This window comes from Budorcas taxicolor, chromosome 24 (genome assembly GCF_023091745.1).
Source record: "Budorcas taxicolor isolate Tak-1 chromosome 24, Takin1.1, whole genome shotgun sequence".
Taxonomy (NCBI): Eukaryota; Metazoa; Chordata; class Mammalia; order Artiodactyla; family Bovidae; genus Budorcas; species Budorcas taxicolor.
The window spans coordinates 42302341-42374429 of NC_068933.1; the positions used below are offsets into that span (position 1 = coordinate 42302341).

At 45.4% G+C, this 72089-nt stretch overlaps 1 long non-coding RNA gene across 1 annotated transcript; it reads left to right on the forward strand.

Annotated features, from left to right (window-relative positions):
• The first annotated feature begins 3733 nt into the window (after window positions 1-3733).
• LOC128068367 (uncharacterized) lies at window positions 3734-52480 on the forward strand. The gene is made up of 2 exons (XR_008201475.1): window positions 3734-4057; window positions 52101-52480. It is a non-coding gene; the product is annotated as an uncharacterized LOC128068367 (long non-coding RNA).
• Window positions 52481-72089: the final 19609 nt, after the last annotated feature.

A 72089-nucleotide genomic window follows, 5' to 3' on the forward strand; every position in this document is an offset into this window, starting at 1 on the left:
AGAAATGGCTGATGAGTGACTTTTCCAGGAGGTAAATACATAAATTATTTAGTAACTTTTACATTTTTATGTAGGAATCTGCTTTGGAAATTCTGCTTAATAACCTAACCTTAATTTCATCTTCATTGACTGATGAAGTCCTTTGCAGGTTGATGATCTGGGTTTGTCTGACAAGCCCTTTGAACATGGAGAACTTAGTAAGGCTCACAGAATAAAAAAACAAAAAACAAAAATACCCAGGGATTCTCTTTGCTGCCAAAGGGAGTTATCCCAGGCAAATTATTTAGGTAAAAACCCTGATGAGAGAAAAACCTTTGACATCCATGGTTAGGGTTAGTAAATTTTGTGATGTTTTCAAGTGTTTGAATAGTCTGTTAACAATTTTTAATCTCAAATGATAACTATCTACAAGATGTGAATAATAGATATTTGGGCCTTTAATTTTAATTTAGTGTAAAACTAGGCTTGTTCCGGTTTCTGAGATTCTGAGTTTTCTGGAACTCCACCAATAAACCATACATAGCTTGGACTGTAAATAATGATGCCCACCATATGACAACTTGTTAAACACATTGCGCTTGAAAACTATCAGCATAATTATGTACTTTTGTCAGAAGAATCAGCACTCATATATCAACTTATCTTGGTAATAATGGCAACTGTAGGCATTTATTTCCACTTGATACACAGGGGGGCACTCTGGGTTTGGTTTGCAAAGATGAGAAATTCTGGGACTAATTTCCTCCTGGAAATAAGTGTCCCTTGACCCAGAATACTTAGCTGGGAGTGACATGGCAGCCAGCTTTTCCTGTGTAGCATCTTATTAATTTCGATTCACCTCTCCTATTGCAGCGCAGACTGTCAGGCAATGAAAGCCATTATTTATGGTACTGAGCTGACGAAGGGGTTAAATCAGGCACATTAAAGCTTGTAGGTAGTAGTTTAAGTGGGGTGGGAATGCCATTGACACCACTTAGAAGCCATGTACTGATTTATATCCTTCCGATGGGGGTTCCAGCCTCTTGTAAGACACTTGTATTCCAAATCAGTTGGCTGTTTGGGGCCAGGGCTCTGCTTCTTTATTTCTTTAAGAGTGACTAATCTCTGTCTTGGTGACGGCAATGGCACCCCACTTCAGTACTCTTACCTGGAAAATCCCATGGACGGAGGAGCCTGGTAGGCTGCAGCCCATGGGGTCGCTAAGAGTCAGGCACAACTGAAGCGACTTAGCATAGCATAATCTCTGACTTAAGCTGCTTCAACATTCAGAAAACGAAGATCATGGCATCCGGTCCCATCACTTCATGGGAAATAGGTGGGGAAACAGTGGAAACAGTGTCAGACTTTATTTTTCTGGGCTCCAAAATCACTGCAGATGGTGATTGCAGCCATGAAATTAAAAGACTCTTACTCCTTGGAAGAAAAGTTATGACCAACCTAGATAGTATATTCAAACGCAGAGACATTACTTTGCCGACTAAGGTCCGTCTAGTCAAGGCTGTGGTTTTTCCTGTGGTCATGTATGGATGTGAGAGTTGGCCTGTGAAGAAGGCTGAGTGCCGAAGAATTGATGCTTTTGAACTGTGGTGTTGGAGAAGACTCTTGAGAGTCCCTTGGACTGCAAGGAGATCCAACCAGCGCGGTCTGAAGGAGATCAACCCTGGGATTTCTTTGGAAGGAATGATGCTGAAGCTGAAACTCCAGTACTTTGGCTACCTCATGCAAAGAGCTGACTCATTGGAAAAGACTCTGATGCTGGGAGGGATTGGGGGCAGGAGGAGAAGGGGACGACCGAGGATGAGATGGCTGGATGGCATCACGGACTCAATGGACATGAGTCTGAGTGAACTCCGGGAGTTGGTGATGGACAGGGAGGCCTGGCATGCTGCGATTCATGGGGTCGCAAAGAGTTGGACACGACTGAGTGACTGAACTGAACTGAACTGAAGCTGCTTACATGTTTTGGGGGTGAGGGTATAAACGGCTAAATGATGTCTTAGTTGCTCAGTTGTGTCTGACTCTCTGCGACCCCGTGGACTGTAGCCCACTAGGCCCCTCTGTCCATGGAATTCTCCACGCAAGAATACTGGAGTGAGTTGCTATTTCCTTCTCCAGGGGATATTCCCCACTCAGGATTGAACCTGGGTCTCCCCCATTTCAGGCAGATTCCTTCCTGTCTGAACTTCCAGGGAAGTCCTAAGTGATGTAAAGTTTTCCACAAAATACTAACTTGTTCAGAAGCATTTAATAACTGTAATTATGGTTTTCCTAATAATTTAGTGTATTTAACTGCATGTTTAGTTAACTCTTTTTTTGTTTTCCCCACTAAAAGAGTGACACTGAGTGGTGGGCTGAGTCACCCACGGGGCATTCATTTTTATTAGAGTATGGTTGCTTTAGAACACTGTCTTAGTTTCTGCTGTAAAGTGACTCAGCTGTATGTACACATATATCCACTCATCTTTGGATTTTCTTCCCCTTCAGGTCACCGCAGGGCGCTGAGTAGAGTTCCCTGAGTTATACAGCGGCTTCTGATTAGTCATCTATCGTGTAGGTCAATGGGCTTCCCTTGTGGCTCAGCTGGTAAGGGATCTGCCTGCAGTGCGGGAGACCTGGGTTCGATCCCTGGGTTGGGAAGATTCCCTGGAGGAGGGAAAAGCTAGCACCTCCAGTATTCTGGCCTGGAGAATTCCATGGACTGTATAGTCAATGGGGTCGCAAAGAGTCGGACACGACTGAGCGACTTTCACTTCTTCGTGTATATCAGTAGTGTATACATGCCAATCCAAATCTCCTAATTGCTCCACACCCCAGCCTTACTCCCTTGGTACCCATACATTACTTCTCCACAATATGTCTCTATTTCAGGTCTGCAAATAAGATCATCTGTACCATTTTTCCAGATTCCACCTATATGCGTTAATGTAGGATACTGGTTTTTCTCTGTCCGACTTACTTCACTCTGTATATCAATCTCTAGGTCCATCCAGGTCTCTACAAATGGCACAATTTCCTTCCTTTCTTGTGGCTGAGCCCTTCTGATACTGCACTTCGCTTTCTCCCTGTCTCAACAGGACATGGACGGCACCTTCCCATTAGGTGATTAGTGAAGAGCCTAATAAAGATGCCGCAGGATTTGAGGAAACGGTGCGGCAAGGACGCTAGCCATCACGGGCAGCGCAGACGTCCACCTCCGCACAGGCAGGCCGGGGCGGGCGCTCCACCCGGAGGCCTGTCCGCCGCGGTGGGGAGCCAGGTGTCCACCGCACACCGTGCAGGGGCGGGGTGGGACCCAGGGGCAGACACCTGACCTCACCGTCAGCCCCGTCCAGACTCCTGCCCGCTCGGCTACAGCCGCCTGGACCGGAGAGCGGCACGCGAGCCCCTTGCCGCGCGTGCGCAGGTCAGCCACAGCGCACGGCCCCGCGGGGGCGGGCGAGCGCGGTCCTGCGAGGCGCGCAGAACGCATCTTGCTCCCGGCCGCGCCCGCCAGGGGTCAGATCTCGCGAGGCCGCGCCCGCCAGGGGTCAGATCTCGCGAGGCCGCGCCCGCCAGGGGTCAGATCTCGCGAGGCCGCGCCCGCCAGGGGTCAGATCTCGCGAGGCCGCGCCCGCCAGGGGTCAGATCTCGCGAGGCCGCGCCCGCCAGGGGTCAGATCTCGCGAGGCCGCGCCCGCCAGGGGTCAGATCTCGCGAGGCCGCGCCCGCCAGGGGTCAGATCTCGCGAGGCCGCTCGTCGCCGACGGGGATTCCGGCTCCCAGGTGGTCCTGCCTGCTGCCCGCGGGCACGTGCGGCCTGCAAACGGAGTGAGATTCCTCACGGTCTCCAAGAGGGGAGATGCCTTATGTTCCCAAAGAAGGGAGATGCCTCACGTTCTCCAGAGAAGTGAGGTGCCTCACCTTCTCCGAAGAAGGGAAATGGCTCAACCTCTTCGAAGAAGTAAGATACCTCACGTTCACCCCACGTGCATCTTCAGCAGTGAATTTAAAACTCGACTAAAAACCCCGGAAGATGGCAGTTAGCCTACTCAGCCTTGAGCCGTCTTACCTGGATCTAGGTAATTAGTCTAATTGAGCCGTTTAACCTGTGTTCTCTCACAGACCTCGACGCCAAAGTGTCGCTGAGTCTTCAGACTATAATGTTGCAGTTTTAGAAAAGAAAAATCTTAACAGAATCAATAGGTGGTAGACTTTATGCAGAGAAATCATGAATCTCAATTTCCCTTTCCTGCTAGAAAAGGGGAAAAAGTTCAGAAACAAGCACATATATTGTAAATGTATTTTCCGTAATTTAGGGGGAGGTATTGGTAATTGATTTTGATCCAGCCCCCTTTGCACTTTATGTTACAATAACATCTTCCCACTTTTGGTTTGTCTGCTATTGTTTTCCTTGTTTGTGAACAACCTTGTATTTTTCAGTGATACGGTTATGCTAATATACTAATTATACCAATGGTAAATGTTAAGACTGTACTAAATGATTAATATATATTCTTTGACTCTTACTATAATGCTGAAAATAGACCAAATTATTATTAATGTCATTAAGTATAGGATAAATTAAAACTTAGGGACATACCCTGATCTCCAGTGTAGGGTTTTTTTTTTTTTATTGTGATAAAAAACACATTACGTAGACCTATTCTTTCAACACATGGTCAAGTGTACAGTCTAGTATGGTTAAGTATAAGCCCTATGTTCTATTCTAAAACTAGTCTCTGGAACTTTTTCCTTTCCCATGACAGATTTCATGCCCATTGATCAGCAGGTCCTCATTTCCCCTACTCCAGCCAATTCCAAACACCATTTACTTTCTAACTTTTCCTAACTCACCTTTCATCTGTAGTCTGCTTTCAAAATCTGTTCATGAGCTCTGTAGTCCATTGTAAAAAATTTTGAATACTGTCCTAGCATTTAATTGTAAACTGTTCTCTGCATGAATTATATTACTGTAATCATCAGTTTTAAAAAAGTGAAATAGTTCAAGCATTCAGAAAATATGACAAACACCCGTATAACCATCATCTATAGCTTCATCAGATCTTAATGTTTCATCATCTTTGGCTCAGGTGTTTTTTTTTCTTTGAACAAAATTAAAGATCCTAGGTGAAGTTCTTTTTGCTAGTCTAATTCTCTTTCCTTCTCTAGAAGTCCATACTGTTCTGAATTCATTGTTCCTGAATCACATGTGTTTCAAACTTTAACCAGGAAAGGCATTACAGGTGTGTATAGGGCCTGTGTTTAGAAGGGTCCTGTGTTTGGTTTGATGTTCCTATTTTTGAACAAGGCAAGTGGCCCCAGTTTTGTTAGTTTTAAAGATTATTTTGATGGTGTGATGCAACATACTGACGCTCAGATAGATGAAGGGCAGATTTCTTTCTTAGAGCTGCAAATGAGAGAAGAATGCCACTTGGGGTTCAAAAAGGATGGCGCCCGTAGGGTAACAAAGCCGGAGCTGTTTAATGCAACAGTTTATGCAAGGCACACTGGCGATGGGGTGAGCTAGGTTTCCTGGGGACCCTGCAGGTCGGCTGATCTGAATAATTTCACACGATAGGGAAGAAATGGCCCTCCTTAGTGGGCTGGAGTTGGCCCTGGGGTGTGGGGTCCCTGATCAGGTGTGTGCACAGCAGCCCCAGGGAAGTGAGAGTCTAACAGAGGAAGTGGTTAGAACGGAGGTTCAGCAAACTGCTGCTAACGGGAAATTGAGGTTTTTCTTCCAGGACTTCAAAACTAGGTCAAGACAGCACTTGTGAAATGTGTTAAGGCGTTGTCATTTTTCACGAAGCCCTGCAAATTATGTAACTAGTCCTGATTTTAACTGTGTATTCTAAGCATTGTATCGTATTGTTTTGCGTGCATATAGATTTTCACGAAGTTAGGTTAACCACAACGGCAGTTCCTTGGCACAGAGTGTATACATGTTTGATATTTATAGTCTGATGTTCCCATAACTCTCACACTTCTTTAAATGTTGGTTCCACAGTTAAATTCATTTAATATATGCAATCATTTTGCTGTGGTTTCCCCAGTCATCTCTCAGTTGGCAGGAATTTGTTGTTTAGGTGTTTCCTTAAGAAGGGCTCACGAGAGAGACATTCCCTGAATTACATGTGCAACGGTGTTTTCCAGTAGTCTTTATTCACAAAGACAGCTTGGCTGGCTATAAATCCCTTTGCTCACACTTTTCTCCCTGAGAGTCTTCTAGAAATTTCTATGCTATCTTTGGCTTTGAATGATATGAAAAAATCTGATCTGAGGCTAGTTCTTTCCCTTCTCAGTGTCTTGGTCAATTTGCCTGACAAATGAAATTATTTCTTTCAATTTTTAGATTTCAGTAATCTTGCTAGGATTTGTCTTAGTCCTAACTGCTTTGGGTAAACATCGACAGGTTCATGGTATGCCATTTCAACATGAAAATTCAACTCTCTTTTCCAAGAGAGTTTATCAAATTATAGTTTCAGAGTTTGTTCTGATCAACTCTTCTTTTCAGAACAAATTTTTTGAAACTATAATTTGATAAACTTTCTGGGAAAAAAAGAGCTGAATTTTCAGTTAGTGGTAAAGGAAATCAACCCTGAAAATTTGCTGGAAGGGCTGATGCTGAAGCTGAAGCTCCAATACTTTGGCCACCTCTAGATTTCTTATAATACTTGCTGCTGCTGCTGCTGCTAAGTCGCTTCAGTCGTGTCCGACTCTGTGCGACCCCAGAGACGGGGGACCACTATACCTAATACAATGTAAGTGCTGTGTAGGTAGTTACAAGGGTGTCGCAAATTCAAATTTCGCTTTTTGAAAGTTTCTGGGTTTTTTTTTTTCCCCTAATAGTTTCGATCCGCAGTTAGTTGAATCTGTGGATGCAGTATCTGAGGATATGGTATGTTGGTTGCATATTATGGTAGAAACTTTTGCCTGTCTTTTTCTTTTATCTCCCAATTTTTCCTTCTTACTTATAAGCTCTTATTTGTTTTATTTTGATTGCTTTTTAAATATCTATAATTATTATTAATCACTATTCTCATCCCAATAGTTATTTTGTCTTGCTTTCATTTTAATTTCAGTTCAGTTCAGTTGCTCAGTCATGTCCAACTCTGTGACCCCATGAATTGTAGCACCCCAGGCTTCCCTGTCCATCACCAGCTCCTAGAGCTTGCTCAAACTCGGGTCCATTGAGTTGGTGATGCCATCCAACCATCTCATCCTCTGAGGTTATTGATATTTCTCCCGGCAATCTTATTTACAGCTTATGCTTCATCCAGCCTGGCATTTCGCATGATGTACTCTGCATTGAAGTTAAGTAAGCAGGGTGACAAATTGCAGCCTTGATGTACTCCTTTCCTAGTTTGGAATAAGTCTGTTGTTCCATATCCGGTTCTAACTGTTGCTTCTTGACCTCCATATAGGTTTCTCAGGAGGTAGGTAGGATGGTCTGGTATTCCCATCTCTTTAAGAATTGTGCACAGTTTGTTGTGACAGTCAAAGGCTTTAGCGTAGTCAATAAAGAAGAAATAGATGTTTTTCTGGAACTCTTGCTTTTTCTATGGTCCAACAGACATTGGCAATTTGATCTCTGGTTCCTCTGCCTTTTCTAAAACCAGCTTGAACATCTGGAATATCATGGTTCACATACTATTGAAGCCTCTTGCTTTCTTATTTTCTCTTGCTTTCATTTTAATTTAGTTCTTATTTATTTAAAGCCCCTTCTCTTTTAACTTTTTCCTTGAGTTCTCACAATATTTCATCCATGTCAATCCTTTTGCTCACCCTTGCTCTTGTTTTCTCACAATCTGTTCTCTAGTTTCTGCATTTCTGTTTTATGGGTTTACTTTTTAGATAAGTAACTTAAAGAAAAATTTGTGGCAAAGTATTTCATCACTCTTTTCCTCTCTTCCGTGACAGCCTTTCCATGGTGGATGTTTTTTGTCTGGTAAATTTCACTGCTCTTTCCTCTCACTTTTCTTGTAGTATTCTCGTATGGAGGTTGTACCAATTTTTTACTACTTTTTCCAGAAAGAAGGAGTTGTGCTTTCCTGGCCTAGGCTTTTATGGCCGCCCCTTTAGAGAAACCACTGCTCTTGGTTAGTTTTGAGGTATTCTGCCTCCATTTCACTACCCTCCTTGAGTCCTTCTGTATTTATCTGCCTTCTCCATCTCCTACCTGTCTTCCGTACATCCTTGGCAATTGCAAAAGCTATACATTTCACTTGAGGGTACACCCTTCTTGCAGAAAGGGTGTGTGTGTGTGTGTGTGTGTGTGTGTGTGTGTGTGTGTGGTTATTGTTCCTGCGCATGGCAGTTGCTATACTTCTTGACACACCTCTGGGAGTTTTTATTACCTTTTATTTCTTCTTTATTGACTACGCTCAATTTTTTGCCTATGTTATTTCCAATTACTATTTCAGAGAGAATAGGAAGATGCATAAATATTTCCTCTATAATAGATTATTGGTATTTCATTGTGTTTGCTTAATTTATTGCTTTTAAATTAATTTTTTGCTTTATTAATTTTTCATTGTTTGTCATTTGGCAAGTTTCTTTCAACTTCCAACTTGTTAGTAATATGTGCATTTTGAGTGCTGTCAAATTTAGCAAAATTTTTATCAGTTTCTTTCAAATATGAGGGATATGATGCTTTTCCTCCATGATCTGCATCTGTGGTGTTGGGGACTATAGGAAGCATTGACATCATGATGCAACTTTTGGCTGAGTGAGTTAGCAGAGTGGGCTTTAGAATTCTCCAAAGCCGTTTTTCCACTGGAGGATTAACTTTACTACCTCAGAATTGACTGTGAATCAAATAGTGGGAGCAAATAGTTCCCTCTACACCCACAAGTATATCCTGAACTCAACCCTTCCTTGGCTGACAGGAAGAGTTGAGGCCACTTGAGCCTTCTCCCACACCACCGTGCCCTAGGGAAAGGCCATGGCAGTCAGTGGAAATACATAGTCAGAATGTCTTACTTTTGTACGTTTTCAAAGCATATGTCCAGCTGAGCATGTGGTGAAGGCTGCAGAGGTGAAGCTCTGAGGTTGCCACGTTTGCCTTGGGGATCAGGGTAGGGAGGAGGGTTTTTGTGGGGGGAATGTGGTTCTAACCCCAGGAGAAAAGTTTGAGGCATTGGCTGCTGGGTCCTCCCGGGCAGTGTCAGGGGCCGGGGAGCAATACTTCGTTTTGGCACATGAACAGTTCCCAGATCTAGTTTGTCTTTTTCTTAACTTGGAGTATAGTTGACTTACAATGTTGTATTCGTTTCTGGCATATAGCAAAGAGCTTCAGATATACGTTTATATTCTTTTTCAGATTCTTTCCCATTATGGTTTATCAGAGGATCTTGAATAGAGTTCCCTGTGCCATACAGTAGGACCCTGCTGGTTCTCTGTTTCATGTATGGTAGTATGTATATCTGCTGATCCCAGGCTCCTAATTTATCCCTCCCTCCCAGTTTCTCCTTTGGCAACCGTTAAGTTTGTTTTCTGTGTCTGTGAGTGTGTTTCTGTTTAGGAAACAACCATTTCAAAATTCTCGCTGCCATTGAATATTTTGGCAGAGGTTTATTAACAAAACCCCAAGTAGTGGCATAAAAAGGTATCGAGTATATATTGACCTTCAGAGTCAACCATCAAAGGTTTATTTGCTCTCTACAGGTCCAGTGTTGGGTTAGAGGAAGGAGAACAGAGCAGACTCTCTGTTCTGAAGGAGTCTGAGGTCCGGCTTAGTGTTTCTCAGGCAGGTTGTGACATTAATTTAGTAGGTCACCACCAGATTGAAGATAACAGCATAGAAAATGTCAGAGTGAATTTTAGATCATAATAACCAATATCATTTTATATTACTCGTGACTCTAAAATCCTTTGCTCACTGAGCTTGCTGTCCAAAACATGAGAAAAACTTTGACTTCTAGGTGGAAAAGATACTACAAATACAGCAGGAGAAAGTAGCCTCTAAGAATCTGGTCTTCATTTCCTAGGGCTGCTGTAGCCAAGTCCCACAGACTGAGTGTCTTAAACAGCAGACATGTACCGTCTCTCAGTTCTGGAGGCTGGGAGTCCACCACTGAGGCATTGGCGAGGTGGATTCCTTCTGAGGCCGCGAGGGGGAACCTGTTCCCTGCCTCTCTCCCCACTTCCAGGGCTTTGCTAGCCATCTGTGGCGTTGCTGGCTTGCAGGTGCACCCCTTTAATCTCTGCTTTCGTTGCACACAGCATCCTCCCTGTGCACATGTTTATCTCTTTGTCCAGGTTTTCTCTTTTGCTAAAATCATGACTTTCTGTAAGTCATGGTGGGTCAAGGCCACCTTAGTGAGCTCATTTCAACATGATTCCCTCTGAAAAGACCCTGTCTCCAAGTAAGGTCACATTCTGAGTTATTTAGGGTTCAGGGCTTCAGTGTGTCTTTTTTTGGGGGAGGACACAATTCAACCCATAATAATCAAAGTGGGCCCCTCTTAAATATGTATGTGCTGGTCCTTGTAGCAAGGCCTTATTGGTCTCTATAATCACGATGAGAAGTACATTTATTATGTCAGTTTTACAGAGTAATAGAGGTTCTGAGATAGTCACTGTTGCAGTTTAAGTCTATTTTACTTCAAAGCCTGAGTTGATTCATTCTGCTGGTTGATTCCTGGGAGGCTAGAGCTGGCAGGGGTCTTAGAGGCCATCTGGTGCCGCCCCCTCTTTTCACGTGTAGTGGGCCAAAAGATAAAAACGGTCCTGTTTGTAAAAATGTGCTGTGCTTTCTACATTCCAGAGACGCAACGGAATCCATCTATGGAGAATTGGTATCCATCTGTGGACCTCTGTTTTACTTTTGGGAACTCTGGACTGGTCTACAGATTTTCTTTTTCTTCCCCACCATCCCCGCAAATGTGGGACCAGTTGGGATCCCGTGGGGTGAATAGTGGGAGAAACTGAAGCACAGAGATGCCATGCTTCTTGTCTGTGGTTCCCCCAGCTTGTGCTCCCCAGATAACATGTATGACACAAATTCCAGGAGCAGTATTAACGAGAAAAAGAGAGAGGAGACGGCGGAGGAGGAGTGGGAGGAGGGGGAGAAGCGGCCAGACGACAGGAAGAGGCGAGGGAAGGAAGAGACGGAGAGGAAGAGGCGAGGAGAGATGGAGGAAGCGTGAGCCCGGCCTGTCTCTCCACAAGCTTCAGCCAGAGGTTAGCTTTGCTCAATGGGCTAAAAATACATTTGTGTCTTTCCCAGAGACAAATATAAAATACATTTTTGCTATTGAACTTTATTCCTATACAAATCTCTTTTCTCCTTGATTAGTATGAAGAACAGAGAACTGGCAATTCTTTGCATAGGATAAAAGTGGAATCTGAGAAATTTTGCACATGCATGATGTGGAAAAATAATTTTCATCTTGATTGCCTGTTTCCCATTGTCAATAAAAAAGATAAACAAGTACAAGACTATAAGCTGATAGCAAACCAGCGTGATTGTAGGAAGGGTCTGGGTTCCACAGCCAGATCTATCTTTGTATTTATTAGCAGTCTGAACTTGGGAAAATTACTTAACTTCCTTGAATTTTTGTTTCATTGACATAGATGTTTGAGATGAGCATAACACAGTCCACTTCGGAGAGATGTGGATTAGATTAAATAAGATAAAACGCATACGTGGTGAACACAGAACCCAGAGTATGGCAGGCTTGACACATGCCTGCCTTTATCGAGTAGCTCTGGCCTTAGACTTGACTGTCCAGTTTCCAGTGACTACCTCCCAGTCACTCATTCAAGAAATGTTTGCTGAGCTTGTATTTCTGGCAGGGCACTCCTTTTGGCACTGGGTATTCAATGGGGACAGAGACAGCCAGGGTTCCTGTTCTCTCTCTCTCTCTCTTTTTTTTTAGTGATACCTTTTCTTGAAAATTAGTTAATTAATTTTTGGCTGTGGTGGGTCTTTGTTGCTGCACACAGGCTTTCTCTGGTTGCAGCTGGTGGGCGCTTCTCTTCCTTGCAGTGTGGGGACTTATCTTTGTGGCGGCTTCTCTTCTTGAGGAGCTCCCGGCTCTGAAGCATGGGCCCAGTATTTGTGGAGAACGGGCTTAGTTGCCCCATGGCCTGTGGAATGTTCCTAGGCCATGGATTGAACTCATGTCCTTTGCATTGGCAGGTGAGTTGTTATCCACTGGACCACTAGGGAAGTTACTCTGTTTTCTTGTAAGATGCAGTCTGATAAGACAGACAGATGATAAGCTGCTGGATAAAGAAACAATGGAAACTATCAGATGGAAATGAGGAATTTGCAACAAGTTAAAGGAGATACAGGTTCTTGATGTCTTCTTTATTTTGGATGATTGGGGAAGGCATATTTGGAGAGGAGATAGATGAGCAAAGATTCGAGTGGCAAGAAGGAGGTTCTGAGGTGCAGACTAGGAGTTCTTGCCCTTGAGACAAAGAAGGAGTTAAAAAAAGGCATGAAGCTGGGGTGGCCTGAGATAATCAGAGTGAAGGGCAGAGAGCTGGTGGTCGAGGGGCAGAGGGAAAGCCAGCAGGGCTGGCGCATCCTGGGAGGAGAGTGTGGCGTGGGAGCTGGATGCAGGAGGCAGTGCTGGAGACGGGAAGCAGTGCGTGGGCTCTGAGTGTGGTTGGAGATGAACTGGGGGGTCGAGAACCAAGGGTAAGGCCTAGGTCATTGACTTGAGCAACCACAAGGATACTAGTGTCATTTACAGAGAGGAGGAACCCAAGGGAGAAGCAGGGTTTGAGGACAAGTCAAGCAACATGCAATATTTGACATACTTACTTGCCACTCAAGGAAGCTTTTGGTAGGAGACTCATATTTTACAGAGAGGATATGGATGTAGATGTGGGAGTTATCGACATATCAATGGTCTTGGACTTAGGCGTTCCCTGGTGGCTCAGATGATGAAGAATCTGTTTGCAGTACAAAAGACCCAGGTTTGATCCCTGGGTTGGGAAGATCCCCTGGAGAAGGGAACAGCTACCTACTCCAGCATTCCAGCCTGGAGAATTCCATGGACAGAGGAGCCTGGTGGGCTATAGTCCATAGAGCTGCAAAGAGTCGGACATGACTGAGTGCCTAACACTTTTCACTTTAAAATCCACAGTACTGCCCAGGAGAACCTCTTCTCCAAGCTGCAGCCAGCTGGCCTCCTTTGATACCTGCTTTCTCTCCATTCTCACCTCATTGATATAGCAGGACCCTCGGCCCGTGATGACTTTAAATTGTGGAAGGGGCACATTCTGTGTGGTTCAGGTCCTGCCTTTTTTTCTTTTTTGCTAACAGAATCTCCATTTTTTTTTTTTTTTTGTCTTGGATTCATAGGAAACTTTCACTGAAATAGTCACTAATCACTTTCTAGGTGAAAGCAAGTATAAAACATGTTACTTATCTTTCACTACAGAATAATAAAAAGAAAATGTATCCCTTCATAAAAATTATGGTTAGAGCTCATTTATTAATAGTGACCTCACTTTGGAGCTGCATTTCACCATCTGGGCACATATTCACCTTTGATTTGCATACAGCCTCCAAGTGATGCCAAGAGCCATACTACATGCCAGTTTAAGACAAGTTAGGGCCATAAGATCTACCTGCTGTTAGAAGCTTCGCAGTTATGATTTAGGCTCCATTTCACATGTTTTATGCTGAGTTTTATAGCGATGCACTCATCGTCAGCACCTCTGGGCACAAGTACAAAGCACCACTTAGAAAAACAACAGATTGGCAAAAGTCAGGCTCCAAGGCTAACCCCCGTCGCCCTGTCTCAGGCACAGGCGCCAGTTAAAAGATGAATCTCCTTCCGTGAGCCCCAAGGGCCTACATTCTTGGACTCTTAATGAACCAAATCAGAAGGGAAATGATTCAGGGACTTGGAAAGCCTGAACTTCTTTGTGTTCAAAGTTAGGGTCCTTTGGGAACTAGTCTAATCTTTATAATCAGTTTCACTCGTATAAAAAGGAAGTAAGAGGCAGCTTGTCACTGTGCGGTAAGCATCAGAGTGAGAGGTAAGTGGTGTCACATCATACAGGACGCCATTCTGTCCCAAGCACTTCGTACATATTCATTCATTGAATCCTCTTCCCATTACTGTGAAGTGGGTCATATTATCACCCTTATTTTATAGGTGGGGAAACCGAGGCACAGGGAAGCTGAGCGACTTGCAGGATCTCACAGCAAATGTGGTGTTGTGGGTTGGTTGTCCCAGGAAGTGGGCTGTGGTCTGGAGATTTGCACACACGAGGTGTCAGGGTGCGCTCCCGGGATTATTCCCTGGGGGCAGAGAAGGAAGCAGGGCTGGGCAGAAGTCGGGGTATGATGCAGTCCCAGCAGAGGCTTTAGTGAACCCCTGGTGGCTCAGACGGTAAAGCGTCTGCCCACAATGCAGGAGACTTGGGTTCGATCCCTGGGTCGGGAAGATCCCCTGGAGAAGGAATGGCAACCCACTCCAGTACCCTTGCCTGGAAAATTCCATGGACAGAGGAACCTTGTAAACTACAGTCCATGGGGTCGGAAAGAGTTGGGCACGACTGAGCGATGTCACTTCATGGGGAGTTCTGGGGCAGGTCTGGCCCTGCAGTTTTGCAGAGCCGGGATGAGCCGGGGTGGGGAGGAGCAGGGCTTGCTTTTCTATTGTGCAAATTGTCCCTGGAAAAGGGTTGTGACCTTGGGTGAGGCCACTGTCTTCTCTTCTGTAGAAGGCATTTCCTAGGCAGCTGCTGTTGGCACCACTCCCTAGAGCCAGGGGATGAAATTAGTTAGCTCTAATGGGGGATGTGGCTGGCATGTCACAGAATCCACAGGTGGAGCTGAGATTCCAAGCTTCAGTCTGGCTTCAGAGTTCAGGTTCTTAACCACTACAGATCTTCTTTGACTTATGATGGGGTTATGTTCCAATAAACTCATAGTTGAAAATATCAACTCAAATACATTCAACACCCTGACCTACATCACAGCTCAGCCTTGTGTTCTTTAGTCACTCTGTCACGTCCGACTCTTCTGCGACCCCGTGGAGTGTGGTTCGCCAGGCTCCTCCGTCCATGGGATTTCCCGGGCAAGAATACCGGAGTGGGTTGCCATTTCCTTTTCCTGCATTTTCCTCTTCCCGTCCCAGGGATCGAACCCCCATCTCCTGAATCGGCAGATGGAATCTCTACCACCGGCGAAGCCACAACTCAGACAAGCCCATGTTGAACACGCTCAGAGCGCTAACATTAGCCTACAGATGGGCAAAATCATCTAACACAAAGCCTATTTTATAATAAAGTGCTGACTATCTCCTGTAATTTATTCAGTACTGAAAGTGAAAGCCAGAAAGGGTGTAAGTCGTTTGCCCTCACGATCACCTGGCTGACGAGGTGCTGTGGCTGCTGCCGCTGCCCAGCATCACATGGGGATACCACGCCATGTGTCATTAGCCCAGGAGAAAGGACAAAATTCAAAGTACGGCTTCTGCTGAGTGTGTATTGCTCATCGTAAGTCAAACTGTTGTAAGTCAGGGACTGTCTGTCTGCTGAATTGTATGCAGTATACTTACTGCGTTCACAGTATGTAAGTAAGACCAGGTAGTGCTAATATCCCTGGTTGGATGGTTAGGAATACTTCTAGAAAGAGACTAAAAATAAGATCAGACCAAATGATTTTTCAATAGACATGAATCTGTGCAGACTCTGGGAGGGATTAGAGGACAGAGGAGGCTGGTGTGCTGCAGTCCATGGTGTCTCAAAGAATGGGACACAGCTTAGCAACTGAATAACGACAGCAGCATTTTTTTCACTTAGATAACTAAGCTAGGAAGCTTGATCATTAAGTATTAGTTTAAGTTCTTCAGGATGTATGCCACAGACATGGACGCAGGCTGACTTAAACAGAAACCCCCAACTACAACAACATCAAAGGCAAGATAAAGGGAGTTCTCCTGGGGTCAAGAAGACCTGAGCGGCAAGGCCTTGGGAAGAGCAGGGCTGCAGTGGGGCTCAGGCAGCTGGAACCAGGCTGTACCCCGGCCCCTGCCTCTCACTCTGCACAGGTTCATCTCCCATAACGGGGAGCGAAGCATCAGAAAAACTCGGGCTATCCTCAAGTTTTCTTACTGTCCCCAATTCTGGAGGAGACCTGTTGTCTCAGCTTGCCTTGGCAGCCACTCCTGGAGTCAGTTGTTGCAGTGAACCTCTGTTAAGATAGTGGCTCTGGACTTTATTATGCCGATGGCAGAGAGTTCCTAGGAAAGAGATGTTGGGTAGATAACCCCAATATCATAGGGATGTTCAGCATAATGTGTATGAAACACTACTTTTCTGCTTTAATTTTTTAAGTTGAAGTATAATTTATTTGCACTGCTGTGTTAATTTCTGCTGTATATAGCAAAGTGATTCAGTTACACACACACACATCTCTGTCTATATATACATATACATTCTTTTTCATAATGGTTTCTTACAGGCTATTGAATATATTTCCCTGTGCTCTACAGTAGGACCTTGTGGTTTATCTGTTCTTTACATACTAGTTTGCTAATCCCCAAGTCCCACTCCATCCCTTCCCCACCTGCCCTTCCCCGTGGCAAGTCTGTTCTCTGTTGTGAGAAAAGGGGTGTCTGGGGGTCTGTTTCTGTTCCGCAGAGAAGCTCACTGTGTCGTCGTTTAGACTCCACATGTAAGCAACACTGCATGTTCGTCTCTCTCCCGTCAGTTGGCATGATGGCCTCTAGGTCCATCCAAGTGGTTGCAAATGGCACGATTAAGCTGCCCTTTTTCTCTTGCCGGGTAGTATTCCATTGTATATATACGTACCACATCTCTTATCCATTCGTCTGTTGATGGACGTTTAGGTTGAAACACTACTTCTAAATAACCTCAGGGAAGCGGAGACACCTCTGCTCTTCCAGCTCCCCTGCCGAGACGGGGAATCAGGCAGAAGACTAAGCCTGGCTCCTTGCGTGCTCTGCACTGGTCTGTGACTGGCCGGGTGCCGCCCCTGTGCCTGACTGTTTCTCTGTGTTAGCGGACATTACACAGAAGCACGCATGCCTCATTCGCTGTCTTCTGTGACAGAAAAGCAAAATAAACATGTTCTGCGTCCTTTGGGGTTTAACGCAGTCAGCAACTGGCACTACAGATAAGAGTTGTTTAAAGTGTCAGGAGGAGTAATGAAGCGTCTTTGGCATCTCCGTACCAGGGCCTGACAGTCTTGTGTATTTCAAGCGTGGAAGGGTAACAGTTTCTTCTCCTGGACAATTGCCCACTCAATGGATAAATGGTGTATGAAGGAAAAGAGAAAATCTTTTGTGTTCTTAGTATGTGCTAGCAGTTTTACATACATGTGAAATAACCGTGTGGGCATAGGACCAGCTTAATACAACCCAGGGTGAAGCTCATGCAGCCTTGCCCTGGAGCTCAGCACCCGCGCTGATCTGCAGGCATCTTTCCCAGCCTCTGCGTCCCTCGATGGTCTTTGGTCCAGCCTTCATGGGTGTGTTTGGGAGGTACCCCTCTTGTGTTCACCCTGAAGTTCTCTCAGTCTGGTTTAGTGTTTTGGGTTTGTTGGCTGCTTCAAGTAACTTCTCCAGGAGAAATATGAGCGTTCATGTGACTGATGTTTTTAAGGATTTTAAAAGCACTTAAAAACACTTTTTCTGCTCTCTGTTATCTCTTGTTCCATAAAACTCTGTGTCAGGGACTGAGGCACGGCTGGTGGAACGGCCCAGCCTTAAGCGTAAACCAGAGACTTAATGTCATGAACTGTTAGTGTTTTTTTGGTTTATCTATTTATTTCGTCTCTAGCTGCAACTCCTACCAGTACAGAGTGTTTTTCAGCCCTCCTTGAAGAGTGCCCCTGCCAGGCACAGTTCTGATTTACCCTCCACTCTCCTGTCCCCTAGAAAGTCACGCCGCTTCTGCAGCCGCCTGTGGGCCAGTCTGATTCACTGGAGAACTTTCCCTTTTCCTACTTAGCATTATTCCGATGTTTACATCAGAGGAGACTGAGGTTCAAAAGAAGTCAGCAGATCGCCCACTGTTGCACAACTTGTAAGTAACGGAGCAAAGATTTGATCAGAAATATGTTAATCCAAAGACTTTTATTTTTCACTATAAAAGTAGCATATCAAAAAACTGGAAAAACACCTGCAAAGTTCCTTAAAACCTACATTCTTGAAATATCTGAAAAATGAAAAAAATCACCCATTTTTTTTCTGTCATCAGAAGCAAGGATAGTAACTGTCTTGATTTATTTTCTTTTTATAGATTCTTGTTTGTTTATTTCAGAGCTACATCCTGGCATTTCCTGTGTCTCCAGATGAGGGAGGGGTTGGCTGTGGATTGTTACCCCGATGGCTGGCATGCTGATGCTTCCTGAAGCTCTGGGAAATCTTCACCTCCAGAGTTTGAATTCGGGAATCCTTGTGGCTTCTTAGGGCAGCTGCAGAGCACGGACACTCTGGAGGACGCTTGGAGCACATTTCCTAGGCGTTTATTACAGGTGTGTCTCAGTGGTTCCTAAGTGTTTCGTGCATTGTAATGGCCTGGGAGGCCTTAAGCATGTGTGCTCCAGCATTATCTAGAACCTACTGAATCAGAGGCTTCAGGGATTACTTGAGGCCATCAGTACTTTACAGAAGCTCTCTCAGTGATTCTCAAAAGTTTCTGTTATTCTTTAGAACCACTGGTATATTTGTCTTAACAACTGCTTTTTTTCCCAAGAGGCACTCGGTAAGCCATTGGCAGTTTGAGTTTGTTAGTTGTGATCTTAGGATTGCTGTTGGCAGGGTCTGGATGGGAAGTTGTCTTAAGAGGAGATACTGCTTCTCTCATCTTCCCTCTATTCCTTGTTCTCTGTGGCACTTTCATATTCTAACGAGATGTCAGATGTTTCCTTTGGCAAGAGCTCCCTTCTATGGAAGGGTCTGGTTTGTAGAACTTGGGCATCGAGAGAAGTGTCAAAAGAGAAAACGGAAATAGCTGCTGTATTTCTAGAAACCAGTAATTATTTCTCTGGTCCTCCAGGGTGTATGCAGAAACGAGCAGATCCATCCTGGTGATATGGCAGAATCAGGGCAGCAAAAGAAAGGAGGCCAGATTAGAGCACATCACTGAACTCTGGGCTATGCTTGCACGTGCGTCTACGTGTTTTTAAGCCTTCTGGAGGAAGTGGATGCATAAAAAAGCTGCATTGAGAACCACAGAGGCGACATTTGTGCCTGTTGCAGAGCGGGTGGAAGCAAGACAACACAGAGCCTCAGCACTCGTGTCTAGGATTTTGGTGTTATTTTTAAGACCGCTGGGGAGACATAGAAAGGATTTAGCAATGAAATTGATAAGAAAGATCATTTTGTCTGCTCTGATGAAGATATGTTGGGGAAGAGTCTGAATTGAATGGAGGGGGAACCATTCAGAGGCTGATGCAATGGCCTGGGCTAGGATGGAGGCAGTGGAGATAGAGATAAGTGGACAGAGCAAAGAAACTTTTTTTTTTTTTTCCTTCTGTGACAACACCGTGAGGTATGTGGGATCTTAGTTCCCTGACCAGAGAGTGAACCTTGCCCCCTGCAGGGGCAGTGCAGAGTCTTAACCACTAGACCTCCAGGGAAATCCCAGGAGCAGAGAAGCATTTGATAAATAAGATATATAAGACTTACTGATTCATTGAGTGTTGGGGTTGAGGAAGGGAAGAGAGGGTGGAGTTTTGGATGAGGTGTCGGTGTTTGGCTTGGACACCTAGAATGCCATTCTTTAATTTAGGAAACCTGGGAGGGAGAGGGGTTTGAGGTGGGGGCTAGAAGGCCGTCCAGTTGGGACATGGCAAGTTTGAGAAATCTGTGTGATAGGCAGGGCAGAGGTTCAGGTCGGCACTTGGAAACCGGGGCCTGATGCTCTGGAGGGAGGTTTGGGTACACAGCGCTTTGTGGAAGAGTTGGATCTGCCTGGTGGAGCCTGTGTGGATGGAGAAGTTAGAGACTCTGTATTAAGCCCTGGCCATCAACACTGGAGGCGAAGCTCGAAGAGGAGAGCTTCCCAAGGCAAAGGCACCAGAGACAGTGAGAAAATCAGGACCACTGCGTGGAGGGATGGGAAGGGAAGCTCCAAGATGGAAAGGCAGTTGTGTCGGGGGCGAGGCGGGGAAGAGTTCCTGTGATGGGGATGAAGTTGGGGACAGGCATCAGTCTGTGAGCTGAGGACTGATGAGGAGGAAGAAGAAGGGGCCTGGGAGCCGGGAAGGAGAAAATCGATGGGAGGGCCTCTCTGGATCTCAGTTTCTCCCCGTCATTAAAGAAAGAAGTGATTATCTAAGGTTTCTAATAACTCTCATGCTCTGTGATCAGATGTTTTAAGCCACACTTAAGCAGGTATGAAACTGCAGGGCTCTTTCAGGTCAGCATACGTATTTGATAGAGGACAAAACATAACCCAACTCAAGATTCATAATTTTAAGGAAACTCGATACTGAACGTTTTGCAGTAAAGCAGACGGTCTTGTGACTTCACTGCTGAACTTCCCACATTGCTTCCCCTGTGCCTCGTATTGAGCTTCAGTGTAACCCTCTGCAATGTCTTTCGTGAAATTGACAGTTTCATGAGTGGAAAAATAGAATCAGGTGTGCCTTAAGTCTTCTTCGACTTTTCATGGAAGGGAATCCAGACTGGAGCTATGAAACCATTTTTAAATACAGTTCTGGTAGAAACTTGTGGTTTATAGCATTAAACCACCTGAGTTTACTTCTCAGAGGTAATTTCATCCTTTTCTCCGTTTGGAGTTGCTCAGCTAGGGAACTCAACGCTTTTTCAAAATGACATTTTTCCTTCTATCCTCAAATGATGAAGAAAAAAAATGACTTTTCTTCCTTGGGATAGTCAAAAGTCGTCTCGTTGAACAATGGTTTTGGTAACATGCTGTTTAACATCACTTTTTTGTTTGCTTTGGAACACGTGATATTTGGACAGACATCTTCAAGCATTCTGTGTGGTCTGTGTCTTCCAGTTAATCTGAGAACTGACTGGCATAAAACTGGGGTGTGTGCAGTGTTTTGGGGCGAGCAATAAAATGTTAAGGTATCACTTTCTGTTGTTCCTGGCCTTGTCCAGCCAGAGTAGAATGAGCCACTGTACATAAATCAGCCGTGCCCTGGTGGTTAAATAAGCCGTTATGACACAGTTAGTACCATGTTGCCATGCAGACTCCTGTGAAGCCTTAGATGTTGCCATCTGACATCATTACAGCTAGGACATTTCCATTCCCACCTGGCCTTCCCAGTTGGCACTAGTGGTAAGGAACCTGGCTGCCAGTGCAGGAGGCGAAAGAGACGCAGGTTTGATCCTTGGGGTGGGGAGATCCCCAGGAGGAGAGCAGGACAATCCACCCCAGCATTCTTGCCTGGAGAGTCCGATGGACAGAGGAACCTGGTGGGCTACAGTCCATGGGGTCGAAGAGCATGGGACACGACTGAGTGACTTGGCATTGCAGCTTATGCACATTAAAATCTGCTTCCAGAAAGCCCCACGCTCTAATGTTTATTTATTTTTTTTCCACTGAGAATATGTAAGAACAGAGTAAGAAAAGATGAGTTTTGTGACGGCCTTTCTTTCTTTCTTTAGGTCCTTTCTTGAAAGGAAGTGCAGGGTGTGGTAGGAAGGGCCACATGGCTGGTGAACATCCAGGGTGTCTAACCGGCTCCCGGGACGTGTGACGGACAGCATCTGCTGCTGCTGCTCCGAGTCTCCATTCATTAGTGGCTTCCACGATGTTTTAATAAACCTGACTGTTTGATTCTCCTAGATAGAGACAGATAGAACTATTTTCATGCTCATCATTTGTAAAAGCAGCGCCACACCACACTGGGAAGATTGCAAACTCACCAAATCCACCAGGGAGGACAAGTTTCCACTTTGGGAGCAGAAACTTTCGACTTGGGCCCATTGTATTCAGGGTTTAAATATACAAACCAAACTGAGATAGGAACTGAAATTTGGAAGCCTGGAAGCAAGCTCTAAAATTATGATTTTCTTGGAAAAACAAAGGGGATGTGGATTTGTGCCCCTCAAAATATGTGGTCAGAATTGGCCCAGAGTTTTGAATTTTGTAATGGAATACACTGTTTGGAGGTAATTCTGTGAGGAAAAAAAAAAAAAAAACCGTGGGGGCACCCTTGCCCATTTCTTAGAACCCTCTGGATGTGAGAGTCAGCCAGGTTGACAGGTCGGGTTGGGGAGAGGCTGTCCCAGGAGGGCAGGCATGTGGTAACTTGGGTTCAGCGGCTGGGGCCTCAGTGGTATTAACAGGAGCTGGAGCTCTGCTCTAAATTGGGAGCCAGCCCACGTGAGCCTGGCTTCCTCTCAGGCTGCCAGAGTTCCTTGGGTCGAGGGATAGAGACGAAATGTTTTGAATTGAAGACCCGCTTTCCCACCGTCCTGCCATCCATCTTCCTGACCAGCCTCCTCCCATCCCTCGTGCCCTCTCTCTGCCTGGCAGGCGTTAAGCCCAGACGTCTTTTCCTCTGGAGACCTTTCCTGGAATCCTCCCACCCTTGTTTCCTTCCCTTGCACAGCCTGGTCCCGTCATCCGTGTTAGGTAACTTTAATTGTTAAATGCTTGTCACGCTATATGGTAGCTGTTGGTGTAGGTGTCTGTCCCCACTATAATTCGACTATTGCGGAAAAGAGTAACGTGGTCCATGTAGCTTGCAGCACCCACCACAGTGCCTGGACGGTCTCAGGAGGAACTGAATGAAGGAAGGGGGTTTGGGGAAACTGCATTCTACCCAAAGTCATATTAGTGTGGCTTATCCCTTTTCCCTGGTAGCTGAGATGGTAAAGAATCTTGTCTGCAATGCAGAAGACCTGAGTTCAATCCCTGGGTTGGGAAGAGCCCCTGGAGAAGGAAGTGGCAACCCACTCCAGTATTCTTGCCTGGGAAATTCCATGGACAGAGGAGCCTGGTGGGCTACAGTCCATGGGATCACAAAGAGCTGGACCTGACTGAGTTTCACTTCAGTTCATCCCTTTTCTGCTTCCAAAGTGGCGGTGAAGGTGGCCTCTGATCGTCATTCTAAAAATTTGGTGTGTTGATTTATGTCACCACTTTATGGTGGCTTGGAAAGCACCATGGCCCTTGAGTCAAAGCATTTTTGTGATTTCCTTTTTTAAAAATAAATATTTATGTACTTGGTGCACAGGGCCTTAGTTGCAGCATGGTGGACATGCTTAGTCACAGCATGTGGGATCCAGTTCTCTGACCAGGGATCGAACCTGGGCCCCTGCACTGGGAGATGGGGTCTTAGCCCCTGGGTCCCCAGGAAGTTCCGTTTTCGTGATTTCTAATGAACGCTTTGGTCTTCACATGCCTCTGTAAATATCTCACTGCTCCAGGCGGGGGTGGTGTGCAACTGCTCAGCCTAACTGATGTACGTTCACGACCTGTGTGGGTTAGGATGGAGGCAGGGGTGTAGATTAGGACTGAGCATGGAGCCACAAGGTTAAGGGTGAGGGTGACCAGCTTGGGATGGGAGGGCTGGGTGGTCTTGGAGCTGGAATGATGTAACCTACAGTAAAATGGAGGTGTTGACACAGGAAACGCACCTTTCTTCTCTTATAGCTTTCGCTGATACTGACCCTAATAAATTCATCCAAAGGGTAAAAGGTGAAGGGTCATTGGAGGGCATATTTAGAGGCTGTTGCCTGGTAGGCAGTTTGCTAAGTGAGTGCCGGAGTGAACGTTGCTTTCTGTCATTTGTACTGGATAGAGAACCACCACGTGGCTACAGGATCTCTCCCAGTGTATTCAGTCAATTCAGACGGAGGAAATGTGTTTCATTTTGGCCTAGAGAGGAATATAGGTTCTTATGGCCCGACCATGCCATGTGCATGCCGTTATTTACTCCAGGAAATATTTTATGGCTGTGGCCAAGAAGCAACACCCCTTATAAGCTAGTGAATCCTTAAAAAAAGGTTATAGCCCATTGATCAAGTATTCAAACCTCATGTATATCGTTGCTAAAGATGAAAAATTCCTAGTACACAAATAACTTGTTAGGTAACAATGAACTGTAAATAATGCCAGTGAGAATTCCTTTAAAAATTAGCCTTAAAAATTAACCTTCCCTTAAAAATTACTTCTGATAGACTGAGTAAAACTGAACCTCAGCTGGCAAGTGTGCAGTGCTTGAGATGTGTCCACTTGGAGGAGCTGTTGAGAGTTCTTTCACAAAGTTTTTTTAAGTTATTTTTTCATGGAGTATGTATGTCCCCTCTGTTTTGGATTTCCTTCCCATCAGGCCACCACAGAGCACTGGGTAGAGTTCCTTGTGCTGCACAGGAGGGTGTAACTGACATAGTGTCAGTGGTGCATATGCCAGCCTCCCCATCCATCCAGCCCCCTCTCCCCGCCTCGGTATACACACGTCCGCTCTCTGCACCTTCGTCTCTATTTCTGCTTTGCAAGCAAGTCCATCTGCATTGTTTCTCTAGATCCCACCTATCAATGACACTATACGATACTTGTTTTTCTCATTCTGACTGCTTCACTATGCACGACAGTCTCTGTCTGTCCATGACTAGGCAAGTTTCTAGACACCGTACCTGGTTTTGATGTAAACAATACAGAGTTGTGTCAGGCATGGCTAAGACTACCTGACACGGAACATACTGTCCACGTTCTCTGCAACCCTTTGTCCAGGAGATTTTCTTCGACCCTTCTATGTTCTATTGGCTTGCCTAAGAATTAAATAGACCTGAGACAGATTAACAGGAGAAAATCACACAAACGTTTAATAACATGTACCCCTGGGAGTACATGTTTAGAAGAATTATGCAATAAAGATCTTCATGACCCAGATAACCATGATGGTATCATCGTTCACCTAGGGCCAGGCATCCTGGAATGCAAAGTCAAGTGGACCTTAGGAAGCATCACTATGAGCAAAGCTAGTGGAGGTGATAGAATTTCAGCTGAGTTATTTCATATCCTAAAAGATGATGCTGTGAAAGTGCTGCACTCAGTATGCCAGCAAATTTGGAAAACTCAACAGTGGCCATAGGACTGGAAAAGGTTAATTTTCATTCCAGTCACAAAAAAGGCAATGCCAAAGAATGCCCAGACTACTGCACAGTTGCACTCATTTCACATGCTAGCAAAGTAATGTTCAAAATCCTTCAAGCTATGCTTCAACAGTATGTAAACTGAGAAGTTCCAGATGTACAAGCTAGATTTGGAAAAGGCAGAGGAATCAAAGATCAAATTGCCAACATCCATTGGATCATAGAAAAGGCTAGAGAATTCCAGAAAAATATATACTTCTGCTTCATTGACTACGCTAAATTCTTTGACTGTGTGGATCACAACAAACTGTGGAAAATTCTTGAAGTGACGGGAATAGCAGACACCTTCTCTGCCTCCTGAGAAACCTGTGTGCAGGTCTAGAAGCAACAGTTAGAACTGGACATGGAACAGTGAACTGGTTCCAAATTGGGAAAGGAGTACATCAAGGCTGTATACTGTCACCCTGCTTATCTAACTTCTGTGCAGAGTGCATCATGCGAAATTCTGGGCTGGATGAAGTGCAAGCTGGGATCAAGGTTGCCGGGAGAAATACCAATAACCTCAGTTATGCAGATGATACCACCGTTACAGCAAGAAGTGAAGAGAAACTAAAGAACCTCTTGATGAAGGTGAAAGAGGAGAGTGAAAAGGCTGGCTTAACAAAAAATGAAGATCATGGCTTCCGGTCCCATCACTTCATGGCAAGTAGGTGAGTAAAGAATGGAAATAGTGGCAGACTTTATTTTTTGGCTCCAAAGTCACTGTGGACAGTGACTGCAGCCATGACTCTAAAAGACGCTTACTCCTTGGAAGAAGAGCAATGACAAACCTAAGCAGCATATGAAAAAGCAGAGACATTACTTTGCCAATGAAGGTCCATCTAGTCAGAGATATGGCTTTTCCAGTAGTCATGTATGTATGTAAGAGCTGGACAGTAAAAAAGGCTGAGCACTGAAGAATTGATGCCTTTCAACTGTGGTGTTGGAGAAAACTCTTGAGAGTCCCTTAGACAGCATGAGATCAAACCAGACAATCCTGAAAGAAATCAACCCTGAATATTCATTGGAAGGACTGATGCTGAAGCTGAAGCTCCAGTACGTTGGCCACCTAATTGGAAGAGCTGACTTATTGGAAAAGACCCTGATGCTGGGAAAGATTGAAGGCAGGAGAAGGGGGTGACTGAAAGGATGAGATGGTTGGATGGCACCACCAACTCAATGGGCGTGAGTTTGAGCAAGCTCTGGGAGATAGTGAAGGACAGGGAAGCCTGGCGTGCTGCCGTCCATGGGGTGGCAAAGAGTCAGACATGGCTGAGAGACTGAAGAACAGCAGCCCCTGAGAGATGCCCAGTAAGACTGAACACCCTCACCTGATACACCACCTTTAGCTTAGACTGAAGAGAACGTTGTGGGTGTGGGTTTGGGACGTCAAAGGGGAGAAGGTAATTCGCCTGGAGATGGAAGTCCAAAGATTTGGACCAGTGGAGTCAGTGGGACACAGAGCAGAATTTTAGCAGACTTTGCTGGCTTCCTCCCTGTCTACACGTCTGATTCGTGTTGTGGATTCCTACGGTGATGCTTCCCGGAGCAGATCCTCTGTCTACACTCCTCAGGCAGCTGAGGGGAAGGTCAAGGTTTCTTCCTGAGTCTTTTGGGCCTTGATTATTTTCAGCTTGAAATATTTCTCATGCCAAACAGACATTTTGGGGTAGCAAATTTTGTTCCCCTAAAATAGTATAGAGGGTTTTACTTACAAAAAAGTATGGCATATTTATTTGTGAAATCCTGAGATATTATTTCTCATTGTGATTTTAAGCCTGCCTATTCTAGGCAGACATTTGTAATCATTTGACTCCTAAGTCCAGTCACTTGTTCTGTTCTTTCCCTGACTCATTTCCTTCTCCCTTTCTTCTCCCATCACTTGTGTATCTGAATCCTATGCTGGGAATTGAGTGTAAATAAATATTTAAGGTCAGGGACATAATCTAATAAGACAAGTTGTTTGTAAAAGATCAGCATTGTAAGCAGAACAAAATTAAGTTTATGTTCAGCTGTCGTCCGTGAAATTGGAGGGTAATAGACAGGGATTTGTTTGAGCAGACAGTTTATTTTACATGAAATAAATGGCAAATTTAAAAATACAATGCAATTTGTTTTTTTTAAGTTCTACACACACTCTTCTTTGCAGAATTGCTGTAGCATAAAGAATAAGCCAGATCTAGGCTTGCCAAGATCTAGTTCCTGACTCTGCTACTTGCTAGGTGTGTGGCCTTGGTTAGATTAATTGATGTGTCTGAGTGTCCAATTCCCATCTCCAGCACTGTTTACGTGTGGGGGTTGTGGGGATTCAGTCAGCTACTGTATACAAGGAACTCTGGCGTACGAAGGATATATATAAGGAATTTTGTGTGTCATTGCCTTTTCAGACGAGATTTCTTCCTGCTCTGCTTATTCTAGACAGATGGACTTTCATAAGAAAGCACTGTAGGAATGTAGGCCCAGAATGAATTTGGGCTAGCAATTCTTTTTGAGCAAGACAAACTTGGGCTGCACACACACACACAGCATAAAAGCTGAGAGTCAAGTTTATTCAGTGTCTCGCTGATGACTATGGCCCAGGAGACGAACTCTCAGAGAGCTCTGAGAAAATGTTTCCAAGAAGTAAGGGGGGAGGTTAGTAAACGTGATTTTGGCCAAGGGGGTACATGCAGCCAAGCACACATCTCAGTAGAAGGTTGCTGCTAGTCGCAAGGAACCAATGTTTTAATGGCTTTAATGTTTTCTAAGTATGGGAACATGCAGGTATTCAGGTTCATAGAAAATTTCTCTGAAAATAACTGTCTGCAGGCCTGTCCTGCCAGTTTCCCAGAGCGCCGAGCGCCTCTTTCCTGATCTCCACCCTGGGGTCTGCATGTGTTGAAGGTCAGGGACTGCGGTGGCTCCCGACTCAGTCCTTGTGGAGCTGAGCGGTGAGAGGCCTCCTCCAGTTGGCAAGCCTCAGCATTGTCCCTTGCTAGCAGGGTGTCCCTGTGTGTGTGGCACTCCCTGAACCTAAGGTGTCTTGTGATACCTGGAGTTTTCAGGTAAGGGTGCTGTTGTGGAGGGAGGGGCGTTCAAGCTGGTTCCAGGTTGCCCGACCTTGCTCGTTCGAACTGTGCTGAGCTCTGGGCAAGCTCTGGGAGATGGTGCAGGACAGGGCGCCCTGGCGTGCTGCAGCCGATGGGGTCGAAAAGAGTCGGACGTGACTGAGTGAATGAACAGTGATGACAGAGCTGCCTTGAGGACCATTTTTGATGGACGGTCACCAAAGGCCCTGCAGGCCGCTGTGGAAGGACAGTGCACACTGAGCTGTTCTTGGCACAGAAAAGACCACTTGTAGGACTCACTCACAGGGCCACACACTGCCCGCTGCCCGGCTGGGCTGGTACTTCAGTGTTGGGGAAGAAGTGTCTATGCCGGCAGAGGCTAGCACTCTTATAACCCAGATTCCGCTTTTGCCCCCGAGGACCCTCCTGGCCACACCCTCCTCTCCCTGGGAGCTGCCCCTCCGGTGCCCCCCACCTCCCAAGCCACCCTCAGCTCCTCTCCGCTGCGTCTGTTTCCCCTCCTTCCAACCTCTCGTTTGTGGCCTGACCTCGAGGCCTGCTGCCTGCAGCTCTCATCACTGTGGATTCTCAAACGGTTCTCTCAGGAAGCCTGACTCTGGAAAAGAAGGTGCTTTGGTTTTAAGACTGCTGACTCTGATATTGATTTTTAAATTGATTTGGGAGTTAAAGACCTGAGTATAAGTCTTTCTTTCCTCTTTGACTCGGGCTAAGCAATTCTAGTCTTCCTGAGGACAAGTAGGCCTCCGAAGGCAGGAAAGAACCGGGGAGACCATGGGGGCAGTAAGGAAGCCCTCATGTTTTATTTCACAACATCTCTTCTAATAGAGAACACATTCTGCTTCAATGCAGTTGGTTCAGTTGCTAAGTTGTGTCCGACTCTTTGCTACCCCCAAGGAATGCAGTGTGTCCTTCACCATCCTCAGAACTTGCTCAGACTCAGCTCTATTGAGTCGGTGATGCCATCCAACCATCTCATCCTCTGTCATCCCCTTCTCCTCCTGCCTTTAATCTTTTCCAGCGTCTTTTCTAATGAGTCAGTTCTTTGCATCCGGTGGCCAAAGTTTTGGAGCTTCAGCATCCATCCGTCCAATGAATATTCAGGACTGATTTCCTTTAGGGTGGACTGATTGAATCTCCTTGTAGTCCAAGGGACTGTCAAGAGTCTTCTCCAGCAACACAGTACAGAAGTTTCATTCTTTGGTGCTCAGACTTCATTATGCTCCAGCTCTCACGTCCGTACCTGACTACTGGAGAAACCATAGCTTTGACTATACAGACTTTCGTTGGCAAAGTGATGTCTCTGCTTTTTAATATGCTGTCTAGGTTTGTCATAGCTTTCATTTCAAGGAGAAAGTACCTTTTAATTTCGTGGCTGCAGTCACCATTCCATAGTGATTTTGGAGCCCAGGAAAGAAAAGTCTGTCCTGCTTCTACTTTTTCCTCTTCTATTTGCCATGAAGTGATGGAACGGGATGCCATGACCTTAGTGTTTTGAATATTGAGTTTTAATCCAGCTTTTTCACTCTCCTCTTTCACCCTCATCAAGAGACTCTTACACTTCACTTTCTGCCATTAGAAATGCGATTAACTCAGCAGAAATAATCTGCTTAATTTTTGTGCTAAGTATCTGAATCACCCTGCTTATTTAACTTCTATGCAGAGTACATCATGAGAAATGCTGGACTGGAAGAAACACAAGCTGGAATCAAGATTGCTGGGAGAAATATCAATAACCTCAGATATGCAGATGACACCACCCTTATGGCAGAAAGTGAAGAGGGGCTAAAAAGCCTCTTGATGAAAGTGAAAGAGGAGAGTGAAAAAGTTGGCTTAAAGCTCAACATTCAGAAAACGAAGATCATGGCATCCGGTCCCATCACTTCATGGGAAATAGATGGGGAAACAGTAGAAACAGTGTCAGACTTTATTTTTTGGGCTCCAAAATCACTGCAGATGGTGACTGCAGCCATGAAATTAAAAGACACTTACTCCTTGGAAGAAAAGTTATGACCAACCTAGAAAACATATTCAAAAGTAGAGACATTACTTTGCTGACTAAGGTCTGTCTAGTCAAGGCTATGGTTTTTCCTGTGGTCAAGTATGGATGTGAGAGTTGGACTGTGGAGAAAGCTGAGCACCGAAGAATTGATGCTTTTGAACTGTGGTGTTGGAGAAGACTCTTGAGAGTCCCTTGGACTGCAAGGAGATCCAACCAGTCCATTCTGAAGGAGATCAGCCCTGGGATTTCTTTGGAAGGAATGATGCTGAAGCTGAAACTCCAGTACTTTGGCCACCTCATGCCAAGAGTTGACTCATTGGAAAAGACTCTGATGCTGGGAGAGATTGGGGGCAGGAGGAGAAGGGGACGACAGAGGATGAGATGACTGGATGGCATCAGTGACTCAATGGACGTGAGTCTGAGTGAACTCCGGGAGTTGGTGATGGACAGGGAGGCCTGGCGTGCTGCAATTCATGGGGTCACAGAGAGTCGGACACGACTGAGTGACTGAACTGGACTGGACTGATCCCTATTTCCTGCCTTCCTGGTGGAGACAGATGTGATTTGGTCTAGTTCTTCTATTGTCTTCTAGATTTTCTATTGTCTGCTATTGTGGCCACAGAATGAATGCGGTTCATACAGAAGGTCGGATCATAGATTAAGATAAGCACTTTGTTTTTTTCCTTTATAAAACAACAAAAAGTCATGCTCCCTAGGTCAGGTCACCACGCTTGGCTTCTAACATTCTCAGATCTCCTCAGGGAAGATCAGCAATCAGACGGCAACCACAGAAAGCTTGTGTGATTCCTTCTGCAATGATTGGTACTGAATAGTGCAATATAATCTTTCAGTGATTTTAATTGAAATGAGATATTATAAATGAATTGAAGTGAAACATACTGCAGTTGGCAGACTGTGGCCCGCAGGTCAAGTCTGGCCTGTTTTTAAGCCTGAAAGCGAAGAATGACTTTCAGATTTAAAGGGCTGTAAACAAAGCAAAACAAAACATCAAAGAATATGTGACACACGGCCTGAAAAGCCTAAAATATTTATTGACCCGCCTTTTGCGAAAGAGCTTGCTGACCCATGGTGCCGAGAAAACAAAGCAAAGCAGCAAAGTCATCTGGCATCCTCCCTAGCCTTATAAATGCACTGCTTCAGCAATGACATATATTTTAGATCACGAATCAAGTTTCGAAATCTGATTTCTCACTCACAAATCGAAGATCATTATATCTCTCAATGAAATGATAGGCGTTGTAGTAATTGTTGCACAGAAGATACTGAAAAGAAAGACAATCTTTATCATCATATCTCTGTAGCTTTGCAGAGTGTGGGGCGGCTGGTCAGGATTCTCACACACACACACACACACACACACACACACACACCCCCCCACACACACCCACACCCACCCACCCAGGAAATGATACACACACCCACCCAGGAAATGATGCACACACACACAGCCAGGGAATGACTTTCCTGGGATGGGAACACAAGTTATTAATAATAAAGTAAGTTTTATTTTATAACATTTTACACCATGAGTAAATGAAAATACCTTGAAATATGAAGACTTTTAACTATTTTCACAGTAAACCAACTGGGTGTGGGGGTGGGGCATGTGTCTGCACCTAAAACCTCAAAAGCTCCCTTTCAGAGTTGAGGGGAAAAGAGCTATACTTCAGCAGGACTGTTGTTCTTCAATAGAATGAATCTCTCAGGAATGTATTGGGAGAGTGGCACTTTAAATTTTTAAAAATTTTTAATTTAATTTTTATTTCATATTGGAGTATAGTTGATTTACAGTGTTGCATTTCAAGTGTACAGCAGAGTGAATCAGTTAAAAATATGCATATATTCATTCTCTTTTGTATTGTTTTCTTATCTAGGTTATTATAGAATAGTGAATAGAGTTCCCTGTTCTGAACAGTAGGTCCTTGTTATTTATCTATGTTATATATATAGTAGTGTGTATATATTAATCCCAATCTCCCAATTTATCCCTCCTCTCCTCGCATTTCCCCTTTGGTAACCATTAAGTTTGTTTTTGAAATTTGTATGCTTCTGTTCTGTAAATAAGTTCATTTGTATCATTTTTTTTTTTAGATTCCACATGTAAGTGATATCACATAACATTTGTATTTCTACATCTGACTCACTTCACTCTGTGTGACAGTCTCTAGGCCCATCCACCTCTCTGTAAGTTACACAGTTTCATGTCTTTTTTATCGCTGAGTAATATTCCATTGTATATGTGTACCTTATCTTCCTGATCCATTCACCTGTCTTAGATGGCTTCCATGTCTCGGTTATTGTAAACAGGGCTGCCGTGAACACTGGGGTGTGTGTATCATTTCCAGGTATGGTTTTCTCCAGATACATACCCAGAAATGGGATTTGGTAGTTCTGTTTGGTAGTTCTGGACCATATGGTGGCTCTGTTTTGAGTCTTTTAAGGACCCTCCGTACTGTTCTCCATAGTGGCTATACCAATTTACATTCCCACCAGCAGTGTAGAAGGGTGCCCTTTTGAGTGAGTGGTACTTTTAACCACTTATTTTAAATCTCTTATATTGAACTTGTATTATTAAACCTTATTTTTTGGAAAATTTTGAACATATGTAGAACTAGAGGGAATAGTGTAGAGACTCTAGCTTCAACAGGCCTCAGCTTCTGCCCAGTCTTGTTCCGTCCATAACCCTTCCCATTCCTCACCACCACCGTCCCATACAGGTTGTAAAAGAAAAGGATTATGTCATGCGATCCGCACGCTTTTTTCAACATTTATCACAGATTGTTTCTTTAAAGTACCCTTTTGAAGAAATGTAATCAGAATACCCTTATCATACCAAAGAAACTGACAATAAGTGTTTAGTATCAACAAATGTAGAAAGAATGTTCACATCTCTCTGATTTTGTTTTGTTTTGTTTTAACCAGGATCCATGCATGATCTACACAAAACTTCTAGTTGATAATGTACTTTACATCTCTTTTAATATCTAAATTTACTCCTGTTTTAATTCTTTCAAGTTTATGTTCGACTGGATCTGTGACTATTTTAGCAAGATTCCTTTGAGAAATACTAGTCTGTAGTTTTCTTTTTATGTAATATTTTCCCTTGGGTTTGTATCAAGATACTGTTGGCCTCATAAACTGAATTGGCAAGTGTTCCCTCATATTCTGTTTTCTGGAAGGGTTTATGTACCATTGATATTATTTGTTCCTCATGTGTTTGATAGAATTCCTTAGTGAAGTCATCTTGGCCTAGAATTTTCTTTGTGGAAGGTTTTAAACCACAAATTAAATTTCTTTAATAGTTACAGGATTATTATATTATCCATTTCATTTTGGATGACCTTTCATAGCAGGCTTCTTTTAAGGAATCTTTCTATTTTATTTAAGTTCTTGAGTTAATGGGCATAAAATATTCTCTTCAGTTCAGTTCCGCGCTCAGTTGTGTCCAACTCTTTGCGACCCCATGAATCGCAGCACGCCAGGCCTCCCTGTCCATCACCAACTCCCGGAGTTCACTCAGACTCACGTCCATCGAGTCAGTGATGCCATCCAGCCATGTCATCCTCTGTCGTCCCCTTCTCCTCCTGTCCCCAATCCCTCCCAGCATCAGAATGTTTTCCAGTGAGTCAACTCTTCGCGTGAGGTGGCCAAAGTACTGGAGCTGTTGTCCTTTCAATGTCTCAAGGATCTAATGTGATGTCTTTTCTTTCATTCTTCAAATGGTAATGTGTGTCTTCTCCCCCAGCCTCCTTGGTCAGTCTTCCTAGAGCTTTATCACTCTTGTTGATCTTTTCAAAAAACTAGCTTTTGGTTTCATTGAGTTTCTTTATTGTTTTTATGTTTTGCATTTTACTAACTTATGCTTAACATTATTTTTTTTTTTTCTGCATGCTATGGGTTTGATTTGGTCTTCTTTTTAGTAAGGTAGAAGGATATATCATGTATTTGAGACAATTTTTCTTTTCTATTATAAGCATCAGTCAGTTCAGTTCAGTTCAGTTGCTCAGTCTTGTCCGACTCTTTGCGACCCCATGAATTGCAGCACGCCAGGCCTCTCTGTCTATCACCAACTCCTGGAGTTCACTGAAACTCATGTCCATCGAGTCAGTGATGCCATCCAGCCATGTCATCCTCTGTCGTCCCCTTCTCCTCCTGCCCCCAATCCCTCCCAGCATCAGGGTCTTTTCCAGTGAGTCAGCTCTTCACATGAGGTGGCCAAAGTATTGGAGTTTCAGCTTTAGCATCATTCCTTCCAATGGACACCCAGGACTGATCTCCTTTAGAATGGACTGGTTGGATCCCCTTGCAGTCCAAGGGACTCTCAAGAGTCTTCTCCAACACCACAGTTCAAAAGCATACAATACTATAAATGTATTTTTAAGAATTGTTTTAGCTGAATCCCATACATCTTCATATGTTATGTTTTAATTTTCATTCTATTTAAAACATGACAAAGTCATCTCTGTGACTTTGTCTTTGATCCATGAATTGTTTAGAAGTGTGTTGTTAATTTCTGAATATTTGAGGATGTCATGATAGGTTTGTTCTTAAATTCTAGGTTAATTTCTTATAGTCAGAGAATATATTTTCCAGATTGGTTTTATGACCTAGAATGTGGTCTGTCTTGGTGAATGTTTCATATGTACTTGAAAAAAGACACGTGTTCTGGTTTTGTTGGTTGAAGTGTTCTAGAAATGTCAACTAAGTCAAGTTGTTGGATGCTGTTTCCCTGATTGTCAGTCTCCATGCTGACTCTCCCCTGTGCAGATGTATCAGCTCCTGAGAGAGGGATGCTGGGTCTTTTAAGTTATCGCTGAGGTCTGTCCCGTTCTGCCTTCATATCTCCCGGTGCTTGTCTCAGTGCGTGGAGCCTTGCTTTTAGGTGCGCGTGAGTGTATGGTGTGTCTTCTTGCGAGATGAGAATCTAGGAAATAGAAAGTAGCAGCACTCACGGAAAGAGGGGCTCTCTGCCCGACGAGCCATGTACTAGCTTCCCTCCCAAATGCGCGGCTGGCGTGTTTGAAGACACTTAAAGCAAGAGTTAGGAGAGAATCCGTAACTTGCGTTTGCTGAGGATGAGGAAGAATGTTTCCATTTCATCTTGCTTCTCATTTTATTTGTAGTAAGTTAGAGTCTACTAGATGGTTGTTAGGGACTTGGAAAAATTAGGTTGGGTTCTCCAGTGACTGGAGTCACCCTAAAATTGGGCAGGAAAAGGAGGAGAGGAGACGAGGAAAAGTGGGGCTCATTAGAACAAAGCATAGATTCCCAAGTCTAAAACAGAAGCAATAAAAAACCTATCTCACCTTTTTTGGGGGTCACAGGGGAGTCAGTAAATTAATTCCTTACAAACTTCTGTTGGATTTGTGCTTGATGGAGACTGTTTCTCATTCGAGAGTACCAGATGAATTACCAAAAACTGGGCTGAAATAGAAAGAGGACATGGAAAAGCACTGCCAGACAGAGACAGTGTTTATAACCAGAGATTCTTCAGCATCTTAGGGCCAAAGTGGATACAGCTGCCAGCAATCATGTTTATTTTTGTTTCCTTAAGGGAATAGCTTAATGAAATAATGAGTAAAATATTATGATTAAAATTAAGAGAGCCATTGGATGACTTCCAGTGGCATGTCCAAAGCAGAGATTTGTGTTGTTTCTTTGACTGACTTAAGGAAGAGCCAAGAAGTCCCCATCCTTGGATTTGTTTAGGAAGGGAATTATTTAGGAAGGTCCATTGCCCTTATTTGAAGTTGAATAGAGAGCTAATTATGAGGGATGATAGGCATCAGAATCAGTCAAGTAGCCCACATTGAACACGTTTTAAAATGAAATAAACCCTTAGAGTTCTAATCTGTGTCCTCTAGCTTACCCACTGTTGACTCATTCACTGTATGCATATTCAGCATTTTCTGAGCGCCCTCCATGGGCTTGGGGGATAGTGATAAATGAGACGGTCTAGCTGCCCACCCATTCCTTTCCTTGTCTCCCAGCAGCTCAGTTGGAAGCACTTCTGTTGTTAATTTTTCACCTTGAGTTGCTCTCAGAAGGTGTTGGTGCACGTTTTCTGTTCTGTTTACTTTCAACATTCATTCTTCTGTTTATTAATTCCACAAAATTATCTTAAAACAGAGGCAGTGCATTTATACACAGTAGTTATCAGATGGGGCTTCCCTGGTAGCTCAGCTGATAAAGCATTCGTCTGCAATGCAGGAGTGAAAGTGAGTGAAAATCCCTCAGTTGTGTCCGGCTCTTTGCAATCCATGGACTGTAGTCCATGGAATTCTCTAGGCCAGAATACTGGAGTGGTACTTTCCCTTTCCCAACCCAGGGATAGAATCCAGTTCTCCCGCACAGAAAGCAGATTCTTTACCAGTTGAGCCACCAGGGAAGCAATGCAGGAGACCCCGGTTCAATTCCTGGGTCAGGAAGATCCCCTGGAGAAGTGATAGGCTACCCACTCCAGTATTCTTGGGCTTCTGTGGTGGTTCAGAAGAATCTGCCTGCGAAGTGGGAGACCTGGGATCGATCCCTGGGTTGGGAAGATCCTCTGGAGGAGGGCATGGCAACCCACTCCAGTGTTCTTGCCTGGAGAATCCTGATGGACAGCGGAGCCTGGCGGGCTGCAGTCCACAGGGTCACAAAGAGTCAGACGCGCCTGAGCGACTAAGCACAGCACAGCACAGTTATAAGACAGAATCACAGCTGCGCTTACGGAGCTCCTGCCCTAGCAGTGGGTGTTGGTAAGAAATCACGTCGGCCCAAATCTGTGGTGTTGGCGCCCAGAGACGGGACCCAGGGCCATGAGCATGAATGTATGTTGGAGTGTGCTCCCCTGGATCTGTTCCTCTGAGGGCAGATGACTTCTGAGCTCTAAATGGAGGGCTCTACCTTTATATGTAGGTATAATAAGAAGGATGGCCTCTCTGAACCTTGCTGTGCACCGTTAAGTGTATCACTCCATCATTCTGGTTTTCTCCTCTTTATATCTCTCTCCCAGTAACAGTGGTCCAAAACCCATGTGTGTTTTGGGGCTCAATGAATAGACTGAATTGGGTTAATTTTTTAAAACTCATGCAAAAAGGGACAAATATAAGGTTACATGAGAAAGACAGAAGGGAAAAGGATCAGGTTCAAAGACATAGAGCTGAGACATTGAAGGAGATGGAGAAGAGTTTCCATGAGGGGAAAGTAAGTAAGTACTGTCATCATGGCCTATGGGGTCCTGCTGTAGTCAGCGGTAACTATCGTTATGACTATGATTACTATTAATATGGGCTGCAGGTCCCATCCTACGCCTCCGGCCTCATCTGACATACCGTGGTGTCAAGCCTGTCGTACAGTAAGACAGCAGCGCAGCAGAGGTTTTATGCAGATCACTTGTGGTCGATTAGGTCATTGCTCAACACATACTCTATTTCCAACTCCATGTAAGATGGATCTACAGTTAGCCGTCTGTATCTGTTGGTTACATGTCTGCAAATTCAATCAAATGCTGAATCAAAATATTTTTTGGGGAAATACCCCAGAAAGTTCCCAAGGGCAAAACTTGAGTTTGCTGAATGCCCCAAACTATTTCCATAGCATTCATGTTGTAATAGATAGTATTGGGAATCTGGAGATGATTTAAAATATTCAGGAAGGTATGTGTAGGTTAGATACAAGTATGAAGCCATCGTATATAAGGGAAGAGAGCATCCAGGACTTTGGCTGCTGAGGGGTGACTGTACTTCTGTGTTCCTTGACTTGCTTCAGTCAGTAGGTTGTTAGCAGAGGCTGGTGCTTTTGGGTTGTGGCTTTGAGGATCTGCTGTCCCATGAGAAGAACAAATTCCAGGCAGCCCACTGGCCCCAGAAGGTTAAGAACCACCGGAACAGAGATAAACAGAGCTTGCGATCTGGAGCCAAGCTCAGGCAAGGCTAGCTAAACTCAGCAGAGGATTTCCAGTTGGCTGAGAAAAAGACTGAGAGGGAAAATGTGATTAAAATAGTATCCTTTTCAAAGAATCTGTTGATTGTGAGAATAAAATTCATCACCATGGGAACAGTTTAGCTGTGATACATTTTATGAATGGAATTTGCTCAGCTCTCTGAACCATTTTATGACCAGAAATGGAATTCAGAGTGTCACTTTGGATCATCCATTTTAAAAGGGAAAGTGTTGTGTGGAGGCGGCTGTCAGGGCACAGTATGGGCTCTTAATCTGGTGACTTGTTAGATTCGTTGCGTTCCACGTGGGCCTCAGCGATCCACAGCCACGTCCGTCTGTTTGAAGAGCATCTGTGAGCGGAGTGGAGCTAAAGAAAGCCTCTGTGACAGTCATTGGGTGTGGTCTAGTGTCGCGTCCAGAGGCAGTTCTGAATTGTGGGAAATGTTTATGCTCATACAAAAAGTAGGATTAGTAGGTCACAGATGGAGATAGTCTATATGTTTAAGTATAGCCAAACTTGTAGGCAGGGTAGGATCAGAGTACTAATACTCACTTTGTTCTTTCCGGCACTGACTGACTTGACTTTTATTAGGATTGTGTTTGAACACATGAGAAAGCTAGCACTTAATTCTTTCCTGGTAGCTCTACAGTTTATTAGTGGTTGCAGGAAAGGATATTGCCTCTGTGTCCAAGATGACATGTGCCCAAGTGGCCTTCTGAGTTTCAGGGTGAGCTGAATGTACTTTTAATTTTTATAGGCTATTTTGTTTATTTATTTTTGTTTTGGTCATACCGCTCGGCATGTAGGATCTTAGTTTCCTGACAGGGATCAAACCCGTACCCCCTGCACTGAAAGTGCGGAGTCTTAACCGCTGGACTACTGGGGAAGTCCTCTGAAAATGCTTCATATGTGAACACTTCTGCTTGTTACTATATTGGTGAAGAATCGATTCAGTCTGTAATTTTTTTGAGAGCTTTGAGCAATCCATTGGACGATTCAGGAAGAAATGTTTTTGCAAGTTATTTATTCAACAGTTATCTATAGATAACCTTCCCTGTGCCAAACACTGGGAGATACAATAATAAGACAGGTATTGTGTTCAGTATCTGATGGTATAAATGGAAAATAAAGCTAGAAGACAAAGAACAGGCAGTATAATAGGTCCTGTGTTAAGGGCCTTTGAAAGTGAAAGTGAAAGTCGCTCAGTCGTGTCTGACTCTTTGCAACTCTATGGACTATACAGTTCATGGAATTCTCCAGGCCAGAACACTGGAGTGGGTAGCCTTCCCCTTCTTCAGGGGATCTTCCCAACCCAGGGATCAAACCCAGGTCTCCTGTACTGCAGGCGGACTCTTTATCAGCTGAGCCACAAGGGAAGCCTGAATAATGCACGCCTTTGCAGCACCCAGGCCCACCCAACCTGGATGGAAGTGGGTGGGGGAAGCTTCACTAAAGCTTTCTGAAGGAGCCTCTAAAAAGTCCCTTAGAAAGGAACCGTTTCTAAAGACGAACACGTAGGAGCTTTGTCTGGTGGAGGAGGTGTAGTGATCTGGGGAGAGCTTTTTCAGGTAGAAAGGCTTAAAGAAGGCCTTGTGGCGATAACATGAGGTCAGGAGTCATCGTCAACTAGTGCCAGAGACATGCCTGGGCTCCTCTCACCAAAGCAGCCAGCCCAAAGCCACAGCAAAGGCACTGTTGCAGAATAAGTAAGTCTTCCTCACGTGCAAAACTGCATCCGTGGTTCCCCTGAAAGCTTAAGACCATTTCTCCTCAACTGAAGTTAAAAGGCTGGAGAAACAAAATGCAACGGGACAGTTTTGAAGACAGGTGCCTGAGGCATCCAAGTGGAGAATCAGTGGATTGCTTTTGTGTGCGTGAACTGCAAAGCAATTAGGCTTTCCTGGTGGGAAAAGTGAAAGCTGAGAAGACTTATGTGATCAAAAGTACTAAAATAAGGGAGGAGGCAGTCAAAGGCCCTGCTGACTCTGCTTGGACGCCTCAGTCACCAGGTGACAAGTTACTGCATCTCTGCACGCTTGTTTTGCATCCGCGCAGAAAAGGGGCCAGGGAGGGACTATATTAACATGTCATGCTGGGTGCCTGCTCCGCCATCAGCCAGCTCCACAGTGTCAAAGGGCTGCCACCCGCAGGCATCCAGAATCTGCTTTGTCTGAATGCAAGGAGAGTCAGAAGTACCTGGGAATCCTCATCACAGAGGCAGCCCTTAACCAAGGTCCGTGAGGTCTGGGTGGTCGTGAAAATACTCCAGCTCTCTGGGCCCCATGGGGCGCAGCTCCAAGTGACCACATAGTCAGTGCGCCCCTGTGGACTGGAGCCAGCATCACCCTGCATGGAGCTTTGCTTGATTTTGGACACATTTCATCTTCCCCTTCCAGCACCATCTCCTGCTGCTCCACCAACCAATTTAGATGGTAGCTTTGATGTCCTTTGGTGTCTTGAACATCCTGCTCATTTTACATATGTGCATGCATGCTAAGTCACTTCAGTTGTGTCCATATAGTGAATACTTCTTCGTGGCAGACTAGAAGAAAAATATATTTTACGGTTAATACTGTTTGTAATCACAAGTACTACATATAAACATTCCCCCTAATGAGTTCATGAAGTGTTCAATAATTCAGTAACTGGTATTTTAAATGTTCGCATCTGCAGAGCTCCTTGGTGTACTGTTACTGAGATGTCTACTGGTTTTAGTGATATTTGGGGAAATGTGTTGGGGATTTTGGATGGGCTAGGAATACATCCTTACTTTTCCATTTAAAGTAATGGGATAGAACCTGCCGTTATCTGAAAATTCACAGCCTAAGATTGCTACATTTCCAGGAATGGATTAGATTTGAATAAACCATGTTGGAAAAGTATTCCCGGATTGCAATGAGCCTAAACCAGTTAGCCCATGGTATCTGAAATTCTCTGTGGATGTTAACAAGCCACTAAATAAAACCACATTATTAAGTGTGCCTGGTTTTTCTCTGAAATATTCTACATCACAGAACAATTTTTTATGGTTGGAAGGAGAATGTGGGATAGAACTTCTTGAGGTATTTTTGAGATTGTGGATTTTTAAAATGTTTTGCCTTCCCTGTGAAGCTCTGGTAAGAGTTATGGCAGTGCTGGGAGTTTAGTGAATTGATGTTGTGGGGGTAAAGAGCTTCTAAGTTCCTTGACTGGTGTAATAATTATAGAAAGATTAACAGGAGAAAAACAAACTTAGTATTATGGGAGTCCAATAAAAATAAAGAGACTCAGAGACGGGATACTGAGGCTTATCCGCCATCCTGAGCTAAGGAGAAGAGTTCAGAGTCTGGGGCTGGGATGAAAGACAGTTCACAGGAAGATACGAGGAAAATGTTTGCCAGGCCATGCAGATAAGTCTTTTTCATATAAAATGTTGTCGCTGGTAATATTTCTCTTCCTGGTACAGGCCCTCCCCCTCCAAGTTCTTTCAGGCAGTTAAGAGAGAGGTGAAAATCTTTTCCTGTGTCTGTGAGGTTGTAATTGATTTCAACTCCAAACAGTCCACATGCAAAGCTGCAGGTTTTGCAGTGGCTCATGTTGCACAATGTAAGCAAAGAATGTGAGCCTGCAGGTCGTTCCTCACCAGCAAGGTCAAGTTCCATCTGTCAACTAAAAGGAAACACACAACATGAGAGCTGTGGGTTGAAGTTTTAGTCAGAGTGTGACTGTGGACGAGCCAGGAGCAGCTTCCCCGGTGGCTCAGTGGCTAGGAACCCACATGCCAGTGCAGGAGAGCTGGGTCCCCTCCCTGAGTCGGGAAGAGCCCCTGGAGGAGGAACCGGCAGCCCACTCCAGTGTTCTTTCCTGGGAAATCCCATGGGCAGAGGAGCCTGGGGGGCTACAGTCCACGGGGTTGTACAGAGTTGGACATGAAGGAGCGACTGAACATGCATGTATGGCCCAGGAAGCAACTCAAAGTAATTGGTCTGAAGAGATGGGAGACAGCATATGTACATATATAGGTGTGTATATGTACGGATTTTTGGCTGGGAAATACATGTAGTAAAGCATATATCTTGGTAAAAAGATGACTGCTAACCACAAAGAAGGGCTTCCTTGGTGGCTCAGTGGTAGAAGAAACTTCCTGCTAACACAGGAAACGTGGGTTTGATCCGTGAGTCAGGAAGGTACCCTGGAGGAGGAAATGGCAGCCCACTCCAGTGTTGTTCTTGCCTGGGAAATCCCACGGACAGAGGATGGGGTCCCAGTACAGTCAGACTCAACGTAGCTACTGAGCGTACACGCATGCAGTCACAGAGAGACGGCGTCTCAGAATAACTTGCGTGCTCTTCTGAGTAGGAGAAGGCGCGTGAACCTGGGGTCCTGGAATTCTTCCTGAGGTTTGCAGCTTGACTGCCTCAGGGCTAGTTTGTCTGAAGCATGGAATGCCTCATCCTGTTTTTTCCATCTTGAATCCCCCCAAGGGGGCGCTGTGGCCAGCGGGTGGGCTGCAATGGGCTGTGACTTAACCCTTTGTGTAACCGGATGGTGAGTGATACTCTCTGTTCTGTTTGTGCCCCTATATCTCTGTGAGAAGTGGGTCTCTCCTCATGCCCGCATCTTAACACAGAAAGTCTAAAATCCCCCCTGCTGTCTGGAGGGCTGATAAGCATCTAGTACCCTTGGTTGGCAGGTTGACTCTGGGCAGAGGGGAGTGTTTTCGCTGAAGGCAGGCTGGCCTTGGAAGTCCCCCCACCCCAGTCTCGGATCCCCTATAGCAGGAGCTGCCTCCCCCACGTCAGGGATGCCCTGTTTTCCTGCGCCCCTTCCCTCATCTTCTGCCTCCTCCGCAGCCTCAGGCTTTCATTCCACCGGGGGTAAAACCTGACTGTAAATCCAGGCCTTTGTTCTGCTCTTGGGAGGGTCTCTTCTGCTAATTTCTGTTTCAGCCTCAGTGTGAGCTCAGGGAGAGAGTATGTGCCAAGAGTACTTGTACATTAGAGTCACCTAAAGTGTTTTTTGACACCTGGACCTTCCCAGCAGCCCAGAAAGTCAGAGTGTGGGACCCAGGAATCAGTTTTCAAAGAAGCTCGCAAGATGTTATTTCTGTGATGCCAAAGTAGGGAATCACAGCCTTGGGGACCTGAGAGAGAGAGAGAAGGAAGGGAGGGAGCCGTAAAGAAATCCCTGAGATGAGTTCTCTGAGATCTGGCCCAAGCGTCTGTAGGTTCTCCCACGGGAGGGGATGATTCTGTTCCTGCTTTTGTGAGAAGGATACTGACGTCCCAATAAGAATAGCTCCTATGGGGAGTGTTAGGATCAGATTTTAAATACGTTCTGAAGCATATGTGGTAAGTCCCCTACATATAAAAGAGTTCTGTTCTGAGAGTGTGTTCATGACTGATTTGTCTGTGAGCTCAACAAGGTTAGCCTACATCCCCAACTAGCACAATCAGCTATATTGTGTTAACAGTGCTGCGCTGTGATAGGTTTATAATACTTCTCATACAAACAGTACATAAACACACAAATAAAGAAAGCATTTTTAGTTTTACAGAATGGTACCTTGAAAGGTACAGTATGACAGCTGGGTTACAGGACCATGTTCGCATCTTTGAAGGCTCCTAAGGCGAAGGTTTGTGGGTAAGGAACTTGCCGTGTTCACCGTGAAGCCTAGCTGTTGGTGAGGGGCAAGTCAAAGCCCTTGCTTCCTTTGAAGTCAGGATTAATCATCCTGCAGTACTTGAGAGACGACAGTCTTCTACTAGCAACAGCAATGCTTGGGACCCGAGTCCTGAAGGATTCTGAAGGGTTATCACATTGCTTTTCACCAGAAAAGAGAAGCTTGAGAAGGTTTCTCCTTTCAGTGGCAGGGTACCTGCTGCATGGTTAGAGGCCCCAACCTTGCAGTTTTCTCTGCACTTGCCACTGCGGTCAATTGTAAGATGCCGGGAGGCAGGATCCCCAAATTCTCCCGCCCCCTGCAAGGTGTGGACAGTGTCTGAGGGCCTAGCTTGTCTGGATTAACAGTGCTTCCCGAGGGAGGGGCAGCTTCAGCCCAGTGTGATGTTCCAGCTCTTCTCCACCGCTTAGGCTTGCCCTGGTTCCCAGCCTCTCCCAGGGATTTTCTCCAGGTCTGCGGATGTTTTGGCCTGCTCCGCTATTTCTAGATCCATCTGATGGTCAGTCGCTTCTCTGTGGAGCTTAGAAAGTCCCATGACTTTGCTACATCAGCGTTTCCAAAATGAAGAGCTCTTCCTCGTGATGCAGCTCTACCTGACTGCGGCTCCAAGGTCTCGGCCAGATTCAGAGTGCAGAGCCCAGGCCGCTGACGGCAAGTTTCTCACTCACTCATTCACTCAGTCAGCTATCAAGCGTCTAACAGTGATTTTCCGTTTAGTACTGGGGACAGGCTCTGCCTTCAAAGGGCTTGTAGACTCAGAAAAAATAGTAATGCTCGTCTCAGTCCATGTGCATGTTCAACTTATCATTTTGGACATGTCTTTCCCAGGAGGTTATTCCCTGTGGAGTTAATTTCAAGATACCCCAGTTGTCTCTTGATTTTGAAATTTTAAGCATTTCCCCAACAAAATAGAATGTTGCATAGACCTTAGTGCTTTTGTGGCTCCAGAATTTATATCCTAGAGTCGGATGGTTTTGACAGGCATTGACTGAAGTCATCAGTGGGTAGCAACTCATATTTTAAACATGTGAATGAATGGCTCTAGCTTGGGGATAGGCTGTTTCCTTGAATGGATTAAAAATGCAGCTGGTAAAAGAAAGTATGTATTGAATAGCTTTTATTTTCTTGATTTAGATTGGTATATATTTATTTGTTCTAGGCTTCTTTTGCTTTGGACTATTAAGGTGAGGATTTTAAAAAATTAATATGCTACCTAGAATCAAATTTTGAATTGCAGAGCAGAAGATTCTCGTGGTCCTCCACAGTTAGAGTAAATCTCTTTGTTGATGCTTAGAAGGAAAATCTGGGTAGGAATATATTCATAGAAGCATAAAAAACATGTGCTTTATGTCCAGTTTCTAGAAAATGTAGGTTACAAGTGGACCATGAAAAGACCAACGGGACCAGAAACTGGGAAATGTACGAATGTGACCCTCCTGTTGGGCCGTCGGGTTAAGGCGAGACCATACCCTTAGTGGGAGTCAGGGCTTCTTACTGCAAGTCCACACTGAGTTTGTGTGTGTGTGGCCTCAGTCAAGTCTGACTCTCTGACCCCATGGACTGTAGCCCATCAGGCTCCTCTGTCCGTGGATTTTCCTGGCAAGAATCCTGGAGGGGGTGCCATTTTCTCCTTCGGGCACCTTCACGACCCAGGAATTGAACCCACGTGTCCTGTGTCTCCTGCGCTGCAGGCAGGTTCTGTGCCCACCGAGCCACGGGGGAAGCCCCCATGTGCAGTGTGGGCAGGAGATGAGGGTGCGGGAAAGGCTGAGCCCAGTGACGGTGCGTCCCTGCAGGAAAGGCTGAGCCCAGTGACGGTGCGTCCCTGCAGGAAAGGCTGAGCCCAGTGATGGTGCGTCCCTGCGGGAAAGGCTGAGCTCAGTGACAGTGTGTCCCTCTCTTCGCCTTCCCTCCGCCTCCCTTCATTCTCCTCTCTTTCCTCCCTTCTCTCCTTCCTTCTTTTTCCTAAATAAGGCTGAGGGTCAGTTGGGCAGATTCTGAGGCTCTGAAAGGAATGATCCGCCCTTCGCCGAGTGAGGCCAATCAGGAGTGAGACGGGAAACTGGACTTCGAGGGGAAACGAAGCCCTTTGGTGGGAACAATATGTGCATAAGGCCTAGGGCACCTATGTTAACATCAGGTTTTCGTTTCAGGAAGCCTTTGCCTGGGAAAGATGAGATGGTGTGCCAGTAAATAACCCAGCCGTTTGCTTTGGGAGATTTCCACTGATTAATTGATCAGAGCCAGTAGTCTGCTCACCAAGGCAAACAGCCTGCTTATCTAACAATTTACTTATCGGTATTTGCTTCCAGAGTCTCAGCTCTGTATCAACTGATCTAAGCTATCAGGTCACAGACTTCGCCCAATCACAGCTAATTTCCCACCTTAAAAGATAGGCCTTAACCAACTTGAGCCCAGACCCTATAGCCCTGTGAATACCTCACCTCCAGTTCTCCTTCTAAGGTGCTGCGGAGCCTCTGTGAAGATGGCCTCCTCCCTTCTCGCAGTGAGCTTGAATCGCCTTAGATCTCTTTGCTGAGATGTTGGGGAGCTCAGTAGCGGCCCTTGCCTGTCCTTTGCCTGTGGAGCAGGACTGGAGGGTCAGGGTCTCCCCAGGGGAAGTCTGGGAGCAGCAGCAGTTGGTGGGGGAAGGCAGCTGTGTCACACGCTTGCTGATATGGTCCAGGTCATAGGCAGTAGTGGTCAAAGGACGAAGACCCCAGAAGTGGAGGGTCAGAGTCGGGGGCTCATTCCCGGTTTCACAGGTGGCGAGGAGCGTCTTGCGACATCCTCAGAAATAGCTGAAGGTCACGGGGGGAACGGCTGGTGATTAGGAAAGGGTTTTGCTGTAGCAGTTTGGTAAACAAAAGAAAACGTGACCTTATTTTATAGTTGTAGGCTGATGAGGCCAGAGACATATTGGTTATGTAAAACCATTGGGGTATGATTGGAGCATTTTCTTTCCTATCTAAGTTATGATTTACATTTTTCCTTTTAATGGGTTCTGTATATAGTTTGGAAATGCAGAATGAAACCTTTTCAGCATGGGGTCATTCAGATGGCACTAGAAACCAACATATACATATACAGTATTTGAAAAAAACAAAAAAGAAGATCTGTAAATTGCATTTAGGCATTTTTATTTGCTTAGTAGAAAATTAAATCCAATATGCACAATTGACTGTACCCTGCTTACAATAAGCAGATTTTTTTAAAACACAGAAGTAGTAATAGGCAATATGGTAATAAAAAGTCCCAAAGTATCTTTTTCTGCATACTTATCAGTAATTATTAAAAGCCAGAATCAAAATAAAACTTGAACTATTCACAGTGAAACTATGAATAGTTTAAATTAACGGAGTCACAATTTTCACATTGGCATTAAAGTAATTGGATCATTTGCTGAGAAACTCTGTGCCCCGTTGTCTCTGAAGATTGGAGCTCAAGTTCATGGAAGGCTGGAGATTTGGTGGAAGCCTTCAAGTCACCTTGGTCCCAAGACATGACCTTTTACTATTGATCTTGGATGTAGGTTGGATAAAGGACGAATTTTCATGATTTGGTAACAAGTGTTTAGTTCAAAATGATAGATGGCTTTCTCATTCCTGTTTTCTCTCTGGGTTAGTCTGGACTTTAGCAAGTTGATAGATAAATAAATCACATGCTCTGGGTTTCCAGTCATTTGTAATAAATGAGCTAGGCAAAAGTGGCAGTCAAGGGTGAGATGACTTATCTCACATCAGGATGCTGTAAGTTACTAGGTGCTGAGATCTAGAATTCTCCTTCGGCTGAAACTTCCCTGGAGCCCACCTCTCCTCCTGCTTTAACAATCCCGTTCTTTCTTGCTTGTGCTGTGACAACAGTGACAGCGTGGAATACAGGCTTCATTACATTTTTTTTTTTCTTTCCACAGACCCTTTTTGATTGATCTTATTTCTTTTTCTAAACTGTTTTTCACACAAATGTCCTGGACAGAAGAGGAAAAGAGAAATACACCCCAAACTTCTATCTGATGCTCCTCTCTCGTCTCAGCAATTTTGAAGCAGGCTGTGGAGGTTCTCAGTGGGCCTGGAGTTGAATACACTTCCTGTCCATTTTCCCTCCTTTGTTTCTTGGCTGCTTGACTGCTGGTGCCTTTCTTTCCTGATCATAGAAGACCTAGGTTTCACTAAACCCTTTCCTTTTTCTTACTTTTAAAAAATGAAGACTGTTTACATGTAACTGTTGTTGACATACAGTTTTGTGTTAGTTTCAGGTGTACAGCGTCAAATTAGTTTCCGTTATAAGTTATTACAGGACATTGAATAGTTCCCTGTGCTACGCAGTAGATCTTTATTGGTTATCTCTTCTATATACACTAACTAGTGTGTATCTGTAAATCCCAAGCTTTTAATGTATCCTTCCACCTCCCCTTTCCCCTTTGGGAGCTGTAAGTTTGTTTTCTGTGTCTGTGGGCTGTTTTGTAAATAAGTTCACTTGTATAATTTTTTTTTTAGATTTCCCATATAAACAACATCACGTGATATTTGTCTTTCTCTGTATGGCTTTCCTCACTTCGTATGGTAATCTCTAGTTTTATCTATGCTGTTGCAAATGGTATTGTTTCATTCTTTTTATGGCTGACTAATATTCCTTTGTATATATGTACCACTTCATTTTTATCCATTTATCTATTGATGAACATTTAGACTGCTTCCATATCTTGGCTGTTATAAACAGTGCTGCATTGAACACTGGGGGTGTGCGTATCTTTTCTAATTAGAGTTCTCATCTTTTCTGAATATATGCCCAGGAGTGGCTTAATTTCCAAAATATAGAAACAGCTAGTACAACTCAATATCAAAAAGACAACCCAGTCAAAAAATTCGCAGAAGACCTAAGTAGACATTTCTCCAAAGAAGACATACAGATGGGCAATAAACACATGAAAAGGTGTTTAATATCATTCATTAGTAGAGAAATGCAAATCAAAACTACAGTAAGGTGTTACCTCAAACCAATCAGAATAGCCATCATCAAAAATCCATAAACAATAAATGCTGAAGAACGTGTGCAGGAAAGGAAACCCTCCTACACTGTTGGCAGAAGTGTGAATTGGTGCACTCTCTATGGAGAACAGTAGGGAGGGTCCTAAAAAACCAATGATCACAGGAAGAGTCTTTATTGGAAGGAATTCTAGGGGATGGGAACACTCCAGGGAGAAGAAGCTTACCACTGCAAACTGAGTGAGGGTCTTGCTTTCTTAATCAGCAGTCCCGCTGGGACACAATGAGCCATGTGCCGTCCTACTTTCCAGAGGACACGCGGCTGACGTCACCTCGGATGTCACCAGGACGTTATATTCTAGTAGCAATTATCCTGCCGTGGATAGTGATGCTGATTGCTTGATAATGATCTGAATGCTGATACTGAAGAATTTGGGAGTTAGAAGGTGTTCATTTGGGAATGAAAACAGAAAGAGTGCTCTTACGACGTGGTGAATGGTGATTCTGGCAGAAGCTGGAATATTCCTACTGAATATTAGGAACAAACTGAAGGAAATAAATACAAGTACTTGTTAAAATCAGAGGGGAGTGAGTTGTGCACTGAGCAAGTGGATATTGCAAAGAAGACTGAGATCCGTGGGAGAATAAGCTTGTGTGTTGAGACTGATGGAATAGGTGCTGTTTAGCATGGATTTCTCCAGAGACACAGGGCATGAGACAAGGACTTATTTTATTTTGGGAAGTGACTCCCAAGGAATTGAAGCATGGGGCGCGGAAGAGCAGAATAGAGAAGAAGGAAAGCCAAGCCAAGGGTATGAGCTTCTACTGGTGTTGCTGAACTCTCTCTGTTGAGTTTCAGTAGGTCTTGGGTAGTGCTGGAGAATTTGCATTTCTGTCAAGGTCTAAAGTGATGTTGAGACCGTTAATCCAGAGGCCACACTCTGGGAACCACTCCCCTGGCGGTGTTAATGCTCCTGCAAGTTCAGGTTGATCTTGGCAGTCTCTGGCAGGCATCCGACCTAAGCCCTGGGCAGAAGGTGTGCCACCAGGTGACTTTTCCAACAGTTGGTTGTTGCAGGAATGACCTAATCAAAGTGGTGAGACCCGGAAATACAAGTCAGGACATAAAGGGTGTCTGGCTCTTTTAAAATGATTTTTTACTACTAATTTGTGGTGTGCTACATTAGGGAGGAAGAAGACATATGTCCCAACTCTCCACAGATCATGGGGAAATTTGCAGGAATAACTGAATTTTTAAACAAGAGACGCTGCTTCTTCCTTGGCATGTTCCAGTTTCTGGTGCAGTGTGAGGATGTGTATGCCGGCATCTGCAGCTGCAGAGGTCTGTATGACCTGCCGGATAACAGGAGGGGCTGCCATGATGGGCTATTGGCCATTCCAGGCTCTCACTCGGGACTCTAAGAAAATCTGTCAGGTGAGTAAGTGTAGAGAGCCCGGTGATATCACAGACGCTGCTACTGTTGAAATCGCACTTAATAACCTAAAGTTAGGTTTTTACAGTCTTGAAGTTCAGAGTTAGTCCTGTTATCCATTCTATTTTCTGTCCCAAGTGCTCACTCAGGTGATCTGTCTCAGTTCAGTTCAGTTGCTCAGTCGTGTCCGACTCTTTGAGACCCCATGGACTGCAACACACCAGGCCTCCCTGTCCATCACCAACTCCCAGAGCTTACACAAACTCATGTCCATTGAGTCAGTGATGCCATCCAACCATCTCATCCTCTGTCTTCCCCTTCTCCTCTCACCTTCAATCTTTCCCAGCATCAGGGTCTTTTCAAAAGAGTTAGCTCTTTGCATCAGGTGGCCAAAGGATTGGAGTTTCAGCTTCAGCATGAGTCCTTCCAATGAATATTCAGGACTAATTTCCTTTAGGATGGACTGGTTGGATCTCCTTGCAGTCCAAGGAACTCTCAAGTGTCTTCTACAACACCACAGTTCAAAAGTATCAATTCTTTAGCACTCAGCTTTCTTTATAAGTCCAACTCTCACATCCGTACATGACTCCTGGAAAAACCATAGCCTTGACTAGACGGGCCTTTGTTATCTGTCTAGCACAGCTCATTGAGCCTCCCCTGGCTGCTGGTTTGGAGCAGTCAGTTTTCTCCTGTTCTTCTTGTACAGCTTGCCTTTCTCTGAGCACTTACTTATATTTTAGTGACTTACTTCTGTCTTCCCTCTCTGGCCCTTGAATGTAAACACCACAGGAGTGTATATTTCTATTTTATTTTCTCTTACATCCCAGGAACAGGAAGAGATCCTGACTAACTTTACCTGACATCTAGGTAAGAAAATAATTAATAAAAATAAATAATGAAAAGCACCCTCCTCTCATCCCCTTGCAAAGTCTTCTCTTCTGCTTTTTTGGGTAAAATATCGTGTTTACCACAAAAAGTATTAGAAACACACACAAATGAGGTACTAGGTATTTATCACATTTAGCTGATAAAGTTTGTGGTGAGACACTGATTTCTGGTGAATAAACCCAGAACAAGAGAAGCGAACACTCACTCATTGTGATTTCCAATAAGAACACAGACCTTGAAAGTGAGGCGTCCTAATCGCTTTGACCTATTGGATTTAAGCAGAGGGTGTCAGAGATAACTGTGTGGAGCGGTTAATATTTAGAAAGGTAAAACCTGATTTATTATACACAATAAAGATCAGTCATTAACTAGATTTTGATGTGTTTGTATATATCTAGGAACTCAAATGTCAGGGTTGTTTAGGTCACTGATGTATCAACAAAGCAGGTTGGCCTCTGAATTTCTTGCTTCATTATAGAAACCTCTGTGTCATATGTATATATGAATGTATATATAAGGAAGTTGGTGTTTCTTCCCACGGTGGTCTGGCCAGAGCTCTTAGAAACACCCTTGACTGCAGATCTGTGACCCTTGACCCTAAAAACCAGTTGGACTGACGGAAATGTGTGAGCATAAAATACAGCTATTCTCATAATGTGTTTCGGTGGGGGCTAGTTCAAACACTCTTTCCTATAATTGTTTTCTCTGGTTTAGCTCTTTTCTCTTGTGAAAGTGTGAAGAAATGTAAGTATTTTCAGTTCTCAATCTGAAAAAAAATTACTGGGTACTCCATTTGTTAAATGAATGTGATGGTTAATTTTATGTGTCAACGTGGCTAGGTCATGAGTTGCCCAGGTAGTTGCTTAAGCATTATCCTGTGTGTTTCTGTGAGGCTGTTTTTGTTTCTGGTTGTTTTTTTTTTTTTTTTTGCTTGTTTTTATTTTTCAATTAATCTTTATTAGAGTATAAGCTACTTTACAATGTTGTGTTAGATTCTACTGTATTACAAAGTGAATCAACTATGTATATATACGTATACACATATACCCACACTGTTTTGGATTTCCTTCCCATCTAGGGCACCATGAAGCTCTGAGCAGAGTTCCTGTGCTATGCAGCAGGCGCTCATTGAAAGGTCGGGCAAGGTCAGGCATGTTGAGGCATGCCTGGACATGTTGAGGCTTGCCCGGGCGTGTTGAGGCATGCCCCGGAAAAGTGCCGCAGACAAGTCCCGGAGGCGGGCCGACAACCAAGCCATCCAATCAGGTGCTGGCACGGAGCCCTTGGACACCAACCACCGCTGAGCCCGCGCTTTCTTCCTTATATGGGAGCCCGGCCCTGGCTATAAAACCCTTCCCCACCCCTCATACCTCGCAGACTCCCTTTGCTTCCTTGCTCACCCGCCCCCGGGAGTTCTGCCCGAGAGCGACCGCCCAATAAAGGCCCTGATCAACGGTCCATAGGGGTGGCTCTTTTTTCCCGTGGCGTTTCTTACATCTGGCGCCCAACGTGGGGCTCGAGGTGAGGGCCCCCAGCACTTGCTGTTGAGGCCCCCTCGAGCTCCACCGCCGCGGTAGCCCCGGACCCAGGCGGCTGACCAACCCCCCGGACGGCAGGATACGGGGTAAGTCCCTTCGGCTTTGGGGCCCGGCCTCCCTGGCAACCACCTCCTAGGGCCCAGTAACGGGTGCGCACTTACTGGGCCCTCCCGGTCACCAGCTTGTGGGGGAGATGTCCCGAACGGCTGAGTAGACCTCCGGCTTCGGCCCTTCCCGGTCCCCAGCTCGTGAGGAAGACGTTCCGAACGGCTGCACGGACCTCCGGCTTCCCTTGGCATGTCCGAAGACGTTCGGGCAGCAGGGATTGCCTCCACGCTCTCGGCCTCCAAACCCGATCCCCAATACTCCACCCCCTTAGAGTGCCTGCTGGCTAACCCGCGGACCCTAAGACTAAAGGGATATATCCGCCCCAAGCAGCTCACTTTTCTGTGTTCACAAGCCTGGCCTCAATACCCTCTAGATAATGGCTCACAGTGGCCAACCACAGGGACATTTGACTTTGATGTCCTCCATGATTTAGATAACTACTGCCAGAGAACGGGAAAATGGTCTGAGGTCCCCTATGTTCAGGCCTTTTGGGCGTTGCGCTCTCGCCCCACCCTGTGCACCACGTGCACTCCCTGCCAAATCCTGCTTACCCTGGCTCCCCCGATTCCACCCTCCTGGGCCAAGCCAGCTCCTCCCGTCTCTGAGTCCTCTGGTTTCTCTGTTCCCCCGGAAGATCTGGTGGCCCCTCCTCCCTATACCTCTCCCACGGCCCCTGCCCCTTCCACTCTGGTTCCTGCCCCCTCCCCCTCCACTCTGGCCCCTCCTACCTCCGCTCCAGCCCCTGAGACTCCACCACCGGCCCCGGATCCTCTGGCCCTTAACCCTATCTTGTATCCTTCTCTTCCCCCCGTCACTCCCTCCCCTTCCCCGGTTAGCTCCCACACTCGCTCCCACAGCAACCCTCCGGGAGCCTCCCTTCCCTCTCCCCCAGCCCCGCTATTCCCTCTCCGACAAGTAGCCGGAGCTGAGGGTCTAGCCCAAGTCCATGTCCCCTTCTCCCTCCAAGACTTAGCACAGATTGAGGCCAAACTGGGTTCCTTCTCCTCCAACCCCACTCAGTACATTAAGCAGTTTACTGGTCTGACCCGCGCCTACGCCTTGACATGGCAGGACATGTATGTCATCCTGGGGTCTACCACCACCCCCGAAGAGAGGCAGGCCATCTGGACGGCAGCCAAGGCTCAGGCCGACCAGCGGCACTATGCCAACCCCTCCCCCGAGCGCCCCCCGGGGGCTCAGGTGGTTCCTGACACTGACCTTGATTGGAACTACCAGGAAAAGGGTGGTGGCCAGCTGCGAGTACGCTATATGATAGAGTGTATCCTTGATGGGATGGAAACGTCCTCTCATAAGGTTGTAAACCTCCTCAAACTAGATGAGGTGACCCAGGGGCCCGACGAAAACCCAGCCATGTTCCTTAATCAGCTGACCAAGGCCCTCGTCCAATACACCAGGCTGTCCCCTGAGTCCCCCATTGGGGCGGCCACCCTGGCCAATCATTTTATCTCCCAGTCTGCCCCCGATATCCAAAAAAAGTTGGCCAAGGCTGAGGACGGCCCTCAGACCCCTATCCGAGACCTGGTAAAAATGGCTTTTAAGGTCTACAATGCCCACGAGGAAACTGCTGAGGCCAGCCAAAAGGCAAGGCTCAAGCAAAAGGCCGAATTTCAGGCAAGCCTCCTAAACCAGCAAACCCAGGCCTTGGTAGCGGCCCTGCGGCCGGTGGCGGGCTCGGGGCCCCAAAACCCCCCTCCGGGGGCCTGCTTCAAGTGCGGCCAAGAAGCCACTGGGCCAAGATGTGCCCCAATCCGCGGCCTCCTTCCAAGCTGTGCCCGTTGCGCCAACGACGAGGACACTGGGCTAGTGACTGTCCCCAGGCCTCTCGGGCCTCGACCTCTAGGGGCCGGGGACCAGAGCGCCCCAGGGAGACCTCCTGCCCTCCTTCGGCTTTGGAGCTGCTGAGCTTCGACGGTGACTGACGCCGCCCAGACTCGGGGACCCCAATAACCCAAGCCGAGCCCAGGGTAACACTCCAGGTAGCGGGTTAAGTCCATCAATTTTTTGGTTGATATGGGGGCTACCTATTCGGTCCTTCCCTCTTTCGGAGGCACTCTATGTCCTTCCCAGGTTTCGGTTATGGGCATTGACGGCCAACCCTCATGTCCGCTCCAAACCCAACCATTATCTTGTCAATTAGATTCCTGTCTGTTTACCCACTCCTTTTTGGTCATCCCCTCCTGCCCTACTCCTCTCTTGGGAAGAGAGATACTTGCTAAGCTGAAGGCCACTCTTCAGCTAGCTCCAGGATCGGCTCCCACGTCAGGGGCCTTCCTAATGCTACTTGTTGACCCTCCAACCTCTTCTGTTAATCCTGAGGTCTGGGACACCCGAGTCCCGGTCGTGGCTTGGCACCACCCTCCAGTCCTCATCCGGCTAAGGGACCCCACCTGTTTCCCAGCCCGGTCCCAGTTTCCTTTGTCTACTCGCAACCTCAGGGGGCTGAAGCCCATCATCGACCGTCTCATGGGACAGGGTCTCCTGATCCCCATGACCTCCCCCTGTAACACGCCCATCCTCCCTGTTCGAAAGGCTTCAGGAGACTACCGGCTAGTGCAGGATCTCTGCCTGATCAGCGTGGCGGTGGTCCCTGCCCATCCACTCGTCCCTAACCCCTACACCCTCCTTTCTTCCATACCTCCTCAGACCTCTCATTTCACCGCTATTGACCTCAAGGATGCCTTTTTTACCATCCCACTCCACCCCGACTGGCAATTCCTCTTTGCTTTCACCTGGACTGACCCCGACACCCAGCTGACCACACAACTCACATGGACCATACTCCCTCAGGGGCTCAGAGGCACCCGTCGGGATGGATACTACTCCATAATAAACTGGTGCTTCCTGAGCGCCAGGCTAAGGCCATAATATCCCAAATCCACAAGACCCTCCACATCGGACCAAGGGCTCTCTTTTCCTTTCTCAGCCCTGTCTTTTCTCCCCTACATCTCAGACAGACCATATATGCCGTCCACCGATCCTGCCTAACATGCACCTCCACCTCTCCTCAGGGAGGACTCCGACCCCCCACAGGAGACTCACCAGTTGAGGGGACATATGCCCGGGCAGGATTGGCAGATAGACTTTACCCACATGCCCAGACATCGAACCTACCGCTGTCTGCTGGTCTTGGTGGACACCTTTTCAGAATGGGTTGAGGCCTTCCCCACAGCCCGGGAGACGGCAGCGGCGGTGGCGGAGGTCTTGACAGCCCATCTCATTCCCAGATTTGGGTTGCCAAACTCTCTCCAGTCTGACAATGGGCCTGCGTTTATCTCGCAGATCTCTCAGCAGGTGGCTACGGCCCTGGGTATTGACTGGCATCTCCACATCCCCTATCGGCCCCAATCGTCAGGCAAGGTAGAGCGGGTGAACGGCATCATCAAGACGCATCTGACCAAGCTTGCCTCAGAACTGCGGCTATCTTGGGTTGACCTCCTTCCTCTGGCGCTCACTCGCATTCACACCACACCCCACTCCAAAACAGGTTTGACCCCTTTTGAACTGCTCTACGGCAGTCCCCATCTCCTGACTCACCTCCCCGAGGGAGAGGCTCCCCCACTCGCGGGGTACCTCCCCCTCTTCTCCCTCCTACGGTCCTTGCTGAGGGAACACGCAGACCGGGTCCTGCCACAACCGACAGATGACGAGGGGCCCACCCGGCCTCTGGCCCAGGAGATCAGGTGCTGCTAACAGCCTTGAGTCCCCGCCCACTACAGCCTCGCTGGACGGGACCCCATACTGTAATCCTCACCACTCCTATAGCAGCCAAACTCCTGGGACACGAGCCCTGGTACCACCTGACCCGACTCAAACGAGCTCCCCCGGGTCTCCCAGAGACAGGGGTGGCCCCGGCCCCGACCCCTTCTCCTGATCACTCCTACCGCTCCACCCTCATGGGGCCGACCAAACTGACCATCACCCGGACCCCTCTGTCGTCGATTCCTGAATGACTGAGAGACCACAGTCCAGTTCGATCCGATGCTGGCCTGGCATCACCCGCTGTGGCTGCTGACGATTACAGCTAGAACGCAGGAAGAGAGAGAGGGAGGCCCAGCAGGGCTGGTTTGAGTCCTGGCTCCAGAGCTCCCCTTGGCTGACAACTTTGCTATCCTCCCTAATGGGACCGCTCATCATTCTCCTGCTGCTCTGACTTTCGGGCCCTGTATCCTAAATAAGCTTTTGGCCTTTATCAAACAACGGCTCAACGCGGTCCAGCTGATGATGCTGCGACACCAGTACCAAGGGCTTCCAACAAACACTCCGTGACAAAATTAACGGCAGATGCCCCTTGTCATCCCGGCCACACCCTACCCCTCGCCGCCCCCGTTCAGCAGGAAGTAGCCAGAGAGAACTGGCGCCCCTTGTCCTATATCAAAAAGGCCGGGATGAAAGGTCGGGCAAGGTCGGGCATGTTGAGGCATGCCCGGACATGTTGAGGCTTGCCCGGGCGTGTTGAGGCATGCCCTGGAAAAGTGCTGCAGACAAGTCCCGGAGGCGGGCTGACAACCAAGCCGTCCAATCAGGTGCTTGCACAGAGCCCTTGGACACCAACCACCGCTGAGCCCGCGCTTTCTTCCTTATATGGGAGCCCGGCCCTGGCTATAAAACCCTTCCCCACCCCTCATACCTCGCAGACTCCCTTTGCTTCCTTGCTCACCCGCCCCCGGGAGTTCTGCCCCAGAGCGACCGCCCAATAAAGGCCCTGATCAACGGTCCATAGGGGTGGCTCTTTCTTCCCGCGGCGTTTCTTACACTCATTAGTTGCCTGTTTTATACACAGCACTGACCGCGCATAAGCACCAACCCATCTCAGACTCATCCCACCTCCCCCTTCCCCTCTTGGTGCCCATATGCTTATCCTCTGTGTTGTGTCTGTTTCTGCTTTGCAGATAAGATCATCTGTACCATTTTTCTAGGTTCCACATATATGCCTTAATATACAATGTTTATTTTTCTCTGACTTACTTCGTTTTGTATAACAGTCTCTAGGTCCATCCACGTCTCTGCAGATGACCCAGTTTCATTCTTTTATGACTGAATGTGAGGGTGCTTTTGGATGAGACTACCATTTGAGTTGGTAGGTTGAGTAAAGCAGATTGCCCTCCCTAACGTGGGTCAGCCTCATCTAATTAGTTGAAGACTTTCATTGAACTGAGGGACTGGCTTTCTCCTCCAAAAGAGAGAGAATTCTTTGTGCCCCATGGCCTTTGATCTGGGGCTTTGGTTTCATCCTGCCTTCAGCCGTGAACTGAAACAGCGGCTCTTTGTGGATCTGGAGCCTGGCGTCATTTGACTGGAATCACACTGTTGTCTTTCCTGGCTCTCTGGCTTGCCAGCTCCCCATGCAGACCTCGAGACTCGGCAGCCTCTGTAAACATGACGTGTGAGCCAGTTCCTTATCTGTCTCTGTAATTCCCTCTCCATCTCTATATCTGTATTCAGCTATACATATATCACACCGCTCCTGCTTCTCTGGAGAACCCTAGTACAACAGACAGTCAGATTTTCTGGCATGGTTTAGGGTAGCTAAACATAGTTCCTTTTGGATAAAGTACCAGTGGTGATGATAATACTTGGCTTACTTTATCATTAAATATTATGAGAATTATTTTAACTAATTTTTATATAATAGAATGTTAATTATTACTATGTTTATATGTAATAGCTAGTGTAATTCCACAGCATATAATACAATGGTATATATTAATACACATTAATATATTAATACACATTGTTAGCACCTTACCCATGCCTCTTCAGTACCACAAGGGGGTTTTCTCTGGCTGTAGGAAGAGAAAAGTTTTTGGCCTAACTGGGCAGGATGGAGTACCAGGCTCTTAACACCTTCAGACCTTTCCATCAACCTAACAAAAGGATTTGGTGGTTAAACACCTTAGATTTCCCCAGCATCTCATGGAACAACCCTGAGGCATTGCCCCCTAGAGGTTCCCAGAAGGACGAGCCCCAGTTTCTGGCAGGGGTAATCCTCACGTCGAAACTTGGTTAATCTGTTCCCTCCCTCTCTGCACCTTAATTCCTGGCTTCCCTCCTGGTTCTTCCTGGGGTAGCATCAAAAAATAAACCACACACCTTCACATTCTTGCCTTAGGCCTGCTTTCAAGGGAACCCAGCTTAAGGTGGCAATCATGTCAACTTTGAAAGCAGATGACAGGTGCCTTTAAGAAGAGTAACTCATAAACTATAGGCCCAAGGTCCACATCATTTTATTAAATGACAGATCCTCACTAAATGCCTGCTGTGTGCTTCAGCTAAGAAGTTCATAGTACATAATGCTTTAATAAGCTGACCACTGGTTTTGTCATGGAGCAAAAAGCCTCAGATGAATGTCACAAAATACTGTGTTCTCTACGTTGTCTTTTATGTCCTTTCTCTACTAAATGATGACTTGTGTGACTAATACAAGGGTCTCATAATGGAAAAGGACTCTCCTGGGACTCTCATCCAGAAGCCACTAGGTTCTAAGTGTTTAAAGGGAGACTAGTTTTGAAAACCACAAAGGAGCGTGAAGAATGGGCTGGATTCATTCATCTAATGGCTCTGAGACCTCATTTGTGTATTGAATATCAGATTCCTTTTAATTAAGGAAATTGCTTTTTGAACTTCTGCTTCTCTTGTAAATTTGAAATGAAAGAGCAAGTTGTAACTGTATATTTTAATATGTTTGTAAATTATGTGTCATTGGCGAACCATTTTAAGATACAAATGACTTCATTTTTATTCAAAAGAGGCCTAAATGGGCACGATAATGATAATAGTACTGATAGTAGTTAAAATTTATTTAGGTTTATTTGCCAGACACTGCATCAAATGCTTTCTGTTTATTATTATTAATCCTTACAATCATTTGCAAAGCAGTTTTTTTTTAACTTCTGTCTTACAGATGACGAACCTGAGACATGAAGTGATTTGCGGTCATATTGCTTGTGTCAGAGTGGAAATCAGAACCCAGGCCATTCTGATTTCTAAGCCTCTGTTAGTTTCGTTGCATGGAGAGACTGTCAGAGCCTGACCTGACAACTCCCTGTCTGTTCCTTGTGTTTCCATGGTATCTGGTCTGTGCCTCTCTACTGAAGGAAATATATCTTTGAATCAATACCGTGCTGTTGATATTTTTCACATACCATCAGTGACAATCTACTGTTATTGTAAATCCTTACAACTACAGCCTGTGCTTTCTGGAAATAAAAATCAGTATGCTAATTGCTTTGTGGTGAAGTTTAACTGACAAATAGGTGATTTTAAAAACGGTTTGGGCCATTTGCCAGGTGCGTGTGAGTCTGGTTAGCGCCTCATTGCCTTGAGAATGACTGATTCTGCTCCGTGCAGGTGAATGCTTATTAAAACTTCAGAAGGAGATGCTTTTAAGCAATTTTATCACCTCAGTTCTCTCTCCCAAAATTCCCTATGGTTCCTCATTGCTCTTTGAAGAAAATGTAAGCCGGATGTTCAGAGACTGATAGCTGTCTACCAGAATCCTGTTTCCTTTTCTTCCTGGACACACAGCTGGACTACATTTCCCAGCCTTCTTTGGAAGTAGGGCTGGCCACGTGACTGAGTTCTAGCCAATGGAAGGAGAAGTGATGTCTGGCTGAAGTGATGACGTCATTTAGTGGCAAGGCTTTTAAGAAAGGGCTGAAGCTGCTCCACAGTTTTTTTCTCTTTGTGACCGTTGCATATGGGAGATAGTGAGGCCTTAAGGCAGAAGTTGCCAAGGCTTTTTTCTGGAAAGGACCAGATAGTCAATATTCATGCTCTGTGGGATGGTATGTCAATACAAATCTTTCTTATTTTGAGTATTTTACAACTCTTTAGAAATGTAAAAGTCGTACTTAGTTCTCTGAAATACAGACTGTATTGTACCTTTTCCCCCTAAAATATAGTGGAGCCACAAGGTGGAAGGAGCCCAGATCCTTGAATCACCGTGTGGAGGACAGGTACCCATCAGGTTAGGTTTCTGCTAGACATTGTTACATGAATGGAAAGTAAGTATTTACTGTGTTTGGGCCGTTATGCACATTGGGGCTTAGAATCACAGCCTATTCTTCCACAATCAACATGCTGGGATTGGGCCCAAGCCTCTATCTACACACACATTTCCCCACTTAAAAATAAATGCTTCCTACATGTTGGTCACACTGGAATACTGTCTATTTCTTCAGCACATAATCTAATTTCTTATTTTTATGGATTTACTTATGTAATTGCCTGCTGGGTATAAAGTCATTCCATCCTATTTCTGTTTTTTGAAGTCCTCCTTTTCCTTGAGGACCTATGTCAAGTGCTACCTCCTTTAAGAAGTCTTTTGAGCTGGCAGAAATGTTAGTTTACTGTTTGAGTTCACGTATTTTAACAGTCTAACAGGTGCTATGGCTTTCTGCCTAAGTTGATAGTGGTTTGTACACATACCTTTGTCTTCCCTACCATGGTGTCAGTTTTAAAAGGTCTTCTTGGAGGAACCTGCCATATAAAATATGACAAGTAAAGGGGTATGGTGGATACTCAAGTCTTCAGGCAAAAACTATGCAGAGTCAAAATGTCCTAGATTAATCCTTTGCATATGTGCATACATGCTCACTCGTGTCTGATACTTTGTGACTCCATGGACTGTAGCCCACCATGCTCCTCTGTCCATGGAATTTTCCAGGCAAGAGTACTAGAGTGGGTTGCCATTTCCTTCTCCAGGGTATCTTCCTGACCCCAGGATCTAACCACGTCTCCTGCATTGCCTGAAGGATTCTTTACCACTGCGCCAGGCAATAAACTGCACTGTTGAGTTTAGGGCCCATGTGCATGAAAAATATTTTATTTAAAAGATTCTATGATACTCATGTCAAAAAGATGCTCCTGTGGGGAGGAAAATGGGACCAGTTGCTTGCCCTGAGGCCGTATGCTCCTGAACAGAATGCTCAGGGGAGAGCTGGCTCTCTTTGTATAGAGATTCTTCTTTCTTGGTGTTTGTATAGTTCTGAATTCACCACATTTAAATATCTGCATGGGCATGACTTCAGTAAATTTGTGCCTTAATTAAATGGTTGAACCATGTATTTACTTTTTGTAATAACCATTTTGGGAAAGAGTCATTTCTTTTGGCAACTTCTTTTAAGGAGGGGGAAGAAGGAGACTGCTGGGTTTGCCCTTGAACTTCTGAGCTGGACTAGTGTACTGCGGGACCACTCCTGGCTACACTCCAGGGGAGACTGGGTCATCTCCTGGGCTCTGTGCCTGTCCCTGCTGGGGAAAACACTGATAAACAGAAAGAAAAATCCAAGTTCAAACCAACTGTTCCAGTGTCTCTTTTAATGTACAATGGCGATAACACTGAGACACAGTTCTTTGTAAGTGCTTATTTTGAAACAAGCTGTCAGTAATACTGTTCACAGGAAGCCATGGTGGTTCAGTAGTAAAGAATCCACCTGCCAAAGCAGGAGACTGAGGAAACACAGGTTTGATCCCCTGGTCAGGAAGATCTCCTGGAGGAGGAAATGGGAACCCACTCCAGAATTCGCATGGACAGAGCTGGAAAATCCCATGGGCAGAGAACGCTGGCGGGCTGCAGTCCAAGGGTCACAAAAGAGTCAGACACCATTCAGTGACTAAACAACAACAACAATACTGTTTATACGGATTCTGGTAACAGCCGCTAAAGACGCGGTGAGAGCTGGCAGGGACCTACCTTGCAGGGGTCATCAGTTTCAAGCCCGTAATGTATTTCTGGTCTGTGAGTCTGTTGATGGAAAAGTTTGAGATTCCCCAAACTGCAGTTTTCATTAGCCCCAGAGACTGGGCACATAGGAAGAGCAAAGGCTGCCTGGTGGCCTGACTTCTGCATTTTAAAGTTCCCGATACTCCACGTCGTTACGGTCCAGTGGGGCTTTGTGAGATGGAGATGTTCTGCATCAGTGCTATCCGTTACGGTAGCCGATAGCCGCGTGCGCGGTTGTTTTCCTGTTTGGTCTTAAGGATCCACCTATGAATTTTTATTAATTTATTAAAGTATAATGATTTACAGCTGGACTGCTTCCTAGTGTACAGCAAAGTGATTTGCATATACATATGTGCATGTGTTTATATAATCACGTATCTTTTCCCCTATGCTCTATTGTAGGACCTTACTGATTATCTATTTTATGTATGATAGTGTGTATATGTTCATCCCCAAATCTACTCCTAAGCACTTGAAATATGCCTAGTGCAAACTGAGATGTCCTGAGATTTCATTCGCTTAGCACAAAAATGTCAAGTATCTCAGTAATAACTATTTTTATATTGGATTCATATTGGAATAGTTTTATATATGTTGGATTAAATGTAACAGATCATTTTAAAGTTACTTTTTCTGGGAGTATAGTTGCTTTACATGCTGTGTTAGTTTCTGTTGTCAGCAGGTGACTCAGTTATCCACATATCTACTTTTTTAAAGATTTTTCTCCATATCGGTCATCACAGAGGGCTGAATAGAGTTCCAGGTGCTGTACAATAGGCTCTTATTAGTCACCTGTTCTGTGTATAGTCATGTGTATATATCAGTCCTAATCCCATATCATTAAGGCTGAGTTCATGTATTTCTTATCTTTTTTCATGTGGCTACTAGGAAATTTAAAATAAATAGGCTATGTGACTTGTATGTGACTTTCTTGGAGAGCACTGCTCTAAAGGATGACGCTATTGATTGAATAATACCAGAGTGAAATTGTTATCCTTGCTTTCTCCTCGTCTAAGTCTCTCAGAACCAAATGCCAGCAGTTGAGCAAACCAGAAGCCCTTTGAGCCTCAAGATGCCCTGTCATGAGTGCGGTTCATGGAGGTTACAGAATGACCCTTGGGCCACTCAGCATGCTGTGCCTATAACCTGCGCTGTGTGCCTCGTTCACTTTCCACTTGGTATCTTTGTTACTGCTTCTGAGCTATGACAGTGCTCTCTCCAACTGACGTCTGTGCTTAATTCAGGAAATATTAATGGAACTATGTTTTAAATTGGGCTTTCCTGGTGCCTCAGACATTAAAGAATGCTCATGCAGTGCAAGACATCCAGGTTCAACCTCTGGGTCCGGAAGATCCCCTGGAGAAGGGAAAGGGTACCCACTCCAGTAATCTTTCCTGGAGAATTCCATGGACAGAGGAACCTGGGGGGCTACAGTCCTTGGGGTCACAAAGAGTCAGACACAGCTGAGTGACTCAGCACATTTTAAAAATTTCATTCAGGTGCATAATGTATCATGTTGGTGAGCCATTCTGATACGCTGACATCTGTAGAACATACAGACGTCTGAAGATTGCTTTTCTCTGATATGAAGATGTCTTAGATATGGATTCTCTGAAGTTATTGATGTTTCTGACTCCTGGAAATCTCAGGTATTTAACGTGGGATATTTGCCTGATGAAGTTAAAAAAAAATAATACAATTCAGATAAGGAAATTGCTGAAATTTCATGAGTATGTTTCAAAAAGTGGAAAGCATGTATTTGGAGTAAAGTGAGTTGAATGAGAAATATAATGAAAGATCTTTTTTTGGATCAAGTTACCCTGAAAGCTGTCTCTCCTTTCCACATGTCATTGAGGGTTTGAATGGAAAGTTGTTCTGATCCATGAGGAGCAGAGCGCTTCTCCATTCTCTTTTCACTGTTCTCTGAGGTATTTAGACAGATTCTTTTCTTTTGAAAAATCTCTTTTCCTGCCAACTTTGCTGCCAGAAGTGGTCTCCCAGGACTACAAGAGACTGTCTGAATGTTGCAAATAAAAAAGTCCCAATTCCCGGATCGTGTCTGTGGATAGAAGAAATGCCTCTGGGATGAGCACAGCTGGCTGCCTTACAGCTTGCTCCCCGGGAGCAACGGCAGGCCCCGGGCTGTCTGGAGAGCTGGTTGTGTGCAGAGGATGAGCTGAGAGTGCTTATTAGTGGCTGGCATTTGTAAAGCATCTTATTCAGGCCTCTCATTGACACCGTTCTCTTTTCTCAGTCTGAGAAAGACACTGGGGTTAACAGTACTGGGCTAGAATCAAGGGTGAACGCACACGATGTCATGAGAGGAGGGTCTGGCATACAGTAAGTGATTGTAAATGTGCTTTGGTTTTCCTTTCTGTCTCTGATTGTTGCGGGGAGACGGCGTTGAGCTTGCTTCTCGAGACCGTGAAGTCTGTGTCTCGTCCTCCCCGCCGCTCGTCTTTCGCCGCAGAATGTGGTTCGTATTATTTTTAAGCCCTTTTTGCCGTAACATGTTGCTGTGCTCCTGCAAGCTTCACGGACCATGCGGGACGACAAACGTGAAGCACAGAGCCAGGGAATTACAGTGAGACAAGGTCACCCCATAGCAAACTGTCAGTATTTTCCTAGAGAAGGACAGTTATTGAGAGTTATCCTGATCCTATGAGTGTAGTATGATTCCATAGGACTAAGAGTTTCTTTTTGCCAAGACCCATACGGAGTGACATATTTGGTCACTACTAATGAGGTGAGCCAGGGTCTCCAGATGAGTGGTGCAGAGTCAGAATGAGTCGGTGCTGTAGGGAAGAGTCGGTCTTTCCTCGTGCTCTCTAGACCAGATGTCTCAAACTGGAGCTATCTGAAGAGTTTACAAAGACAGATTTTCGTCGGCTACTTCAGTTCAGTCCAGTTCAGTCTCTCAAGTCGTGTCCGACTCTTTGCGACCCCATGAATCGCAGCACGCCAGGCCTCCCTGTCCATCACCAACTCCCGGAGTTCACTCAGACTCACGTCCATCGAGGCCATGATGCCATCCAGCCATCTCATCCTCTGTCGTCCCCTTCTCCTCCTGCCCCCAATCCCTCCCAGCATCAGAGTCTTTTCCAGTGAGTCAATGCTTCGCATGAGGTGGCTAAAGTACTGGAGCTTCAGCTTCAGCATCATTCCTTCCAAAGAAATCCCAGGGCTGATCTCCTTCAGAATGGACTGGTTGGATCTCCTTGCAGTCCAAGGAACTCTCAAGAGTCTTCTCCAACACCACAGTTCAAAAGCATCAATTCTTCGGTGCTCAGCCTTCTTCACAGTCCAACTCTCACATCCATACATGACCACAGGAAAAACCATAGCCTTGACTGGACGGACCTTAGTCGGCAAAGTAATGTCTCTGCTTTTGAATATGCTGTCTAGGCTGGTCATGACTTTTCTTCCAAGGAGCAAGCGCCTTTTAGTCTCGCGGCTGCAGCCGTCGGCTACTTGAGGCCCTCACATGAGTTACAGGCTTCCCCGATGGCCCAGTGGTAGAGGCTGCCTGCTGATGTAGGGCACTCACGTTTGATCCCTGGGTTGGGAGGATCCCCTGGAGAAGGAAATGGAAACCTATTCCAGTATTCTTGCTTTGGAAATCCCATGGACAGAGGAGCCTGGTGGGCTACGGTCCACAGGGTCACAAAAGAGCTGGTCATGACTTAGCGACTAAGCAACAACCCCCAATAATTCCATGTATGAGTTACATGGAATCTAGAAATACCCCTCCACACATACCCTACAATGTTTTAAAAAGCAGAGACATCTCTTTGCAGACAAAGGTCCATCTAGTCAAAGCTATGGTTTTTCCAGTAGTCATGTGTGGATGTGAGAGTTGGACCATAAAGAAAGCTGAGTGACAAAGAATTGATCCTTTTGAACTGTGGTGTTGGAGCAGACTCTTGAGAGTCCCTTGGACTGCAAGGAGATCCAACCAGGCAATCCTAAAGGAGATGAACCCTGAGTATTGATTGAAAGGACTGATGCTGAAGCTGAAGCTCCAATATTTTGGCCACCTGATGCTTAGAGCTGACTCATTGAAAAAGACCCTGATGCTGGGAAAGATTGAGGGCAGGAGATGAAGGGAGCTACAGAGGGTGAGATGGTTGGATGGCATCACCAACTCAGTAGACATGAATTTGAGCAGAGTCGGGAAGATAGTGGAGGACAGAGGAGCCTGGCGCACTGCAGCCTGTGAGGTCACAAAGAGCAGGACACGATTTACCAACTGAACAACAACAACAATACTTATAGACATGAGAGCGGTGCCTTTCCTTTTTAATTTGTTTGAATGGGAACACACTGTTGTGATTATTTATGGGATTGTTGTCACTTATTCAAAGAACTGGACTCTCTTTTTTAAACATGATAGACATATAGGAATGTTTTTTTATTTTTTAAAAATGAGTGTGGAGGAAGGTTCTTTCCCCCTCCAGGTTTCCTCCTGTCTATGTTAAATTCCTCCTATTATTCGTCTTTAATCCTGCCTTCCTAACTGCTGGTATTGGAGACTGAGCTTTTCCTCTGGGCACATGTTAGTCTCATTTCAGCCATGACTGTGTGGTGCACGTATTTCATCAGAAGAGCAAGCCCACAGTTACTTAGGTGCTTTTGTCTTTGGACTGTGAAGTCTGGAGACCTGGTTTCTTGCTTTTTTGAAGCGTTGCTGCTCTCCAGATTTTGGGGGAGAGACAGTAGATGGGGGCTAAGTGTCGTCACTCACTCACGTGGGGTGTTTTGAAGTGCCTTTTCACCAAAGGGCTGTCATTCTATGACTATATCACAGTGCAGCAGCCTCGCATTTGAAATCCATTTGATGGGAAGAGTTTTCCACTTCGTCGTATTTTTCAATCAAGAATGATTATTTGTCAAAGCACAGGAGTGAAGCCGCCTAGGTTCCAAATCATTTTAGAAAGAACAACATGAAATGACATTTTTCAAGTGTTAGCACTGCCGTCTGAAGGAGAAGGGCCAGTCCACTTGGGAGAGTTATTGAGGAAGAGCAAATAGAATGAGCTTTCTCCCACAGGAAGAAGCGACTCTCTGTCACTGAGGAACCCTCCATACCCGACCGTGGCTTCAAGCACGATGAGCAGAAATGAGGTGCTCTGCGGTGGCTCTTTGGAAATTTGGTTCAGAAATGCGAACATCTTTTCAGCTTAAAAAGATAAAATGACTATGTTAAAGGAATCATATATGATTATGTTAAATTTAATTGCAGAATTTTGTCATCTCAAAATGAATTTGGAGATATTCCTGATCTGGAAAGATTAAAGAGAAAAACCTTGAAGCTAAGCTACAGGCTTTAGCAAATAGATAATTTCAAAAATTGAGAAAAGCACCTCAAATTTTTTTCCACTGATAAGTTAATACCCTGATATCTCAGATTTAGTTGAAGGGGAATACAGTATGAAAGCTTAACAAAGTTACCTTGACTTTGGAAGTTGATATTCTCAGGTGAAAATGGAATCCCTTGGGTCTCGGTTTGCTCCCCCACTCAGCGAGTCTGAAGCAGTTGGCGACTACACATCTTAGCTTGATAATGCAGTCAGAGCAGAATCAGTGAACCTGCCTTGGAGAAATATAGCTCTTTTCTCTCTGCCTCTCTTGACCAGATAAATAAGCAGAATAAAAACCTGCCTTTTGGCAACCAAGGTATAAGTAATTCTTTTTTGTATTTCATTAATTTTTTAAAAAATGTGGGTTGCTGACATAAGGGGATAGTGTAATTCTTCTTAAGGATTTTTTAATATCTTTAGGGAAAATCTGAGATTTCGAATGTTAGTGCAGTTTTTAAAAGTGAGATTGAATGTGGGTGTTTCTTTCTTTGTCCACTTTGTCTCCTTTTGGGGATCTACAGGCTCCTTTTGCTCCCTGTCTGTCAGAGTGTGGGTTTTTTCTTACCCCAGCGTTCTCACTGACCATACTTGGTGATCAGCATGATGAAGGTCATGATAGCAAGTGGCAGCAGCTAGACTTTCTTAAGCATTTATTGTGGGTCTACCTTACGGTAGATGACTTTCATGGATGTTTCTCTTTAAGCCTGGGGATAACTCTACTGTTAGGTCCTGTCATCGTCCACCTTTTCAGGGGATGAATTCCAGACTCAGGAAATGAAAGGAGCTGACGAAGGTTGTGCAGGACAAAACCAGCTCAAGCTGCCCTTGAATTCACGTCCGTGAACTCCAGAGGCCCCACCTACTGCCTTCCCCCCGAGTTGTGAGTCGGTGCGGTCTGTAATCTTTCACGGCATTTTGTCCCATTGCACGTGAGCAGGATACCTAGGATGAGGCCGGCTGGCTTGTGCCGGCTTCGGGACCAAGCTGGTGAGTGGACGGTGGCGAGCAGGGATGACTACAGAGCGTGCCTTAGCAGCTCTGGCTTCTGCTTACTTTGCAGTTACAGTGCTTGTTGGAAAATTATAGGTGAAAGCGCTTGGAAATAACTGCTCTGATGCAGGCAGAGTTCCCCTCCCACCTTGTTTATAGCATTAATTAGCTTAGGAGGCTCTCTGTGGCTGTGGAACAGGGGATAAAATTCAGCTCGGTCTCATCCTCAGAAGTGAGTTGGTTAAGTCTAAGTTACTATACGGTTTGACTTTTAAGAGTATTTGAGGGGAAACGTTGAAGAGCAGATCACCGCAGTTACTCAGCGAGTACGTGCTCAGTCGCTCAGTCCTGTCTGACTTTCTGTGACCCCATGGACTGCAGCCCACCGGGCTTGTCTGTCCATGGGATTTCACAGGCAAGAATACTGGAGTGGGGAGCCATTTCCTCCTCCAGGGGTCTTCCTGACCAGGGGTTGAACCCGAGTCTCCTGTATCAGCAGGTGGATGCTTTACCGCTAGAGCCGCCTGGGAAGCCCACAGTTAGCATTCCTGTAGACGGTACCGCTGCGTGATTGACTTCAGAAGAGCAGATGTCGTCAATGCTTGACTTACAGTAGGTACTCAGTAAATGTTTATTGATTACAGGAGGTGGTTGAGCACCTCTTAGCCAATGAGCAGTGTGCCAAGTGCTATGCCTTCAAGGTCATGTTTAATCATTGTCACCAACCTGTGACTAGCCTGCTTATGAATGAGGAAACTGAGGCACAGAGAAGTTAAGCGGTTCGCTCAAGGTCATGCAGCTGGTGACTAGGAGAATCGGGGCTTGGTCCCCGGCCCGTTGGCCTCCACATCCCATAGTGTGTGTTGCTCCCATCGTCGCGCTGCAGGCTGTTTCCCCTCATCTTCAAGCTCTTCTCGGGAGTACTGCTCACACTGGGCTGACGAGGCATGGCGAAGAAAGATGAAGGTCCAGCAACGTTAATCTGAAGAACCAGATGAAAGCAGGACTACCTCCATGGTTTTTTAAAGCATGCTATGTAAGTTTCTTTTTTTAACTTTTCAGATTTGTTTTTTATTGGAGTATAGTCGCTTCACAGTGTTAGTTTCTACTGTACAGTGGAGTGAGTCAGCCACACGTTTGCACAGATCGCCTCTTTTCTGGATTTCACTCCCAGTCAGGTCCCCACAGAGCCCAGAGTAGAGCTCCCTGAGCTGTATGGTAGGCTCTCGTTAGTTGTCTCTCATGCAGAGTAGTGTGTGTGTGTCCATCCTGGTCTCCCAATTCACCCCCTCTCCCTTTTCCCTCTTGGTGTCCATGTTTGTTCTCTACATCAGTGTGTCTTTCTGTGTTGCAAATTATCAGTTCAGTTCAGTCTCTCAGTCATGTCTGAACTCTTAGCGACCCCATGGACTGCAGCACGCCAGGCTTCTCTGTCCATCACCAGCTACCAGAGTTTACTCAAACTCATGTCCATCTAGTCGGTGATGCCATCCAACCATCTCATCCTCTGTTGTCCCCTTCTGCTCCTGCCTTCAGTCTTTCCCAGCATCAGCGTCTTTTCCAATGAGTCATTTCTTTGCATCAGGTGGCCAAAGTATTGAAGTTTCAGCTTCAGCATCAGTCCTTCCAGTGAATATTCAGGACTGATTTCCTTTAGGATGAACTGGTTGGACCTCCTTGCAGTCCAAGGGACTCTCAAGAGTCTTCTCCAGCACCACAGTTCGAAAGCATCAATTCTTCAGTGCTCAGCTTTCTTTATAGTCCAACTCTCACATCCATACGTGACCACTGGGAAAACCATAGCCTTGACCAGACGGACCTTTGTTGGCGATAAAGTTGCCAACAAATGCTGAGCTGTCTAGGTTGGTCATAGCTTTTCTTCCAAGGAGCAAGTGTCTTTTAATTTTATGGCTGCAGTCACCATCTGCAGTGATTTTGGAGCCCAAGAAAACAAAGTCTCTCACTGTTTCCATTGTTTCCCCATCTATTTGCCATGAAATGATGGAACCAGATGTCATGATATTTGTTCTTTGGATGTTGAGTTTTAAGCCAACTTTTTCACTCTCCTCTTTCACTTTCATCAAGAGGCTCTTTTTTCTTTGCTTTCTGCCATAAGGATGGTGTCATCTGCAAATCTGAGGTTATTGATATTTCTCCTGGCAATCTTGATTCCAGGTTGTGCTTCATCCAGCCCGGCATTTCTCATGGTGTACTCTGCATGTAAGTTAAATACGCAGAGTGACAATATACAGCCTTGATGTACTTTCCCAATTTGGAACCAGTCTGTTGTTCCATGTTCATTTCTCACTGTTGCTTCTTGACCTGCATACAGATTTCTCAGGAGGCAGATCGGGTGGTCTGGTACTCCCATCTCTTGAAGAATTTTCCAGAGTTTGTTGTGATCCACACAGTCAAAGGCTTTGGCACAGTCAATAAAGTAGAAGTAAATGCTTTTCTGGAACTCTCTTGCTTTTTCGATGATCCAACGGATGTTGGCAATTTGAGCTCTGGTTCCTCTGCCTTTACAAAATCCAGCTTGAACATCTGGAAGGTCACAGTTCATGTACTGTTGAAGCCTCACTTGGAGAATTTTGAACATTAGTTTGCTAGCATGTGGGATGAGTGCAACTGTGTGGTAGTTTGAACATTCTTTGGCATTGCCTTTCTTTGGGATTGTGATGAAAACTGACCTTTTCCAGTCCTGTGGCCACTGAAGTATATACAGTTGAAAATACACCTGTGTTTTAAAAACTTTGAACACTTCTACTCTTAGAGTGGCCTGCCTTGATAAATACAAGTGGTAGCTTGAAATCTTTCTTTTGGGCATGATTCCAGTGCTGTTTCTGAGAAATTTTCCACATGCAGAACATTTTCAAAATAGGAAGTCTCAGATATGTAGACAGTAAACTGTGTCACTTATGTACATTGGAGAATATGCCTTATGGCTTGAGGACACTAGAAACGAATCAATTTAATTGCAGCCCTTTGATTGTAGCCATGTCCACATGTATGTGTGTTTAATTTTACCCTGTAAAATTAATTTTAACCTTAAAATTAAACTCTTCAGGCTCACATGTATCTAAGGTCTGATTTTAGAGGAGCAGCCAAGCTGTTTTTCTCACCGAATTAAAAAGGATTTGTCATAGATTCATTGGCCATAGGTGCACTGGCTTCATGGGTGACCTAGAGAGCGTCATACGGAGGCAGGTAAGTCAGACAGAGAGGAGAACTCTGCTATGACATCCCCTATCCGTGGAACCTGAGCAGAAATGGTACAGATGAACTTACAGTTACAGAGCAGAAACAGAGTCACAGACTTGGAGAAC